The sequence below is a fragment of the Populus nigra genome, chromosome 13 (assembly GCF_951802175.1).
Source record: "Populus nigra chromosome 13, ddPopNigr1.1, whole genome shotgun sequence".
Lineage (NCBI taxonomy): Eukaryota > Viridiplantae > Streptophyta > Magnoliopsida > Malpighiales > Salicaceae > Populus > Populus nigra.
Genome location: NC_084864.1, coordinates 14,701,150 through 14,762,797, shown reverse-complemented (window position 1 = coordinate 14,762,797; position 61,648 = coordinate 14,701,150). Strand labels below are relative to the sequence as shown.

The following is a 61,648-nucleotide window of genomic DNA, read 5'->3' as shown; positions in this document are numbered from 1 at the left end:
ATCGGATGGACTTCAATAACAGTTGGCTTTCACTATTGGAATCAGTACACAACAACACAAGAAAAAAAGCCCAATTGACTTGAACTCATGTAAGTGACACTATCAGAATTGCACAATGATATAATGCAATTCATCACTTCCTATTAATCATGCTGGCATTCTCTTTCTTTCTGACAGGATGGTCTGTCTTGACGATTATGCATCACATGTTTGAAAATGTCAACTTATTTTCACATTATTTGACAACCTGTTTTCTCATCAGAAGTCCTATGGGTGCCATCACTGTCTTGATATCAAATCAAAGTCCATAAAGAAAAGGACATGAACAGTGAGCAAGGCATTAATATTAGCATTTTTTATTGTGGTGGGGGTGCCAGGTTCAATGTTTATAAGCAAATTCTGTCACCAAGAGATAACTTGCATGTAAGTAATTGTGCAATAATGTCATAAGATTATGCTATAATTCTGAAAAGTAATAATAGATGACTACGTTGAAAAGCAGAGCTCACACATAATTAATAACAAAGCCTCCACTGCACATAAATGTTAGAGCAAGAGAATGCACCTATCCCGAAATGATGTTGCCATTCCCAGAAGAGATGACTGGATCTCATCCAACTTGTCCTTGACATAAGCTTCTAAAATTGAAGGCTCCATGGATATTCCAAACACTTTTCCTTGCTTTCCAGGAACGTCTCTCCTAGATATGACCACACTTGCACTTGAAACATCTCGAGGACCAATTTCAATCCTCAGAGGGACTCCCTATTAGAACCAAGGTATTATATAGAATTACATGAAAAGATAAGGGTGCTGTTCCACACATTTCAAAGGGTCTCTTTTTATGATCAAAGATGTTTGAAACTATTTTTCTTATAAAACAAATGAGGATCAGGTCCAACATATTGCACAAGTCATACAATGGCATGCGCCTGTCATCAGGCACAAGAAGACATGGCCAATTCAGATTCTTTTTGACAGATTACCATAAGCTTTAATGATTGAGACTCATTTGGTTACCTTTCATGCAAGTCATAATTAATTATGGGTATAAATCATTAATTACAGATCACTTTTCTTCTTTTGTTCATCTACTTAAATAAAAAATAAGGACAGACCTTCATCTCCCAGAAATTGAACTTCCATCCCGGGGTTCTCTGATCTGTGTCATCGAGCTTAACTTTGATACCAGCAGATTGCAAGACTTTTTTTACAGAAGATGCTGCATTGAGTACTCCAGTTTTTTCATCCTCTTTTTTCCAGATTGGCACAATCACCACCTGGAAGGATGCAGCGGAGATATGAAGAATAAATTGAAATGATAGAATAAATCAGAAAACAAGTTGTCTGTTATCTATTTAATGAGAAAATGGCAACTCGGAAACTCAAACTTTACTTTCATACAGGCACTCATCAGAAGACTGAAACCAAATAATTATGCATAGATTGTCCAGATGAAAGATTTTTCTCCAATAGACAGAAGATTGTTTGTCTAAGTACCTGAACACAGCAACCACACCCCTGGGTTGTGCTGATATATTACAACCACAAAAGAGAGCAACAACAAACTTAACAGAATGAGACATCTCTACCTCTTAGATCAAGTACATAAAATTGAAAGATTCCTGACAAGTACTAGAGTACCTTTGATTCAAATGCATATAAATTGACAACAATAACAAAAACGTATACACTAACTTAAGAAATCAATAATAGTAATACACAATTACCTGTATTGGTGCAATTTTCGGGGGTAGCATTAGACCAGAATCATCTCCATGGGTCATAATAATACCACCAATAAAGCGGGTGCTGACAGCCCATGATGTCTGCCACACATGTTGCCTCTCTCCATTTTCATCCATAAACTGTAAAGGGACATAATTTCAGTTAAGATAGTGGAGATAATTACCTGGTGGCTTAAAAAGAAAACATGAAAAAATATTGAAGAAAAAAAATGAAATAGCCAATAACAAAGAACTGAAAATCAACAAAGTCCAGTATTCAATAATATCTAAGATAGAACAGCAGGACAAAGCTGTCTAGACAGTCATCCAAAAAAATGAGCTACACTTTAGTTGGTTAAACAAAGGAAAATTCCCAAGCACTCAACCATGCATCCAAATGCAGATAGTCAAAGATTAAGCAGGAGTGCAGGGCATTAGATTTATTGGTAGCAAGGTGAGCATAAATGAGTGACCAGCCTTTAGTGATGTTTATGTATACTTCTTGAAGACAATTGGCATAGCAGGTAAACAACCTAAACAATCACGCCAATGTTAAGAGTGCAAAATGGTGGACCATATGAGGTGATCATTGTTGTGCTGCCCCTGAGTTTAGCTAAGACACTTGCCAGAGATGCTCATAAAGTCTAAAACTCAGAAATCACCAACTGCCCACTTCATATAGGAGCATGCAATGGATGGTATATTTTAATGTGTGACAGAATAAGCATGGATGCATGCAAAAGTCTTGGTGCCTTAAAACATGTCTTGATGACAACCAAGTATCCAAATAATCAAGCCTCATGATATCTCTATAAGACATTATATTATGTAACAAAGAAGCTATGTCGAGATAAATTCCCAGGTTATCATATCAACTCTCCATTCATCTTCCTCCTCTTTGTTTGTTTAATGCATATCACCAGCATTTAACGCAGTTGAATTACCATAAACAAAACAAGGGGGCCATTATGCATAATGGTATCTTAGTGATAAACATAATCCACGTAAGGGTAACAAAGAGGGGAGCATGGGACAATGATAACACTAAAGAGATGGTAAAATATACGAACTTAGGAATTTTTATTAAAAAAAAGCTTGTTTGTTCCAGAGACAATGCCTCCTTATATAGGTGTTAGGTGGCTTGGCTATTTGGATGCTCGAGGGGACATGTCTTACCTAACATGAGTACAGGTTTTAGCGCATGACACCTCAAAGACACTCGCCTTCTTGCATGTTATCAGAGCACTCATCAAGACATCTAGACAATTGCATGCACAACACCCACACACTTGCATGCATTCATGCATTCATGCTTCTGGCACACTATAGTACAATACATTGCACATGTATTACAGAGGTTCCTTTTCTCCCACTTCAAGAAAGAGCACTGCCAAGCATAGGCACATGCAGAGGAACCTGATCAAATGATATATCAACTCTAGGAAAAATCAGAAAGTTTGGCTTAGAACTTAGACACTTTATGGTTGGACAAAACATCCCCTGGACATAGACATACAACTAGTAGTGTTGGAATTGGGTATTCGGGTAACCAAATTCACCATCTGGATAAAAGAACGTTTTGTCACAGAGAAAAAAAATAATGAAAAGGGGAAAAAACACCAAACTGAACCCCAAATATTCTTTTCGTAATACTTTTGAAACTGAACAGAAATGAATTTCCTTAATAAATTGGATCACATTTTCTGTTGGTTAAAAAAAGGACAGGGCCAAACCAGTCACCTATCCATCCAAATGCACATTGCAGAGATAACAGGATAGTAGATTTACTGGTACTAATATAAGCATGAAATAGTTACCAGCATTCAGTGACATTTATGCCTACTTCTTGAGCAAAATGACGAAGCTGCAAAGCAGTTTAAACCACCATGCCTAGGGTAAGACTACAAAGTGGAGGAACCTATAAGGTGATCAGGAATTCAGGACAGTGCTGCCACTGAGTTAAGCTATTGTAGGTTCTTGTACAGTTTGAAGGTCAGGTGTGGCCATCTGAACAACTTCATACAGGGCATGATGTTTAAGGCACAGATTTTGTGAGAACAATAAAAATGACCCTCAACCCAAATGATATGTTAGGCATTATATATTTTACATAGATGAATTACAAAAAGAGCAGCATGGGTATGTTCATCCAGTCTAATTGTTTATAGATACCAAAATGCACACTGGCCATGTTGTACTGTTTCTAAACCAAACCAAAGTGAATTTCCAAGGTGATCTAAACAAGTTTAAATAAAATCTTGAGTTTGCAACATTTGTTTATCCCCTTTCCCATAGTTGTGCTTTGACAAAAAGCATGAATGTGATGGTCATGCAAGCCAGCAGGGAAATCTATTTTCCGTGGATTCATTCACAGAAATTAGCTGATAATTCACTAAAAAGGATTCAATGAAAGATTTCCAATATTAAACTGTTGGGTTTTCTATGTATTCACGCGGTACCTTGTAAGAAATGGAGCAACAAAACACTCAGCTGGTAGCAACTCGCAGAAAGTCTCTGAAATAATCTCATCTATTAACTTCTGAGTAAAATACCTGGGTTCCAAAAGCCCGAGAAAAGTTTTGCCCGAGGTTGTGGCTAGTTCCAGCCTGTAATGCCTTCCGATCACCCATCATAGCCTCTATTGTATATGTCCTATCAGCACCAGCAAAAGTTTCTGCTTTTGATTTTCTACCTGCAATAACAGGTATTGCAGCTTGCTCATAAGCAAATTTTGTATAGACGTCAATCATCTGCAATGCCTGCAATTCAGCAGCAAAAACCCATTTAACACAAATGCCAGTGTGAATAAGATGTGAAGAATCCTACAATTCTATAAGATGCAAACCTCCTTTTCTGCCTCCTCTGGATTTGCATGAGCTGTGTGACCCTCCTGCCACAGAAATTCAAGAGTCCTCACAAACGGCTTTGTGCGCATCTCCCATCTTGTGACATTTGCCCACTGAAATGGGAAAAAAAATACTAAGAGGAAGAAATGAAAAAAGAAAAAAGAAAAAAAGTGGAACAGTTGTACATAACAAACCCTCCATGACTGGAAACTATTTGCAATGGGTAACCGAACTTTTACCTGGTTTACCATGAGAGGAAGATCACGATAACTATGAATCCACTGAGTAAACATGTGATTCACTATGGTTTCACTAGTGGGTCGAACCTGCCACAACCTCAACAAGTGCAACAATCAAAGCCAAGACTCAGGTCATGTTTTTTTCATGAAAATGAAGCAACATAAATTTTTCATCAACCATTAATTTTCCATGACTAAACAAAATCAAATATTACCACAAGTTTTTCTTCAAGTTCCTTCCCTCCCCCAATAGTTACAAGAGCCAATTCTGGACTGAACCCCTCAACATGACTAGCTTCTTTCTCAATAAAGGAGAATGGTATAAACTGCAGCACACATTACCGTTACAAGTATTAAGGACAAACTGAAACAAAACCCCATCCACAGAAAACACATACAGTTGCATTTGTAAAAAAAACCATGCTACTACAGCGCAGCTTGGATTTGTCACATTAAAACATCGTACACAAACTCTTTTGTATGCAAAACAAACCGAATTAATCACATAATTCAAATTCAACATCATTCACAAACAAACTCAAATGATACAATACTCGGCTTAAAATGTCCATGACCACAAAATATATGCTTTTAAGAGTTGATTTTAAAAATTCATGTTAAAGCATGCTGCATTTCTAATGAAACAAAAAATACAAATGGATCCTGATATTCATTATCATGATAACTTGTTTATATTACCTTGATCCTTTTGTGTCATAAAACCTCAACATTAACCTAAACGTGTTCAAAAAGAGGACAAATCTAACTACAGCACTTCAGCAACTCAAAGTGACCTAAACAAACCAAACCCACATATCATAACACTTCACTCAACTCAATCACAGCCCTACATTTGTAGCATTCAACAGTTCAATAAAGAGAAAAAGCTCCCACAAAACAAACCTGAGGAAAGTACATGTTACTATGTCCGGTCTCCTTAAACTTCACATTCAAATAATCCTGTACACTCAAAAGAAACACAAAAAGCTCAGAAATTTCAACATCCAATTGAAAAAAAAAGCTCAAAACTTTCCTCCTTCAATCAAAAAGTTTGAATTTTAAAGGACCTGAATGGCTTCCCAGATGGCATAACCGTAGGGACGAATGACCATGGTGCCACGAACTGGACCATAATCAGCAAGTTCAGCATTAGCAATGATGTCAACATACCAAGCATTGAAGTCTTGAGACCGAGGAGTGATTACTTTTTGGTCTTGGTTAGTTTGTTTCTTGGGGTTTTCCGTTGTGGATGCTGATGTGGTTTGGGAGGAGAAGGCTGTGGTTAGTGGAGGTAAGGAGAGTTTGTGGTGGTGGTGGGGACGGAGGAGTAAGGGAGGAGGGCGGCGGAGGTAGGGAGAGGAGAAGAGTGAGGTTAGTGAGGGGAGTCGAAGAGATGATACCATTTGTGTGGGTTTTTGGAGGGGGTTTTGGAGTGTGGTTATGGAGATTTTGTTATTGAAGGAGATGAGGTTTTTTGTTTCTTCATTTTTTGGATCCAGTGTACACTTTAGTCCCTGTAGTTTACAAAACGACTCTTATAGCTCCTGAAAGTAAAATTCCTCAATTCCAATGACAACCTTCTTGGTAAATTGACAGGAGGATGGCATCTCAAAATATTGGCAAGAAATCTTTTGTCATTGATTTTCGTTGTATGGAAAACTTGCTTTGTTTTACTAGTTATAGAAGAACATCATAAGCTTATGCTTGAAAATAAACATGTGTATAAATGAAATCTTTCAAATTTGAGAGGATGGAAAAACATTATTTTTTGTTGGTATAGTTATAAATCTCGAACTAGAATAAGAAAGATCGGGTCCATGGTTACAAGAGTCGGGTTTTGACTAAATCAGTTTCAAGTTGATAAAGTTATAAAATTAACCGATTTATTTTATTTTATTTTTTTCTTTAAACTCGATCGATCCAGGTTTTATGATGGCCGTAAACCGGTCTAATTTTTATAACAATATTTGTTGGTTTCTACATTCTTATTCAATTGGGTTTAAAGCAAAATTGCCACGTACATACATAAAAATGTTTACGAGGTTGTTGAGAACTTATGCTATAAATGAGAACGTCTTTGAAAGCTAGCAAGGCCGAAAATTTATGAGAGTTGAGCTTACAAAGATTCACCCTGTCTTGGCCTTCATCCAATTCCTCAAACAAGAAAGCCGAAATTGGCATTGGCCATGCTTGAGAGCTATGGCAGTTGCAGCCATGGCCTCACGAGTATGAGATTGTCTGGTCCAAATCACACTATTTTACAACATTCCATGATCTATTTTTGTGTTATTCCGTGATCATCCTCCCAAAAAAAGCAATGCAAATCAGTGTCCATGGTCTCAGATAGACGAAGCTCGCCTCAAAATATGTCGAAGGAGAAACTTTCTGGGCCAAAAGTTATCAGTGTTCGAGGCATTCATTCTACTCAATCATGCCACTTCACTTCCTTAACTCTTTACGTGAGTTCGGAGATTTACTTGTCCATTTTCAACACCCCTCCGATGTAAATATGATCGAGTCCTTCAGGCTGGTTTTCTCGGTTGTCGGCTTGAAATGTGTGAGGATGGGCTCCATGGAGGTGCCTCTCTTTTTTCAGCTTGGTTTTCTCTTGCACCGGCCTGGTGGCTAGGGTAGTGACCTTGTATTCTGATTTTGGGCTTGGCCCTTCCCCAAGAAACTTGGGATCCCATCCTGCCTAAACTAGAAGTTAATAATAAAAAAAAAGAGGAATACTCAACATTTTGTATTGAATGTGAGGATTGGTTTCAACGGTTCGGTTTGGATAAAAAAAAATTAATTAAATGGGATTTCTTAAAAAAAAATAAATCAGATGAAATCAAATTAAAAACTAAATTCGTTCATTTTCTATGTTTCATGGTTTGTCTTTCAATTAATTGAGAGAGAGAGTAAAATTGAGATCTGAGTTCATGTTCTTTCTCCTAGAAATAGATTTCAATTGATTTACTTGTACTATTATGTCAAAACCATCAATGCCAACAAGAGCCGGATGACTCCCCTCCATGTTATGCCATTAAATGAAAAGGGATGTAGAGAAGATAAGAACTCCTCTCTCCTTTATGATGAAGTTCAAATAAAATTTAAATGTTAGGAGAACAAAAAAAGATTTTAAATTTAAATGTTTAAATAGATTAATCTCAGATTTAAATAACATAGATTTTTAAAAAAAAAAATAAGGTCGATCAACCCGAGACCCAATAAAAACCAGATTTTATTTTTTAAAAACATTAAAATAACTTTGTTTTAATTTAAAAAAATTAAAATAATATTATTTTGATTCACCTTACCTATCCAACTCGTAATTCATAACTTTAATCATGTTTAATAACTCTATCACTAATCAAGGGTCTAGCTGTTGTGGTCAATCGTGTGATTTGTTCCGTTCCCGTCCCGGGTTCGACCCTCTATGTGCACGTTTGTCACCCCCGCGGTGCCTTACCTGCTCCTGGGCTTGCAGGATGTTCAATGGGCCGTGGGGAATAGTCGTGGTGCGCGTAAGCTGGCCCGGATACCACACGCAAATCAAAAAAAATATATACTCTAATTTACTTCACATTTTACACAATTGGTTGAGGTAATTGAATTAGATATCAATCACTTCTTCCTAAGGATGAGTGTCATTTATGTTCTTCCTTTTCCTCCCCCACTATTTTCAAAGCTTTGTTACAAAAAGCATTTGTTTCCTTTCCTAATTTTAGGTCACGCATGGCAACTGTTTCGCCATTGCCATGAATGTGAAACCTTCCATGACATTATAACTCGAATTATTGTGCATTTATTAGGGTTTTTCTCTAGAGAGGTTTCCAACTTGTGCATCACACGTTTTGCCAGCCTCAAGCAGCATGGAGAGATTGACCTTTGAAGGGAAGTTAAAAGTGTTCTAGAGAGACAATATTTAGTTCAAAATTAAATAAATTAAGCCTTAGCGTCCGTTCTTTTCTCTACTTATAGGAAACATCCCTGTGACTGTGAGTGGTACACGTGTCTACTCGAGACCCTTTTTGGGCATTTCCTTGTGACGTTCACATGTAATTATTGACATATTTGTGCTTATTTTAGAAATTTACCTAATTCACTTGACCCACATGAATGTATTGGTTTATTGTTTCTTATAATTCTAATCGTGTTTTTTTTTGTTTTTTCAAAATAGTTTTTGCATATAGAAACTAAGCATGTTCGTAATTTATGATAAATCATCATATTTATCGGACATTATTTTTTATATATATAATATGTTTTTGAATTCAAACTTAAAAAATTTAATTTTGCTTATCATTTTTTAAAAAATTATTATAAAACAAAAATGAGGAATGGTGAAATTTACAGTTAACGCGGTCTTATAATTCGGTCATGAATTTAAAAAATTAACGTGGGCTAATATTTTTTTTATTGATTCTTTTTTTTAATTTCATTGTTCGAGATTAGTTTTTTTTTTAAAAAATTGACTTTGTGGTTTTTTGATTTTATTTATTGGGTTATCCCGATCTCATAACATGAGTCTCAGGTTTTTTAGATTAATCAGAGTTAACTCATCTCTTATTACTTATATTACATATTTATTATACTAACTTGGATTAATTTATATATATTTTTTTTTTACTTAATTTTGTCCTACCAAAGATTTTTTTTTTCATATTATCATCATTATTTGAAATGAATTTTGATTCGTTTACTACAATAGACTACTTTGTTTATCATCTAATTAAAACAAAACCAACATATTTTTATATAGTTAAGACTATAACTCGAGTAATAAATTTTTTTAAACATACTTGTTGTATCTGAACATTACTTTATATATATATATATATATATATATATATATATATATATATAAATGATACAACCCCATATATATATAAAATGATACAACCCCACATTATTGCTCGGACCCACATTTAGTTCAAACTAAAAAGGATTTGATACATGGAGGATATTAATATCTATTAAGCTGTAACTCCTTGGATTATTTTTTAAGAAAACAAAAAAATGGAAATGATTATTGATTGGCCTTCTTGTTTGCACATAGGCATGAATTGAATCTTGTAACTCGAAAACATGAATTGTGACTTTATAAACACTAAATTCCGGCCTGTGGTTGCAAAGCTCGGAAGCTCCCCTCTCACTTGATTATGTCTTTTCATGTTAAAAGTATGGATAGATGTTTCTGATCTTAGGTGCCAAACAATGTAAAGAGAAAATTCCCTTGTCCTCCATCATCCCGTTCACACACAATCTTGGTGAATTCTAAATAAAAACAACACAACCCATCAATCCCTCCTAAATCCTAAAAAAAATCTAAAATCTTGTAAAAATCAGCATATACTTTTGTTTTTAAACCTAAATCGGCTTTGCGAGTCCTTTTAAAACCGAATTAAAATTTTAAATTGATCTGCGACCTAATCAAAATTCTACAAAAAATACATTCATATTTTTTTCAAAAACAATTAAACTACTCGTAGCTCGGTAATCCTCGAGTTTGATTTAAAATCTATGATATATATACATGGATGGGAGAGAGAATCATTAAATAATATTCTTGATCCACTCCAAGAAGATTTGTTTTGGGAAGAAGAAATACACTTCCATTTCCAAGATTCACTAATGGATATTTGGTCGTGGTTAATCATAAATAATTCACATCTTACAATACATAGAAAGCCCTATTTTCGTGAAATCTATCTCACGTAAATTGCCTCAACAACACTTGGAAATTCTATCACTTGTATGATCTAATCATTTGAGATACTCCAGGATTCTGCTATATATATTCCATTATAATATCAATGATTTACGATGGCAAGCAAATCTAATCCACGAGTTAGCTAACATGACACCAAGCACATAGCTTCCATCACACACACCAAAAAAAAAAAAAAAAAAACATACAAACCCAATTGAAAAATAATTATAAATGCAATTGGAGAGAATTTTCCTTCAAATCCAAACACTCCCTTTTATATTATTTAATTTGGTTGATTTTCTTTCCATTTTTATAAGCAAAAAGTTAAAAATAAAAGTAGTACTAAAATAAGTATATATATGTTTTAAAAAATAATAAAAATTACACTAAACAATTAATAATAATGATAATAATATCGAAGAAAGTGAAGTTAACGCCAAGCAGAAGCGACAGTGAGGTTTTTTCCCTTCCAACCAAAACATACCCCACCGTTCTCTTCTTTAACAGTAAATCCTGGGTTAACTCGGTTTGTAAAACTCAATCTCGCTTTCATTGACTCAGCAACGATTTGACTCATTGGCTTCAACTCGAACCCTGCCATTCCCATCCGGGCCCGCCATTTCCCAAAGACTTCGCATCTTTCAATCCGGTCCCTGCCTTCGCAAGCAACCGAGTTTACTATCGTCCGACCCAGTCCCTCCTCGACCCTTGCTCGCTCTGAGCTATCCCTTTCCATTGTTGAGTCAATTGAGTCGAATAGCGCTCCGTAATACGAACATGATTCGTTCACGCGCGCCATGAAGGGGGCTGTATTGGTATTCACTTCTTGCTCCACTATTGTCACAACGCGCGGCCCCAACCCCTTCACGCGCCTCAAAAGTTCATCCCTTGGATTCTCTGTGGACACGCTCTCATCGGGCATTCTATACAACTTGAACGCAAAATTGACAGCCAAGGCCTCTTCCGGCTCGCACCCGAGGGACTCCCGAGACAACTCACTGAGTCTGCAACTCACAACGTTGAAACACAGACTTAGTCCTAATCGCTGAGCGAGTTGACTCAGCGTTTCACCAACTAGCCCCAACCTCTCCTTCTCCTCTCCACCATTGCTATCAGCAGCAACAGCTGTGATCTTAACAATGGCTGGCCTCAAATTTTGAAGCCCAGAGAGCGCGTGTAGAAGGTTCTTGTATTGCCCTCCTTCACCGATGTCAAAATCAACAACATGGAAGCCATTGCTGCAGCTATTCATCTCTCGGCCTTGCTCTCTTGTGGCCTCAATGATGGCAAGATTGGCAGCCATGAAACCAAGCTTGAAACAAGGTGACAAGTCATACAAGGACTGGGTTGCATCTACATGTTCCTTGTTGTACAACTCCCTTACAGAAGGTGTTTTTTCAGCAGAATTAACCCGAGATTTTAAAGCCATCAACATGTATTCCATCAATCTCTGTTCAGAATTCCCTCGTGGGTTCGCAACCTGACAGATACGAGACAAGATCTCAGGGTAAACATCAGTTTTACCTTCGTAAATTGCTGTTGCTGCTTCGATTATTGTCTGTTTCGAAACCGGCGTGGTGACTGTCGAAGATGAGGATGAAGATGATGAGGTGGGCGATGGAGAAATCGGATTATTACAAGAACTCATGAGATTCTGTATCGTCTCAGACCATTCACTGTTAGTGTTCGTTATAACACTTACATCGTCACCTTCTTGGTTGTCGTCATCGTCGTCTAAAAGCTGTTTTTCCAGTTCTTGAAGCTGATTCAGCATCTTTTTCTCCCGATCTTGGCCCATAACTACTCCGTTTCCTCCTCCGTTTTGGTTCTTTAACATATTCACATACGGCATCATGTTGTTGTTATTGTTGTTGATGACACCGTTAGAACTCATAAGATTCATGGGGCGCTGCTGCTGCTGCTGCTGTTGTTGGTGGGAGCGAAGTTGTTGAAGAAGAGGCAGACTATAACGTTGAGGCATTAAGTTAGGGAGTTGAGGAGACAAGTTGTTAACGGAGAAATCAATGGGAGAAAGTGTTGAAATCGGCGAAGTATTTTGTTGGAACAAATTGTTATTAATCCTCGGCTTTACAGACCGAAGGAGAAGGTTATTTAGGGCCGCTTGGTTTAGCAAGTTTTGCTGCGGCGGTGATTGAAAATCGGCAAGCGAGCGCTTGCCCATTAACGTTGGCGTGGTGGTGGTGGCTGCGGTGGTTGCGTTCATATTTGTGGGCAAGATTGCTCTATGTTGAGCGATCTGTTGATAATTATGAGAAGACAAATTTTGGTCAAGAAAGATTTGGTTGGTTCTGTAAGGATGCAATGATGATGGGTTATTTGAGAGGTTCATGGTGGGTAGAGATGATCTATTAGTGTAGAAATCTTGGAAACCACCACCGCCTCCTCCTCCTCCTCCACCACCACCGCTTGAAAACCCAGATGCCATTGGGGAGTTAGTGCTGAATTCTTCCAAGAATCCCTTTCTAGGGTTACAAAGAGAAACGCATGGACAGGTTAGTTTATGGAGAGAAATTGAAGAGAGTTTCTTCCTTTTTTTATCTTACGAGGTAGAAAGGATTCTTGATGAACAATATAAGGGAGAATGTTTACCGTTTGATTTGATCTGTTTTAAGAAAATCAACGGTGATTAATTATGTTATTACATAACCCTTTGATGTTGTTGTTCATGTGAAGTTATAACTCTTTTGTACTTGCTTGTTAGGACATTCATTATCCACGCGTTGTTATAAGTGCGTGATCTCCACTTTCACTAGCGACGATTGTCCTATTTTGAATCGATATGGAATAAACATATTTTTTTTCCCAATACGTGGATGTGAATGCATTATGCCTCTTCATATTACTAGAATTTTGTTTCACATGATCTTGATTTCGATGCAAATTTTGATCTAAAATTACTCTTTTTTAATTGAAAAAAAAATTATATGTATTTTATATAAACAAAATACAAAGATAATTATTCTTATTTTATTTATTTTATACATTTATAATTATAGTTATTAGATTTGATCTGGTAATAAACTTAATTCAAAATCTAGGTTATATGCTTGTCAGAGTAATTTGTAAGTAGACAAATAAACTTCGATCTACCCTAAAAAAGTTATTTTAAAGGAAAAAAACATGTTATTTTGAACCAGAATTAAAACAAAAATTTTTAGACTTTGAATAGTAATATGTTCATATAGGTTTGGTTGAGTCACAAGTTGACTTATCATGTTATTTGTATTTTATTGGGTCAATTTCAAATTAATTAATAAAAAAATTAATTTAAATCATATTTCAAACTTGTAAATTATCGAGTTGATTTACTGAATTAATCAAATATCACATCTAAATTTGTAATCGTCGTACTTTAATTTTCTAGATATCAGTTGTAAGTTCTTTTCTCTTTTTTTTTTTAATTCAAGTAATTGTAGATTTTTTTTTCACATCAATTCCTTTCCAAGATTAACTTCCTCATCATTTGTTTTTCATAATTTTTTTCAATAATTCTAAAAAAGAACAAAGAAAACCACCTCTAACCATATACATGTGCAGGTGATAAACATTGATGTCTGCAAAAAGTGATTTTCTAACTCAAAAATATCCAATTACTCTTTTATTTGAACACTTCATCCAGTATCTGACAAGCTTATGGGGTTTTGTAGAATTTGACCATCTAATCCAATAATTATGTGGACACGTGTCATGTCCAAAACTCCAAAGACCTGGAATACAAGGAGCGTGCACGCACGCTTTTAGCTAGGTACGTGAGGATAAACCTGAAACTTGTGTGGATGAGATGATCTTTTTTATACGAGAGGAGGCAGTGATCACCTGACAGGACAGTTACGAACTATTCTGAAAAGCCAAAGACAATAACCCCAAGAAATGCAATCCAGAACGGCAAGCGACAAGGACCTATCGGACACGTGTAACAGCGAAGAAGAACTTTGAGCTAAGTTTCGGTACCTGGGCCGTTAGTTTCAAATTTTCTCCCTTCGGGCCCCCCGGATTCGAAATTCCAGTAGCTGTTCCGTCTTGAAACCGGTTGCTTACTTACAGGTGTCGGTTTTACCAGTACTGAAAACATAAAAAAGCTGGCTGCAATGGCCAAGCCCTGGCCATAAAATTAAAATATTTTAAGGTCACAGCATATAAAAATATTGGAAACTTTATTAGTTTATGGTAAAAAGCTGTACATGGTACAAATTAGTAGTCCTTTGATACCTTTTTTTTTTCTTCAAATTAAAGTGATTTCTCTTTTGTTTTATGTTCAGAGGAAATTTCAATGTTGCCATCAATTTTGAAATTTCAAGAGTGAATGATTTTTATACAAATAAAACACAATTGTAAAACCCAATTTAAGGTTCAAATTCGTTGGATTATGGGATCAATTCATGGTTTAGATCGGTTTTATTTATGTGAATAAAATTATTAAAAACCTATATATAGATCAAATAGGTCAACATCTTGACTAATTTAATGAGAAATCAATTCAAGTTAAACTTTGAATTTTAAATTTTTCTTATTAAACCGTCAGTTTAATATCCAGAGTTAAATTAAACTTAATAATTATGATAAAACAAAACTTTACTTATATTTTAGGTTGATATATGGGTGATTTGTCAAATGTTATATATGTTATAATTGGGAATTAATCTAATTATTATAGTAAAGACGAAGGATTCATAAGATGCGAACGATTCTAATACATGTTTCTTGATTTTGTGATAAAAAAAACAAAAAAAAAACTAGTGGTTATTATAAATGAACTAGAAGATCATCGACAACTTAATTATATTAAAATAAAAAATAAAAATAATTATTTTAATTATTTTAAAAACATTTTTAAAATATAAAAACAAACCAATGTCATTAAAAATTGTCTTCTTGCCACAGTCTTTACTTCCAAGACAGAAACTTGGAGCAATCAACTGCTCCTGGCTTTATTTTTCTCTGTAGAGTAACGATAACGCCCTAGCAGCTTCATGGCAATAAATACAAATATTAATTGATTGACAAACAAGTAATTGAGCAGAGGAGATTAAAAGCTTGTTTAAGGAGAGTGGCAAAATATTTTGTAGCTTTCATGGCCCACTGCTTGCTTTTTCAGGCCATCTTCAATGCCAGAAAAACAAAACCTCTTAAATGCTCGGAAAGTATTTATTTACTTCGATAGAAATGAGTAAATGGTTTGCACGTGATATCTTCTGCATCAACACCAATTATTTCCTTTTAAGGATCCCAAATGAAAATTAATTCAATTTAATATATATATTTTTTTGTTAGTATGGTTATTTGGGCTAACTTACATGTATTTTGATTAATCTCACAAATTTTAAAACTAACAACAATATAAACCTTTAATAATCTTGAAATGATTTGAATCCGTGATTATTAAAAAGCAATTTTAATACTTGAATAGTTGAGTTGTCCCTTAAAGTTATTCAATCTAATATTTTATTTCATTCAATATCTATATAGATAATCAGGTGTTTTTCATCGACAAATTTGTGAGAATTTTAAATTCTGAAATTAATGACTATATAAATCTTTAATAACAACTCGAACTAGTAAATTCAAGAGTTACCCCTAAAATTATTCAATCTAATATTTTATTCCATTGAATCTATAGATTTTGTGACGACAAATCCGTGAGTAAATTGAATTTTGACGGAAATATAACTTAAACATATTTCTTCGGTGATTATCAATTTTCTTTTTCAACCCACTATCTACAACTTATTCGGTCAAATCTTACCGAGTCAGCACTAAGATTTTTTTTAGAACGAAACAATTTCTTTTTGATAAAAATAATGGCCATAATTGTTTCGATGACCCGCGAGAGCTAATTTTCCATGCAAAATGTTAAATGGGCAGCTTTTAATTGATTAACCAAGTAGTTAATCCAACATTGGGTAAATAACAATTCCATACATATGAAAAATGGTTTATCATTAATTAAAAAGTAAATGAAAAAGAGAATGTCAGCACCAAACGTGGTACAAATCATGTTTTATAAAAATTTAAATTTTTTGTATATTTTAAATCTTTTTAATATACTGATTTTAAAAATAATTTTTTAAAAATAAAAAATTATTATTTTAATATATTTTAACATAAAAAATACTTTAAAAAACAACTACATTTTCAAACCGCCATCGTAATTAGATGGCTTCTCCCTCTCTCCTGAGAATGACTAGTTAATTCAATGGAGGGATTAAGACACGCCCATCCTAGCTGTAGGGTGATCGACCACCTCTTGAAGTATTTAATTAAGCTTAATTAAAATGGTGGTCCTAATTAAGGGGATCCCCACCACTTCGATCTGTTTCGATATTTGGCTTTAAGATCAAGCCATTTATTTTCCATTTATTTTTTTTTAAGAAAAGGACCGATCGAGCCATCTCTAAATAGCTTTAGAGCATCGATCCATCTTATCTTTAGAATTAATAAATAAATAAATCTGTTTTGGAATTGGCACGATTAATTTATGAATTCAATGTGTCAAAAGAGCCACGTGGTGTGGCAATTATAGGGGTTAGGTTCTCCTCTAATTCAATGAACTTTTTTTAACTTAAATTTCTTTGTAAATTTTATATTTTTTTAATCAAGAATTCACAGTTAATTAAGATAAAAATGTTTACATAAATTATTATCATGGTTATAAAAATTGATTTAATAAACTCAAATTTATAACTCATCAAACCTAATCCAAATCCAACTTTATCAACTTAAATTATTTAAAAAAAATAAAAAGAAATTATTTTAAATTTTAAATCAAACCCTACAACCATGAATATTACTGCTGTTATTAATAATATTTTTCTTTTCTTAAAACTTAGAAGTATTTGAAAGGAAAAAAAAATCAAAATCTCCACAAAGGCTATATTCTTGTCAACTACTCATGCATGTTACCATATTTCAACATTTTGCTACACTGAGTCATTTTGAACAAAAAAGGATAGACTCGGTCTTTGAATAACTCAAATTCTGAGTTGAATCCGATGATCACGATTATTGCTACCATTATTAATGATGTTTTTCTTGTATTCTTAAAACTTACACATATTTGGAAAAAAAAAAATTCAAAATCTTGACAAAGGTTATGTTCTTGTCAATTACTCGTGCACGTACCATATTTCAACATCTTGCTCCGCTGGGTCATTTAGTTGACCCGTTTGACCCCGGAACCCTTCATGCTCGGAGGAGGTGAGAGTTAGGTCAACCATGGTCATAAAAAATGTTGAGTATATTCTGAATTTTATATTTGTTTTTGTCAAATCGTTGACTTTCTAATGGCTTGCACTAAAACCAATTCAGCAGCCATTAAATCTTGACATTTCATGACAGGGTTGCGTGTGGGCAAACCCTTTTCTAAGAAATTGGTCGGCAAACTAAAGCATCCAAAAAATACTATCGCCTTTTTACCATCTTTTTTTTTCTTGAAAAAGAATCAGACGCTTTGCAACCTGTCCAGACACTTTGCCTTGCCTAACTCACCTTCCTTGCACCATATATCTTGATCGCCGACTCATGGATTGAGTCAAATGCAAGGGGAACATGGCTGAATACATTACATTGTGCCATGAAAGTTGAGTATTCTATCGAATAATTATTTTCCATACATATCCTGAGACTTGCGTGGATTTTGGGTTGCCCAATATGACAATTTCACCGTCTTCTTTATCGATCTTCATTTTTTATATTTTATTTAATAGATGATAAATTATATTAATTTACACGAGCACTTCTTTTAAAATCACCTAAATTTAACGAAAGAACTGTGGAATAAATGTTTTTTTTTTTATCATGAAAAAGAAAGCTTATATATCAATTGAGAATAAATCTTTTATTCAAATATATGATTTTAAGTAGTTTGATTATATATATATATATATATATATATATATATATATATATATATATATATATATATATATATATGAAACCTTACCGATGAAAACCGGCCGTCGATATTTTATCGAGAATTGTCAAACAATTACCACCTATGCTATAATTACTGACGAAATATTCCGTTGGTGTTTACTATTATTATTACCGATGGAATATATATGTCGACATTTGACAGAGTTCTGAAACATTTACCGCCATGCCATCAAATTCCAAACCCATAAAGTTAAAAAATATATAGATGATTGAGATTAAATCTTTTATTGATATGATTTTAGGGATTGCCTCTCTTATAGCAATCTTGCATACCATCATGGCCCTTAAATCACGATACATGGTTTTTCTTTTGTTTCGTCAATCATGGAGCCCTGATTAGACAATTTATATCCGAATCATTGATGTGTTTATGAGAAAAAATCCCACAAAATAGTTTGTATTAAATTCAAATAATAAATTCACTTACCATGTAAACACGTAAAAGATCACGTAATTTGAAGCCAATGCTCGATCACATGATACCTTGTCGTTTACCAAGCTTTCAGAGGTGTCATGCATGACCACACATCTAGGTTAAATTCGGTGGAAGCCTCATAGGAGCATGACCGAACCCTTTGTTCTTGACCTCTTGTTGGCTCCAGAGAAAGCTAGCACCCGCAAGATTATTCTACCTAACTACAACTTGCACAGTGCATTAATGCACAATATCGAGAACACTTCTCCTCATGATTTGCGCCCCCCACCTCCACCTAATAAACAGCTAATCACATACACACAGAGGCCTATCGAGGCATCTCTACACCCTCTACTTTAACTAGACACTGAAAGTTGGTGGAGACTGCCTAACAGAAATCGAATCACTCCTAACGCACGCTATTCGAAGAAAAACTCATCTTTTTATCGGTTTTAATTTCATATTATCTTATCTCTTGACTTTTCAATAGAGATTAATTAATCTCTGTGAAAACACTCGGTGAAAAATATGTTCTTTTTGCTAAAACAAAAGTAGAGGGTTTAAATGGAAATATTTATATATGGATGGAAGACTTTGAAAATGATTAAAAGTTTTTAATTGGTAGTTTTATGAAGCTTACGATGTAAGAAAATATATTTAATGATAAGGTTGAGACTGTTTACATAATTGGATTATATTTCCAAAATTTTACATTATTTTTATACTTTAAGGTTTGATTTCCACGACGGTAAATAAATTTGTTATTCATTATATTATTCCGCCCTCGAATTAATGAACAAACTATTAGAATTTCCTTTTTCATAAACATATTAAAGAAATGTTTAAAAATGTGATTTTATTGTGCTTTGTGTTTTTGAATTGTTTTAAAATATTACTAATAAAAATATTTTTTATATATATTAAAAAATATTTTTTATTATGTTTCCAGATAAACTCGCAAAATAATATTTTTTTGATAAAAAAACACAGGTATACCACTGATCCGGCTATAGAATCTTATTTAAATTTTGATCAGAAGAAATCTACATTTGTTGAGTGAAAAATGGTTTTTTTTTTAAACTAACCGGATAAAACCAAGAAAAGTAACTATTTGTGGGGCCATTGATTGAGTATTTGGGAGTTAACCGGGGATAGCCGGTTCACAAATGGAATCCACCAACGCCGACTGGAAGTGATATTTTATTAACAAGGGATTTGATGAGGAGGCAACGCGCTTCTCGAAATGCGGACGCGCGCACGCAATCGATGCCACACGAAATCAACACTCCCATAAAACCTGCTTGCTCGCTTGTTTTTCTAGACTTTTTCGAGCCTGGCGAGTTTCATGTTTCTTTTTTTTAAAAAAAGAATTTTAGGGTTATTGACTATTCCTATTATGAAAGTTTATTTAGAAATATGGGTGTGATTATTTTTTAAAATATTTTTTATTTAAAATAAATTAAAATAATATTTTTTTTATTTTAAAAAAATTATTTTTAAAATCAGCGCATTAAAATAATTTAAAAATAACAAAAAATATTAATTTGAAGTAAAGAAAAAAATAAAAAATTTTCAAATTTTTTTCAAAAAGGCTTTTGAAATATAAAAACAAAAGCATTTGTAGCAAAAAATAGTTTTTCTTTCTTACTTGGAATACAAGCACATGATAAATTTCTTTCATATTTCTTTTTAAGTAGTTAGAAAGGGTAATGTGAAGAGCAAGATTACTTATTATTGCTAGAGTCAAACTTGTACGTTATGCTAGCTGCGAAAGCAAGCCATTGCTCTTGTAAATATACATATTGGTCAATAAGCAATTGCTCTCTTTTATATATATATATATATATATATATATATATATATATGCACGCGCGCGCGCATGGTTTAAAATGAATGAGCTAGTGTACGTAATAACAAAAAACGAATGGATTAACCATTTAGGAGTTGGTTCAATGGTAAGAGTTTGGGACCAAGAAGTTTGCTTTCTCTGTGGTTTTAGGTTCGAGTCATGTGGTTACTCATATGATGGCTACTGAAGGCTTACATGGTAATTGGATTAGTCGAGGTGCGCGCAAACTGACCCGGACACCCACGTTAAACTAAAAAAAAAAAAGAATGGATTAAAGCTTAAAATCAAGCAATTGCTCTTGTAAATTAATATACATATTGAATAAACTATTAATCAAAGAGGTTAACTGAGAACTAATTTCTGTCTGCTAAGAGCGAAAATGGGGAGGCTTACGTTATTCAGTGTTGAAAACGTGTCTAGATATTTTGCGCCATTAAGAAGGATGCCTAGGGTTTGCATGCATGCATTCTAGAATCTAGAGTGTAGATCGATGGTGACGAGCTAGGGTTGGTCCAAAACGTTTTCCCACTTGGCCAGATTGATCATCAAGGGCTAAGTATCTGTTTATGGCTGACTGAAGGAGAAGTTGTCTGCTTGTTTTCAGGATTAAATTAAGGTTTAGGGACCAAATTAAAATACATTCAATATTATGCAATACCGGTGAAGGTTTCAAGGGAACCCGGCTTGTGATGCAGAGATTCAACGTTTTCACGTGGGATTGGGGTAAATATTGATGGAAGATACCCAAAGCTTGAGGGCCTTGATCGTAATTGATTTTAATATTAATTAATATATGATAAGACGCTTAGACTAAATCTACATATATAATGTATTGGATCTAATTAGGATTGAAATTATGGACTGGGATTCTTGGTGGTCTTTTTATTTATTTATAATATTTGAGTGTTTTCGTGGAAGCTCTTGTACACTTATTCATCATGATTTAATTAATGATGAGGAAACAGTGTCGATGAAGTGTTAAAATAGAAGTATTTATAGAATTGGGTTTTTCTGTGGTTGAATTATATATTAGTTAAGTTTCTTTCATGTTAAGGTAAAAAATTTTAATAGTAAAGTACTCAGCAACTTTATAGAGAAAAAGAAATGAATATATTTAAAAAAACTTTAAATTCTAAGATTTAGATTATTCTTGTGTTTAATCTGTATTTTTTTAATGTAAAAAAAACTTATCATTTACTTGATAGTTCAAGAGATATTTATAATTTCTGGATCTTGTTTTTTTCTTGGGTTAATGAATTGAAGAGTAATTTTCATCATGATAATATTTACAAGGAACACAATATCTTTTACATAAGTATTAATAAAAAATAATATCTCTTATATAAATATTAATTGGTATTAATAATGAATGATATCTCTTACTTAAGCATTAATGATTATTAATAAAAAACAATTAATGACTCAACATATGTTTTTAACATATTATTTGAGAGCTGGGCTCAAGTCGTGTGTCCAAACCCATAAAAAAAATACTACGGTGCCTAACATATAAGCTTGAGTTTGTGCCCAGCACCTAGGCTCGGGAGTTCTTGTTTGGATAAAAATAATAAATATTTTTTAAATTAATTTAATCAGGTTTTATACATGTTTAGTATCATCAATCATACAAGTTAGGAAACTGTTTTAAAATGGAATTTACCCGGGTCAGGTTTTGATTTAATTTGATTTAATCAATTTAATAAGTATTTTGCTGCTTTTCATGGTTGAGTAGACTTTGTGAGTTGTGACTGCAATTTTTTTTTTTTTGGATCTGCAGAATATATCAAGTCCTTGTTTGGTGCAGCTCTTCGGTTCCCCTCCCAGGTGGGACCAATTCCTCGAATTGATTATTTGTGTCCAAATTATGTAAAAATATATGATCAAGAGTACATCACTAATAAATAAAATAAAAAAATATGTTTATATTTAGAGAATTAATAAATCTATCTTTAGAGGCTTGACGTAGCTGTAAACAAGTTAATTTATTCTTCTATATTCTATGTTATTATTATTATTATTATTATCATTATTATTATTATTATTATTATTATTATCCAGGATTCTAAAAGAAATTATTGACAAGAAATTCAAGATAGTTAACATGAAAGATGATTTAAAATACATTTTTTTTATTGATAATTAAGTATATTTTTTAATCATTATATATCAATTAAAGCTTAATTTCTATAAGATTTTTATTTAATATACTCAAAATAATAATTTCTATAAGATTTTAGCAAACATCATCCATGCACGATAACCACGATGAAAAATATGGTATATAAACCATCTAGATAGTGGTTTAATAGTAAGAATTTGTAATTAAAAAATTTGCTTTCTCTGTGGTCTCATGTTCGAGCCATGTGATTACTCATATGATAACCACTGAAAACTTACATAGTCGTCAACTTCAAGATCTGTGGGATTAGTTGAGGTGCGCGCAAACTGATTTAAACACTAACGTTAAACTAAAAAAAAATATATAGTATATAAAAACTTACATAGTTGTCAACTTTAGGATCTGTGGGATTAGTCGAGGTGCGCGCAAACTGATTTAAACACTAACGTTAAATTAAAAAAAATATATAGTATATAAAATTATAAATAATATTTTTAAAAAATAAATATTCCAGGAGAAACATGTGGAGACTGGAAAGTGAACACTTGGAATCCTGAGCACCATTTAGCTGTCATCTGATCATCAGATTCAGTCTTTCAGACGGTTTGCTGCCGTTACCCGTTCCATCACCAACCTTCTCTGCTCAAATCCAATCTAACACTCCAATTTTTATTTTTATTTTTATTTTATTTTTAATATGAAAAGCCAACAAAACTTTTCTTCTACTCTTGTCCGTACACCTTAAAAACGATGCCCTCGAAGCGTATAGCATGTGAAGAGAACTAGAGAAGAGACTTCTGGCTTTCGTCTAGGCAATTGTTAAAAAAACAGAAAAAAAGTAAAAGAAGCGGTGACTTTTCTCACGACACATATTATTTAATGGTGTTTTGTCTTCTTCGATTATTTTTTTCTAATTTATATTTTAATTTTTAATTTTATAATTCAACATTTTATATATATATATATATATATATATATGAGAGAGAGAGAGAGAGAGAGAGAGAGAGAGAGAGAGAGAGAGATGTGTAATTCTTTTCAATTTATTTTCTATAAGTTCATTTTAGTTTCATGATCTAAATTACAGGTTTGATCAGTTAGCTCGAATCTTTATTTTTTATAGTTGATTTTTTTTTTCAATTTCATCATTCAATAATGAGTTAATTGAGAATCAGGCTTTGCAATTTGTTTTTTTATGAAATTATCTTAATTTTATAGCTAAAATCATGGGTTTAACAAGTTAATCCAAGTTGACTCAAGTTGTTTTTGGAGAATGAACTTTATAATTTGTTTTAATATGTTTTTATTGGGTTATCTTGATTTCATGAATTAAGTTATGAGTTTGGCTGGTTGATTTCATAACATTGAATTTATTGCAAAATTGAGTTTTATAGTTAGTTTTGATTTGTTTTTTACAGTGTTGTCATGGTCTCGTGACCAGACATATGAATTGACAGGTTAACTCAAGTTGACCTTAATCGATCTAATATGTTGCATCTCAATATTTATATAAATGAATCATTTTGAATATTTATTTTGAGTAAACTACGTTTTAACAGCCATCTGTATTGCTTTTAAACCCATTAAGATGATTAGATCACATCAAATCAATACTCGTACGATTAAAAAGATTTTTCACTGGAAAAATATTAGTAACGCCCAAATATTTTTTTTATGTTGAAAATATTTGACCTGATCCATAGTACAGTGCGATCCAATGACCTACTATTACATAAAAGACATAATATATGCTTCATGTCGTAGTTTCAGGTGTTTTTTAAAAATTCTCTGTAAGGTATAGATAAATTAATTTCTAATATATTTTAAAGTGAACTTCAATTAGAATCTCACTCTAAATATCATTACGAAGGCTGACATTTCTAAATTTTATTGTGCTTTGAATCTTAATAGAGGATTTTAAGCGATTCAATATTCTCGTGTTGAGAATATATTAAGAAAAAGATTGAATATATCTATGAATTAAAGTAATAGATATTGCAGCAACCAATCAAATTATTTCAATTCTCATGAATAATTTAGTTGCATAAAATAAGAACACTACAGAAGAACTTTATAAGAAAAGTGATTTCACTTTTGTTGACTGGTTGCTGCCGGTGACAGTAAGAGAGGTTTATCTTCCAAACTGTGGTGCGGTGCCGTATCTTTTTACAAGAAACCAAAACGACTTTTGGCCCTTTCTCCAAACTTGACGAGACGGGGGCCGTTAGCGGATCAGAACCGTTAGATTTGCCCAAAAGATTTGGTCAGGCACACGTGTGCACTGGTCACTGGATGGTTTGTTTATTTATTTATATATATAATAGTCAGGCCCACGTGAATCTTACATTGCTGGCTAAAAGCTGGAAACAATCTTGCTGCAGTTGAAAATTGATATCGTAAAACAGGATTAAATTCAGTGTCGGATCAATGTTAAATGATTTTTTTTAAAATAAAATAATATTATTTTAATAAAATAATTGACTTTATAATTTACAAATTAATCTAGTAATTCAATAATTCAAATTCTTTTTAAATTAATTTTTATAAACCCTCTCGTTAAAGAATACATATAAATAATATTTATCATTTTATCATTTAATATATATAAATACTTTAAATATATATTAACTATTTTATTTTTTATTGATTAATTAATAATAATAGATAATAAATACCCATTAAATATTCAAAACCCCATTAATAATTTATATATATTTAGATTTTTTACCTAATAAAAAAAAATCTGAACAGTAGACACCCATCAACATCCCTGGTTGTCATGCATGCCAGCCCTTCACCGAGGAAAGTAGCATTCAATGAAACTTCCTCTCAGCCGACAGTGCAGGTTCATTTCTCTCCGGAGGGGATTTCTTTCCGAGGGAGATCTAGTCCAAATTGATTAATTTATTGCCCGTGTAGAGAGTCCAATATTAAACTCCGGTCTTTAGCTAAGCATCCTTTTATGATCCTTTAACATGACTGCCACCAGCATGACCAGTTGAAGCGCAGCAACTAGGTCCAAAGCATGAGTCACAGTGGGTCACCATCTCAAGCGGCGGTCAATTTATCGCCGCTGCCGGGCGACCATTCTTTGAAGGGAATCAAGGGATCAATTCTTCATAATCTTTGAACATTCATTCACAATTTAAGTCACAGACCAGATAATGATGATATGATATGTAGCATGTGCTGACAGGCAACAGCAAATGATGATAGTGCAAGTCCTCGTCAGTCGTCGGCAGATTTATTTAAAGATAGATCATCCATAATCAGTTTGATATTATTTACAAGAAATCCTGTTTTCGGAACCTTTCTTTAGATTTTAAACAAAAGATCTTCCATCAAAGCCAAATCATTGTAGATTTGGCATGAAGAAAAATTTATTATTGAAAAAGCACTTCAAAATACACTAAGAACATCTGATCACGTAGTGTAGTATATTTTGGTGTAGTTATCAAATTTAAGTTTGCTGAAAACATCCATCTAGAAATCTACCAACCCAGGACATGGTTTGGGCTAGTTTTGATTTCAAACCGGTTTGAAAATTGACTCAAGTGTCCATGACATGGACAAATCCGAGTGATATCTGAGTTGGTCTATTAACTCATAAGTTAACCCGTCCATCTTGTGACTGTGACTCAAGCTTTGGATTATAACTATGCCAGATATTCAATCAAAATAGATTTTTTGAACGAGAACAAGAACATGAATATAACAAGCCACTTCACAAACCCTAGATATAATTTTGTAAAATGTAGAAGATGAAACTAACCAACGTCAGCAATTTACATTGCATATATGTTTGTGTATAACATAGAGGAAGCACAGACACCAAACTAGTTCATGAATTAACGATATGATGCCAATTCTTTCATAACAAGCATTTTCACAGTACACAAAATATAATGCATTCAACGAATAAGCCTGTGGGAGATGCGGATGGCCTCCAAATCCAAGCTTTTGCAGCTAGAGTTGCAGCTATCAAGCATCCATAGTAAAACATTTCTAGTACTCCACACAGTTCGGTGTTGGTAAGGGATAAAATTAATTTTCCTTGGCCAGGTCAGCCACAGCTTCTGACTCTATTGAGCCGGAAGAGGAAACAAGTCGCTCAACAGGGATTTTTGACACGTCGCGACGAACTCCGATATCAGAAACGAGCCGGCTGACACAATACATCCCATATCCCACAGCTGCCAGGCCGCTAAAGCTGGTTGTTAGAAATCGAAGTGGTGAAGAAACAATAGCACTAGTAGCAGCTAAGAAGGAAGCAGCCTGCCCACTTCGACCAACACTGAGGCTTGTCATCACGAGCAAGCCTGTCTTGCAGTAGATTGCAAAATCCTCACAGTTGTTCTTGAAAATGTGATATCCACCAAAACCATTTAGCAAGAGGAAAGAAGCACGGTGAAGGACATCTTCTGGTGGGTCGGGTTTGGCAAGGGTGCAGGTGCCACCTCGTGGTTTAGCAATGAAGAGAGCTGGAGAGACATCATACTCAAAGAGGTAGAGATAGCCACCTGATAGAAAACAATCGATGCAGGATGAGATGACACCATCAAGCCTTGATTGATCTCCACATTTTGGGCACGGATTATCTGAAGGACGAGAAGGAGACAAGCTGAAAATAAGACGGTCTAACACAGTTCCTGTGCCAATTTCTTGGCCTGATCCCCGAGTGAAGTGTATCACCTTTTCATCACCAAAGTATATGCCTAATTTCATTTGAGGATCTGATTAGAAAAGCATGTTGAAAATGCTAACATCATATCCAAAACTCAGAAATGCACATAAACACAAGCTTCATCTTGAGCGTATAAACCAGAATTTTATAGCTCAGATTTCAACCAGGATAAATTGCGATACACAATTAATAAGTTTAGATGTATTGATGAGTCGAGGAGAGAACAGATTGAGAATGCAAGAAATATGATAGCCATCAATGAAGCAACTCTAGAACTGGAAAGTAAATAATCTACATGAGTTAAACTTCAACTTTCACATGATCTCCTATAGAAAAGAGCCACTCCTCCTATCTCCCTCCCCCTCTCACTGAACATAAACAATCACAGAGTCCTTTTTCACGTGAATTCAAAAATGCAAGACCTAAAACTTAAATTCAGTTGGTACTAAGCCAACTTTTGGATTTTATTTCTTCTAAGGCTTGCATATTATAATGATTTTATTCTAGATGGCGTGGATTGGTAATATGATTCAAAATAATAATAATTCGCGAGCACTCAATGATGTGAAAACTGCACAAACTATAGAGTGGAGGAAATGTTACCAAATTTCAGGAATAGCCATATAATATTGTTGGCAACCACAAAAATGTATCCTGTCCTAAAGGAACATTGAAATAAGACAGCAATGGTATGGATGGTGAACAAGTTATTCTTGTAAAGGCAAATTTTACAAAATAGATGCTACCAATGCCAGTAGAATTTCTAACAAAGGAGCCAAGCCTATTCAAACTTTTAAAGGTCTTTCCTTGATGTAGTACCAAAAACAACTAAAACAACCTCACAAACAAGAAAACTGTTGGTTTTAGCAAACAGAATTCATAAAATACACAAGAATCGTGCTATGCCACACAGAGGTTTTCACACTAATCCAATCACTCCCTGTCCAGGATACAAAAGAAAAGAGACTCCATGGATAAAAGAAAGTTGAGAGAGCAGCTCCTTGATGACTGACAAAACAGAGAATATACAAGAGCAAAAAAATGTGTGGAGAAACAAACAATATTTCAGTGACTGAAGATGCTTCTTCTGCGATTAACCATCTCTCAACCCCCTTGTGCCTATTAGCCATCATCTTACCACTCAAACTTAAAATAATTCCGCCCAACAGATTCTGAACTTTAAAAACATAGTGATATGCAGTAGATTAGCACTTAGCAGGCCCAATTACCAATGTTTCTGAGAAAATAACTTAATTAAAACCCTACGTTTCCAATTCCATCCCATAATTCTAACCCTGTAATTGTGTTTACAAATTTTAAATCCAAAAGTTCTTATGCTACATCTTAACTACTTCGACAAATTCCCGAATTGTTTTCAATGAAACTCCGTAAACAGCCATCTAACCATGATTGATTAACATACGAGCTAAACTTTTTCTTATAATAAGTAGCAGTGTAAAACTTTAACACAAACAGCAAGAATTTAACGTTTGATTTGATTTATTCAAAGAAATGATGTCTACCCACCATGAAAGTAAGATAGACATCTAAGACCTTAACCATCTCCCAGCCCCATTTTACCCTATTAGCCACCACCCTACCACTCAACCATAAATGACCCTGCTCCCCAAAAGATTCTGAACTTAAAAAACAATACTCACTAGATTAGCACTTAACCAAAGCTCTGTTTTTTTAAATTCCATTCCATATTTCTATCCCTATAATTGTTTCGCAAGTTTTAAATTCGGAAGTTCCTACGCCAGCAGATATTACAATCATTTCCAATGAAACTCCATAAATAGGTATCTAACTATGATTAATTAAAAAATATTACAATCACTTCCTGTAACAGCCAGCAGTATAAAACTCCGACACCAAAAAGCATCACATAAAAAGTAAAAAAAAAATAATGTTTGGTCAATTCAAAGATATAATCTCTACCCACCAATTCAATTGCACCTAAAGGAATAAACCCCCCCATTTTATGCCCATTACTCCATCAAAAAGTCCCAACCTCGCGTTCACAGGCTACTAATCCTGCTCTCAAAAGGTCAAAAAGCAATGGCCATCCTAAAAACACAGCAAAGCATCATCTTCGCAAATTTGAATCCATCCAAAACACTGCTCTCCAATATCAAAAACCAATGAGAAAAACCAAATGAAAAGGAAAAAAACAAGCCAAGATATCAACTTGCCAACAAATTTAATCCCGCTAGGTACCCAAAACACCAATCACACAACACCAAAAAACGAATAAAAAGAGAGAGAGACAGACCGTGATGGGCATATAGGTAAGCGTTTTTCCACGAGTAGATATGATCCCCTGGCCTTAACACATCTCTCTTGATACTATTCGAAAGAAGTCCCATTGCAATTTGCTTGCTTTTGCTCTGCTTCCTTAGCCTCTACGCTACGCAGTTCCCATGGGATATTTTTGCTTTCTAACTTTCCAGTTCGAGTCTTGCTATATTAATGAAAGTTAGTTTGGAATCTGCCCTTTTAGTTTTGGGACAAGTACAACTTAATGCCCAAATTATATGTTCATAGCAGATCGGTCCTTAAAAGCCTGTATGGGATTGTTACAGTGATCGAAGTAAAAGTTAAAAGTATTTTTTATTTAAAAATATATTAAAATAATATTTTTTATTTTTAAAAAATTATTTTTCACATCAACATATTAAAACACGAATTAAAAACATAAAAAATTTTATTTTATATAAAATTTATTTTTTAAATTTTAAAAAAACCGCATTCCAAACATCCTTTAAATATCTCTGGTTTCTCTCTATGCAAATCAAATTATTTTTCCAATTATATGGTCCGTAAAGAGAACCATTAACTTGAAAAGATGTCTTTTGATTATCATTTATTTTTGTAATTCAACTCAATAATTTCTTCATTTAAGGAAAAAAGTATATCTGCATGCACAGTCAACAATCAATAATTTTTTCAAGAAAAAAATTCATTCTTAAAAATTGGCTTTACAAATTTTTTAATAAACAATAATGTCTTATATAACAAGGATTCTATTATAATCATGATAGAGCTTTATTACGTAATATTTATATTAGATAAATAATTTATACAAAAAAAGGGTTTGAAAACTAAATCATATACACATAATCATTATTTTCAAGCTTATTATTATTAATAAAACTAAAACACATGGGTGGACATTGTGTCGCTTGCACCATTCACCCTTTTATAAAACACCGTGGATGACACTATATATTTTTGTTGATTTCATTATAGTCCTCAAAGTTTTATTTTGTTCGATTTGATTCTAATTAAAGATCAATTGCTTCTGAATGTTTAGTCAATGGTGAAATTAAAAGAAAAAAGACCGAACTGAAATAGACACCAAACATAAGTGGAGTGCCAAAGATTGCATGAAAATTTCACTTAGGACCTCGATCTTTAAAAATAACACAGTATATACCATTCAAGTCCCTTTAATTTTTCAAAAAACCCAATTTTCATACCCAAGTTCATTTGTGTTATTTTTCAGATTTTGATTAAGGAGATGAGACAAAGAAAGAGTTGTTGGATTCCAGCGATGAGAAAAAAAATTCATCGTTAACTCTATTTCTAGCTACTAAAACGATTTTTTTTGGTGTCCACGAGTCCCATGAGATGAGAGGGACTTTATGGTGGTTGTTTATATCCTCGATGTTGTATGAAAAACCAGATCTGAACCAAAAAAAGCCAAAACAAAACCAATTTGATTTCAAATTTTTGGATTTCTTTTTATATTTGGAGTTGATAGAATGACTTGTGGGTGTTATGAGGGTATTGGTGAGGTGTTTTTGAGTTGAAATAGCTTGAAATTTGTGTTCTTTGGGCAAAAGACAAATTGCACCGATTTTCTAACTGAAATCTAGACTTGCAAACGATATGTTGTCTTGCTTGCTTATTTTTTTATATAGAAAAATAAAAGTAGATGATAGGTCATTCACCCCTTTAAAAAATTAAAATTAAAAATAAAAATAAGCTCAGGCCTGTAAACCCGGCCTTGAAGGCTCGTCAATGCTCCTGGGCTTTTCATTTTAGTGGCCCAGACATGCTGGGTTATGGGCTTGCGAGTCTGGGTCTCTCTCTCTCTCTCTCTCTCTCTCTCTCTCTCTCTCTCTCTCTCTCTCTCTCTCTCTCTCTCTCTCTCTCTCTCTCTCTCTTTTATAAAAGGGTTAGATATAAATTAAAGGGACGAAAATATTGAACTTAATTGAGTTCATGATCTGGGTCACAGGTTTAACAAATTAAGTCACAACAACCGAACACTATTTTTTTTTATAATAGTGCCTATTTTTATTGGTATATTTTTTAAAAATAATTTTAAAATTTATGTTTCAATTAAAATCCCTCACCTGTGATATTGTTTTTCTTATTTAAAGTTTTTTGGATAGAAATTGTTTTTTGATGGTGTTGTGCGTGTTTAATTTTTGAAAACATTATTTTGATTCATCAATAATGTTTTTTAAAATCTTTTTATATACAAGAAATTTATTTTTAAAAATAAAAAATATTTACTTTCATATAATATTTCTGATATGTGCAGCCTTGCATAATATTTGTTTTTTACTTTTATTTTATTTAATCAATTTAATATGCGTGTCTACTTTTAATATCATTTGATTGCATAGAAAATTAATAAACAAATTTAGTTTACACAACCGGGTAAATGTTCTGTTTATTAACACATTCGATTTTTCATTTTACTTTTAGTTATCGTTAATACATTTTTTTCTATTTATTACCACACACACATAATTCTCGATTTATTTGATTATATGTATATATAAACTTTTTAATTTACACTTTAAATATCTTTATGTACAAAAATGCATCAAAAAATCTTGCATGTACAAGTTTTTTATACGAGGAAAAAAAGTTGGCCCACTGACAATGTGTTAGCCGGTTTTTTTTCCAAAAAAATTAGAGTGAATGATATGATGCAATAAAAAAAATAAAGGTCTAGTCAGGCGGGTTTGCTAAGATAGACTTGCATGTGGGCCCTAAAAACATGGGCTAGGCAGGTGGACATGACGTGTCAGGCCTAACAACATTTGGTTTTTTTTTTCTCTCCTTTTTACATATTAATGCTTTTTATATGTATTTTTTCAATTTTTTTATTTATATTTAGATTAATATCCTTTTTTTTCTTTTATTTTAATTATGTGTAGAAAAGTTTTTGTTGAGAAAAAAATACCTCACTTGTGATGAAGCATAGATCAAATATATAGTGAAAATACAGAACACGTAATTATACTAATATTCCTCAAAGTTTATTTTATATTAATTATTCATATATACACAATGAACTAACAACTTCTTTTATCCATACTTTAAGGAGATTTTTAGATGATTAATAACCTTTAATCACATACTTTACTGATCATTTCATCCTTTTATACCTAAACTAAATTTTAATAAAATTTCAATTGAGTTTCTCTTTAGAAAAAAACTTCTCTGAAATTTCATAACATGCAAATCACATAATAATTTCACCATACACCTCGGATTCAACCATCCTGAATTACAACGAAAATTATATCATCATAGACAATCTTCAAGCCTAACTTGTCACCATACAGCTTCCTTCAAGCCATGTCACATCATATCAACAACATATATTACATGATTAAAATTAAATTAAACATAAAACAATGTTGCGGTTTCCATACATAAAATTAAATTTATTTCTCATCCTTTTATTTTATTTTTATTATTTTATTTCATAATCGAGTTTAATTCTGTTACTCAGTAAATTGTTTGTCCAGGGTTTACATCTTCAATCCCTTTGTCCATTTCATACTTATTTAGACTCCACATTATCATTTACTTAATTCCTATTAATTTTATTTTTTATTTTCAAAACTTCTAAGTTTCCAAGGGTTTACAATTTTAACTCTCTTTTTTTTTAATATAAATTGACAAGGTTGTCAGCCCTTGGGGTCTGTCATTGAATAACGAGTGGAATCAGTAGCTGCACAGGCAATTTTCTTCTTGGTGATTTGGATAGCAACTGGAAAGAAATCTTGTGGGAGTGTCTCAGTCTGTGTGAATAATTTGTCTAAAATTACAGTAAAATTTCTTCAGCTGGTAATTCGAAAGGGCAACCAGCGGCAACAATACTTGTCTAACAAAAATGGAGGTATTCGTGAGAAACATATAACTTCCTTGTATTGAACTGTTCTGATGTTGTAACAGCTTCATGAACAGCTTTAACATCATGATTAGCCATTCAAAGATGGAAACCGAGATTGCCACTACATATCCAGTTGAAGCTTGGGTTAAAATCTATGGATTGCCATCGACTTGCAAGAAAGGGTGCATCAGAGACAAATGATGCAGATAATATTGAAACAACCAAACTGATATGCATCTCCTAACAACATGGGATATAGACTCTGAATAATTTATAAAAATGACAGAATGTGCTGTCTTGATTTTTTGGAGAGAAAAAAAACCCATTAAATCACCAGTATGTATTATGGTTCCCATCTCCATTGACTGACCAATCTCCAAATCTGGCTGTTTCATTCTGTATTCTTTTGCACGGTGAGTTTCCATCATTGTGGCTCCATTAGTGACGACAAATTTCTAGTTGAGATCCACATGTTCAGGGAAGCTCAAACACATTGGCATCCAGATGCTAAAAGGATCTTAGGCTGTATACTTTACAGTTTGGGCTTGTCTTCTTGTCGAAAAGGAAATAGAGATCAAAGAGCATCAGAAGACATGATATCATCCACAAGAAGCAGAAGCAACAGTTGCATGCCATGCATACTGTATAACCTTAGCTCTGAGAATGATTTGCATAAAAGTCAAAGATCTCCGAGCCTTAGGAGGCATAATCCCATGCAAGGCTTGTTAAACCTCAGTTATGCTCTGGCATCCTGTTATCTGCTGCAGAAGCCTCTAGAGAATCCTTTCAGAAATTCAGGGTAAAATGGGGAGCTCCACCCTCTTGAAGGAAAAGAAGCTGACACGCCCATGATCTACATGACATAACTTCAAAGGAATCCCACCACATTGTCTCTCAAGAACTTCACTTTTTGCATTGGCTGGTGGACTTCCCCTGCAAGGTAAGGCAAGTTAAACAGTACTATACAGATTAAAATGAGAAATAGATTGGCTTTAAAATGGAAACAAACTAATGAGATGAGACGCATTAGGGCTTGATATGTGACGATCCTGGAATTCCTCTAATTAGCATCCAGATTGCAACATATATTTGAAGGACTTAGTCAGCCTTTTTCTTTTTAAAAGTCATCACTTATCATCAGTATGCAACTTTTCCAAATGACAATGGACTTCTTGGATCTCATAAATTACAGACTTCAGAGGGAAACTGTGTTTATTTGCAACCAAACAAATTTCCAACAACAAAAAATTTTCTAGCATGGCAGTTAACAGCCAGAACAGCAAACCATGGACACAACTCTAATGAAGTTATCCACTAAAGTAAGAAAGCCTAAATGATTTCCAAGGGTTCATTTACATGAAAATAAAAGGTGGAAGATATGATTAGCACAAACAGAGTGATAGGATTTTCCTTAAAATGCAGTAATATGAGAGAAGGACAAACAAAAAGTGATCAAAGAACTTCAACAATCAATCACCTCTAAGGAAAAGGTTTTCAAATTATTCAGGTTTACTATCATGCTTACCTAACTAAGCATAGCAGAAAGGCTGGATCACCGGGTGAAGACTTTCTAAACTTGCTATTTGGAAGATAAACGTCAAAATTTAGTCTCAGCTCATCAACTTGCAAATTACTGAGCATCTGCACAGCGCAAGTAATGCAGTTCTCTTCAACACCTTCAACCCTGTTGTTTTGAATAGTCCCTTGAGAAGAACAAGGTTTGCTGTTATTCTCAACACCCTTCATACTCCAAGGAACACCATGACGCCCAACAACATAACCAAGAGACTTCAAGTGTTTATATACCTCAAAAAGCTCCCAGCTGCACCCATTCCTTTCTTCAGAAATCTTCTTGTATATGTCTTTCAATGCAAGACACTCATCATTGTCATCCATAACAAGCAATGCCCCTATTTCGGCCAAAAACCTATGACAGAAAAGGTTATTCACCAATAAGATAATCTAAGAAAACTAAGACAATTACTCAATTCATGTGTTTTTGTCCTTCCAAAACATACTTATAAACATACAACTTGTTTTGTTTCATTGACTGTTGCAAAAAAAGAACTAAACTTTCAAGCCTTCACTTATCACATCCATCTATCTATATAATAATCCCTAAGAGAACAGTCTTTACCAAAGATTCTTCCTTGGAATCACTTCTAAAAAAAACTCAACCATTGAATTAGTGATTTCAACCGGAAACTCCCACAAATCCTGCGGTTTTAATTTTTCAGGTACTGATTTTCAGTAAAATTAGCCGTTTTCATCTTAAAATTAAGCTTAAAGGGTGTGCCTAACCAGGTTTTAAAAGCAATAATATTTACAGTCGAATGGATTATACCCACTATATGACTATAAGAGGCACAAAAAAAACTTCAAAGATACTTTTTTTCCCATTCTTTAATCACTTACAATGTCTCCTCAATCAAGCAAAAAGTCTTGCCATTACGACCAATCCCAGTAGTAATCCACATTTTCCCTTTCTTTTCAATAACTTCAGCCATTCCCATCTCAACATTCCATTTAGCCTTTGAAACATCACTCCTAGTAACAAAAAAAATCAATCTTTAGAACTTTAAAACAAAAACTCACTTCATTAAACTGCATAAACAATCAAGTTTTTCAATTTTTGTTAACAAAATCAGATTTTTTGTAGGTACTGGTATCTTACCTGAATTGCAGTTTGGATAGACAAGCAGACGTGGAGTAAAAGTCTTCATCGTTGAACTGGTCTGTGTCGGTCACTTCTCCTGAAGATGATTCCCAATCATCCTCCGCATCCATGGCTATGTTCTTGTGTGGCGGCGGCGCTACGCGGTATATTTTTTCTTTGTGGTGGAAGTAAGAAAATGTCAGCGTTTCAATGGGGCCTCGTGTCTCTTATCTGACTATCGTGGCCAGTTATGACTTTTTTTTATTCAATTAATTATTTTTTTATATCAGAAGTTAATTCTCAGAACTTTCAAAAATGTTTTCCATAGTTTTTTTCTTGGTAACTTCATATGACCTTCGCTACTAACCCCTTCATAAAAAAAAGAAAATTATTTCTTTTAAAAGAAGAATGCTATTTTTCTTTAGAAATGATAAAAGATAATAATTATATTGCACTCGTTTACTAATATAAAATATAAAAAAACCAAGATAACAAAGATAATAAAAATATTTTTACCTATACCTTCTATCTTAAAATAATAAAAATTCATTTAGAAACTATCTAAGAAAAAAATATTTATTTCATGTTTTTATTTTCATCACTTCAATCGAATATATTTTTAATATATATAATAATTTTGCTCGTAATTAAAATAATTGAATTATTAATAGATGAGCATGGTAGCATTACAATTTTATTTATTTATTTTTCAAGTTAAAAGAAAGACAAAATATGATTAACTTCATCCATATATATATATATATATATATATATAATATCTAAGAGATTATATTCTATATTCTTTTTTTATTCCATGATAAAATAGCATTTTAAAATTAATTCTTATATATTAAGATTAATTCCATCTTTTCTGAAAAACAAATAATAAATACTGAAATTAGAGTATTTATAAAATATAATCTTTTCCGATCACAATTCAAATAACTTTATTGATTGTTGAACTCATCAGCTACTGCCATCAAAACTATTAAATCAATCTCCACGAATAACTTAGTTTCGAAGTTTGAAATAGAGTTAAATGAGTTGATTTAAATTATTTTTTAAATTAAATTATATATTAATTAAATTACTGATTAATTTAAATTATTTTTTGAGTCACTCGAGTTTTACCGATTAATTCTCACCTATTTGTCTTTTAAAATTTAAATTATGTTTAGTTAGATTTAATAACAATTGTTAGCATTATCTTTTGTTAAGAAGAGAATGAAAAAAAAAAAAAAAAAGGATAGTTGATTTATTTCAAAACCGTTTTTCTCTCTCATTTATTATTTTTTTCTCCCTTCAAATAAATAACCCCCGTTGCCTACTCCTTCTACCTTTCCTTTTCCTTCCCAACAAGAGCATAAAAAATCAATCAACTCCTCTCCTAGACTCTCTCTCTCTCTCTTCCCTTTCCTCCATGGCACCCTCAAGACTCCTCCTCTCCCTCTCAATCCTCCTTTGCTTCCTCTCCTTCTCTTCCTCAGCAAGACCCTGCAAGACCCTTTTCATCTCCTCTTATTCTGTCTCCTACAAACCCCTTAACCCTTACCCTAACGACCCTAACCCTAACAACCCATCTTCTGGGTTCTTGATCGTAACCGAGATCCAAGAAGCCTCAATCTCCGCCTCCTCCCTGGCACTCATCAAACGCAGATTCATCCCGGTCGTTTCTAGCAGTAATTATGAAAATACCAACAAGGAAGCCACTCGCCGCGACGAGGTGGGGTCGGTTTGGGATGGATTTGGGAGCTATGACTTGAGCTCGTTGCGCGATCGTACTAAGGATATTCTTAGCGTGGTTGTTGCTTTGCTTTTTGGTGTCGGTTGTGGTGCGCTTACAGCAGCTACAATGTATCTGGTTTGGTCTTTGTTTTCTCCATCGCAGCCGCGTTATGATGATTATTTTGATGGGGATTTTAGTGATGAGGAGGAGGAGGATTTGAAGAAAATTGGGTATGTCAAGATTCCTGAGGCAGAGCAAGTTAAAGGCGGTTCGGTATGAGGGAGGTTGGTGATTTCTTGATTTGGCTCCGCGTATATAGTAATCAAGAAAGTAGTAAATTTGGTGTTTATCAAGTGTTTAATTTTATCTATGATTATGTTATTGTTGTGGATTATTGTTATTGAAGAACAGATGATGATTGTGATGTCATTAAGGTGTGTGTTGCTGTTATTGCTGACTTTTATTGTTATATAACACCAGTTGACTTTGGCGCGTTAACTCTGTGTTTTCTGTTGATGATTTGATGGAATGTGGCTTGGTTTGATGATTTGATGAATTTTAGGCTCCTGCTGACATTGCTGTTTTGTATGATTTCTTCGGCTAATGTGTTTGTGCTAGTTGATTAGTTTGTAGCTTTGATGTTAATATGAAATGGAATTGATAGGATTAGTTACTGACAGAATACAAGAAAACTTAATCTAGTAAACTACTTCGTTGAGCGTTGCAGGGTGGTGAAGTAGGCAATGTAGCTTTTGATCACCGCAAGGTCCCTGTACTGCTACTGCTATTCCTGCTGAAGCTTTATGTAGTCAATGGCTGAACCTTTAGATTTTTCATGTCCACTATCATATGCTTTCATCATCTGAAAGCTTAAAGATGGGGAATTGTTTTAGGTGTTACTGGCGGAGCTGGTCCCTTCGCATTAGAGACACTACTGAAAAGTATGTAACAGAGGAGTCCTGAGAGTTAGAGGCTGCCGCATATTCCTGTGTTAATTCAAAGATGTTTTGTGGGCAATGTTTTGTTTCATTCACTTGTGCTTCATTTTCTTAGTTGACTTGCGTTTGGCTATGCCACTTTTCCATTGCACTCATTGATTTGGTTAAAGGTGCTGGATCAATCTAAGAGAGCCTAGAAATTAGAGCTGCCATAGAAGTCTAGTCCTTGAAAAGCATCATAGTTATGACACAAGTTTGAAATCAAAGCTGCATTCTTTGAATGTCACTGAAATCCTGTAGATGTTTGTTGTTTTGAATTGTGGAGTTGAGCAAGTTAGCTAAGGAGTTGGCATGGTCTTATAAAGAGATTAAAGCATTTGCCTAGTGGAAACATTATTATTTCTGTGGTTAAGAGATGGCCATCTTTTTTTTGCTATCATTTGCAGCTATATGATCTGTTTATCTTCACACCATCTCTATAGTACAGTACCAATGCTCAATGGTACAGCCTGGAATTGGAATTTTTAAATAATCTGGATCACCTAAACTTAGCCACCCATCTAGCAATGCCCTCCTTTACCAGTCAGATGTATATTGCAGCTTCCTAAGCTGATGCGTTATATCAAGAGCATTAGTCTTACGGTTCTCTGCACTCAATGAAAAGCTTTTTAACACTTTCATAGCTTAGCAGGCTCAAGTGGTGGCTTCGAGGCTTGAATGAATAGAGTTCATATTTTCTCCATCTTCTTTTAAGTTTATTATTTTGTATTAGAACTCAATGAAGATTTTAGGATTTTGCAGTGTCCCATCGCTTTATCCCCTTTTAACCTTTTGTTTTGCTTTGTTTGAATAAATGTTAATAGCAAGATGTTCACTTACTGGGCTCAACCTATTCAGTAAATGGCCTGGATACATAGCGGATTTCAATTAATAGATGTCCACTGACACGAAATATAGAATGGAAAAAGATAAAAACTAGGGTTCCAGAGGTCTCCTAATTAAAACTTAACTATCTAATATAATCAATTTAGCATTAGGATTTTTAAATAATAAAATACTATTTAAATTAAAAATCCAATGCTAAATAGGAAAAAGAATCTAAATACAATCCTAAATAATAAAACATTATTTAAATTAAAAGTCCGCGGTGAAATAAAAAAAATCCAAATATCAATTTTAATAATAAAATACTATTTAAATTAAAAATCCTTAATAAAATAGAAAAAAATTCTAAATATAACAAGGTAATTAAAAACAATCTGACACGATAACTTTCAAGTCTTATTTGAAAGCCTTCATGGTCTTTGATTGTCATGAGATCTTAATTTAGTGGGAAACAAGATTTTCAGAATCTTTTATCAAAACTTTGGCTCGATCTAACTGTTGGATTAGAAGCTATACTTGATTTACCAAACCACGTTCTAGACTCTTTTTCAACACCTTAAAACCTATAAATCTTAACCACTAATGAAATAATGTAATAATCATTATTATGTTAAGAATATCGAAGAAATTTCCTCACATCAATTTCTTTTACCTTTGAAAAACTTGTTCTTGAATTATTTGTTAAGAATTGAATTCTTCCACTCCAAAGAAACAAATATATTGAATATAACATTGCAGCTAATATAGTCACGAGTACCATGTTTTTGACATGTAAACTTTAAATTTTAATTTATGATGTGTGCATGCTAAAACATAATTCATATTAATATTATACTTTATGTTCTTATGAAATTCACTTGTAGTTCCTTTCTATATTCTATTCCAATGATATGGTGGAAATGCATTTTTAGCCGCTGAAAAGTACTGCATGCGCAATCCAAATAGTACGAGCGCCTCTCACACACTAGTACGTGCCTTGCACGCGCCCACCACTTTTGGTTTTTTAGTTATATTTGATTTTTATTAAAATACCAAATTGTCTCTTATACAACTTAGTTATCACAAAAAAAAAAACCAATAAGAAAAGAAAAAAGTGCCCCTGCACGCCAACTTTAAAATTTATGTTATCAATGGTATTCTAGTTGTTTCATTGTGCTTCTAAAATGCAAAACGACCTACTTGTCTTTGAACAATATGATAATGATCATTGGACCTTATGGAAAGACCATACTGCCTGTTTTTTTTATGAGAAGGGTAAAACCATCATTAAACTTTATAGTGAACAATGATTCTAAATCTAGGTGAACAATGTTTTCCCAAAAATATTGCTAACAGTAGATGCTATTCAAATGATTTAACATGATATGTGGTTATATAATCTAACCTAGTAATTAACCTAGTTTAAATCCCGTTAACAGTTTGGGTGGATTAATTTATAAGTTGGTGGGTTGACCCAAATTATAATTTTTTTATATATAAAATTTTAAAATAATATTGTTTTGGTAAGGAAAAAAACTAATTCAAAGTAAAACCTGGTTCGAGTTGAGCTCTGAATGACAGGTTATTGAATTGAGTTGTTGGGTTAGGCTGGGTTTTATAAGGGTGTTGTTAGCTCATAATGAATTCCTACATGTTATAACCTAATTTTTGAGTTATATATAAAAAAAATAATAAAAAAATAAAAAATAAATTGAAATTTAGGTCAAAATAACATAAATTAAAAGTTTGGGGACATAATTAAACTTTAGATTAGTTTTAATTAATAAAATCAGTAACTTAATTAAAGAATTGATAAGTTTGAGGACTTAATTAAACTTGAAATTAGTTTAATTAATGAAATCAAGGGCTTAAATGAGAAAATACCTAAGTTTGAGGTGATTCGGGTTAAATTGCAAGAAATTAAAGTCCAAGGGCTAGTTTGTAAATGGTGCTAAAATGCAGGGATCCAATTATAATTTATCCAGGGGCTTGATTACAAAATCTCAAAACTTTATTCAATGACCAAAGCCATTTGAGTTGGGAAAACGGCGCCGTTTCACTGAAGACTATTTATCTTCCTCATCTCACCAAACCAGGGGAAAGAAACGCCCCTGCCAGCTGCCCACGATGCAGCTCCTGCATTAATAACGGTCGGTCGCCTTATTATATGGAGGCGACCGCATGGCATTCTCTGGCTTTATAAAAGCCAGAGAAGGGCCATGAACGAAGGAGGGAGGAAGACAAAAAAAAACCAGAGAGAACACGGACGGGAAAACCAGTAGAGAGAGAAGAAAAAAAAAACTACACAGGGAGACACGCAGAGACAGGGGACGAACGAACAGAAGAGAGAAACAAAGGGTGAGACCGTTGCACTTCGTCTTCAGTAGCAGCTCCAAAGCTCCATCTTCAGCAGTCACTGCACCAGAAACAGTGCATTCAAGGAGGAAGAACATAGAGACACGAGCAAAATACAGAGAGAGCAACGAAGAACACAGGACAAACACCGAACAAAATAAAAAGAACAAGAAGCACAGGAAACAGAGCGAAAGACAGAAGAAAAAAAGAGAGAGACAGACCTAGAGAGAAACAGAAAGAATAGGAGAGACGAGAGAGGCAGAAGAAAAACAAAAACACAGAAAGCAAAAAACAGGGAGAAGGAAGAACAGAGAAAGAACTGAAGAGGGGAGTAGCATCGACCCGCCAGCACACCATCGTCAGCTTCTTCCCCAGCGAACCAGGTAAGTCGCTTCTCTTCCCCTGCATGACAATCACACTGTTCACTATGAAATATAATTACCTTCCTAGGCATGAAAAAAGGAAAACATAATTCCATCTTTGAAATCTGAGTTAGAGTGACATGGGCTTAAAAATCTAATTACAAGTAGAAGGGTCTAGAATCCTATAAAGATCCAAAACCCAATTCAAATAGGTCTCTCAAACATCATATCAAAATACAAGAGAGGTAAGCCAATAGCAGTGACAATAAGCGTGGAGGGGACTCCAAACTTCAAATGGCTCCAAAAGGTGATAGTGTAACTGGGCTGGGCACGACGAGCCTGTTCACACATAATTAGGTTTGCGGCAGAACCTATCAGCGAGAGGTTTCCAGCAACTGTGCTAACCCATGCCAGGATGAGCCAAGCTTTCTTCTCTTCACTGGGAGATATTGCAGTGGCAGAAGCAACTACCTTTGCTTGAAGCAAAAGAACTTGTAAGTCAAAAATAAGTATAGATTAGATTGTTTAGTTTATCATAAAAACACACGGAAAACATGTTACAAAAAAATATATACAAAGATTCTAACCTGCATAGTAATTATGTAATATATCTATGTTTAAATTAAAATAAAAAAAAATATTTATTGAAACACTTTAAATAATGAAGCTTTTGTTATTGTTAATGATGAATTATTTGTCATTGACATTTTATTGTTTATTACTTGGTGCAAAAATTATTTGTAAAAACTCTTTCAAGATTCAACACCATCTTAGTATGAATATATTTTTAAACGAAATCTTTAAAACAAAGTATATGGACTCAATAATCTCTCGTCAAAATAAACATAAGCTCTAGATTTGAGAATAATATAGAAATTTAAAAAAATAAAGAGAAAAACACTAAGATTTAAGGAAATAAAAAATATATAAAATCAGGAAAAACATTATCTTGAACTCTTTTTTCACTCCCTTTTTTATAATTGATTTTGGAAGTTCAAAAGTTTTTAAAAAATTAATTTTGGTATCAAACATTATCATCATAAAACAAAAAGAAAAAATTCTTTAGGTTTTGTTGAAAAAATACTTGAAAAACTAATCAAATTCTTCCTTTCATAGGATGGGCGAAATAATAAGCTTGATTGTAAGAAATAATTCTTCATGGATCAAATCCAAGCCATATTTAAGTTGGTAAAAAAATAATATTTTATAAATCAAAAAATTATTTTAAAATAAATCCAAATCCAAGTATATGCCATGCAGAGGCCCGAGCATGAGCCTTAGTGCTGTAGTTAAATCAAAGGAAGAGAATCAGGGCATCAACTTACCGGTTGGTACATTCGAAGCAACATTTGAGAGAACAAGTATTACAATGGCCAGCACAGCAATCCCACTAGCATGATCGATCCGTGCATGAGGCTCCATCAAGTTCCAGAAACTGGTAGGAATTCCTGTTCTATTGAAGCCATCAACCGTGATAAACATTCCACAAAAGAGTACCAGAACAGAGTATGAAACCTGATCCAAGCAACTACGGATAAGTAGATTTTTACTCAATCGAATACTGCATGGAAGTATTACAGTTGATGAAAAGATATTTCGGAAAGCAAATAGAATTTTTGTGAAAGACCTGTTGATTTACCTTCTCTAGGCAAGGCCCTGCATCTTTGAAATCAAGAATCACAAAAATGAGGGATGCTGTGAGTGTTGTCCAAGACATGTTGAAACCCATTAGAAAACCAACCAGCATTCCAACAGTACCAAGGTAAATACACAACTTCCTTGACAATCTTTCCCATCTATTCAGCAGGCCTTTACTTTCTTCGGTGGACTGTTGCGGCCCGGACTCTGAATCTTCCTGAACAATCAATTCATCCAATGCATCTTCTTCTTCCCTAACATCAGATAACAACCTCCAAAACATGCATATAAGAATTAAAGCATTCACAAAGACACCCACAAGCACTGCGGGAAGAAGTCCCAATACGAATTCCCCAAAAGAGATGCGACTTTGAATAGCAATTATCAAGTTTTGAGGGTTGCCGATTGGAGTTGCAGAGGATCCAATATTCGAACTTGAAGCCAACCCAAGCAAGAAAGGTTCGGGTCGAATATTGTTTTGTCTAGCAATCTTTAATATGAACTCAGTGAGAAAGACACATGCGGTGTCATTAGTGAACAGAGCGCTTGAAATGGCAGAAACAATGCAGATCCGGCAGAGCATGTCCTTCGCCCCCCAACTCTTCCATGAGAACAAGACTCCCAGGTCCTTGAACATGTCTGCTCTTTCAAGATAGATGCTTACAACCATGGTTCCAAAGAGAAGGCCCAGTACAGGGAGGTTGATGGCAGAATATGCTTGCTCAGGGGTGATGACTTTGAAGATAACCATAAGAATTGCCCCGAGGATGGAACCTGCTGTCCTTCCAATGGGTAAGAAAGGAACTGCTGGGAAAACTGCCAAAATCCAAAAGATTGCGAAGGCAAGTGAACCTAAGACAACCTTCTTAAACGAACCCAGAGCCATTTCTGTAACTTACAAGATTATGCTTGTTTGTGAGCTACCACTTAGCAGACCTCCACCTTTGCAACTTCAGATAAATTACTGGCTCTGAAAGAAGAAGATATCACCCTGTAGCTCAAACAGTATTTGCAACAAACTGAGAAAAGAGTAAAACTACAAATTTATTAAGAGCTAGTGAGATGGAAGTTATTAAAAGTCTTTTAAAAAATTCCGAAAAGGATTCTGGAACCAGAAAGATCAATGAGTTCATATGAATATTTCCACGATACGTTTAAAAGACGCATCAGAATGGGAGGCTAAGAAATGGATTGAAGATGCTGGATATTTTCTATTCTGAAGCAGTCAAAGCAGCCGAAGACATTTCAGAACAAGCAAACGATTTCCAAAATAACCTTTAGCATGACATTCCATGCTGAAAATCTAGTAGTTTTTGAGCAAAAGGGAAATGCGTGGTCCTAGAGCACATATCTTTTTCCTAGTTGATATGGAGGTTATTAATTTTTTTTTTAAAATTCCAAAAAGGGTTGTGGAACCAGAAAGATAAATGAGTTCATATGAATATTTCCATGATACGTTTCAAAGACGCATCAGAATGAGAGGCTAAGAAATGGATTGAAGATGCTGGATATTTTCTCTTCTGAAGTAGTCAAAGCAGCCGAAGACATTTCAAAGCAAGCAAACAATTTCCAAAATAACCTTTAGCATGACATTCCATGCTGAAAATCTAGTAAATGCGCGGTCCTAGAGCACAGATCTTTTTGCTAGTTGATATGGAATTTGGATCATGCGCAACCAGCGGGAAATATGCTACTGAGACATCATATATATAACAACGTTAACAGTTCAGGACTTGTGTGTGCAGGTGAACCTATGGGGTGGGACTGTTTTCAGATATTTAAACATTGTATCTGGAAATTAATAGCATGCAAGCAAGTAGTGAAGTTGACATATTCTGCAGCTAAGAAATACTGCCTTAAGAGACTCTACATACCTGATCCTTGCATGAACGCACACTCTTGATCCTCGTAACATCACCAACACGAATACATGGCTCTAGGAAAATAGAGTCACCATATGAGCTTGGCTTGTTAAGCTTCCAACTTCTCGACAGGGAGTCTTAAAGCTGCTGCAGGTTCCCACTGAGCAATCTCTTTGGAGCAATTATGTAAGCTCACAGTTACTCTGTCAACCTAATTGAACACTGGAGTTCTGTCTTGCTCCAAAGAAACTCAAACTGGAACAAAGTGAGATAAGCAAGCAAATCAAATCCTTGGATAAAAGATAGTGAGAGGTTGGGGATTTGCTCTCTACACTTCCAATGCCGGTAAGCGCAGTGCGGATTTATATACAGGGAAAGGCAAGAGAGTAAATAAATTTATGCCATAAGAGGAAGACTATAAAAGGAGAAGACGCCAAGAAGAAACACATACAGTTACTAAGACTAATTTGGTAATGTATATCATTGTTTTTTAAATTGTATTTTACTTATAAATGTATTAAAATATTTTTTATATATTGTTTAAAATTTAGTTTTGATATTACAACATCAAAACAATTAAAAAAACACATAAAATAAATTAATTTAAAACAAAAAAAATAAAAAACCTTTAAAAATACAATTAAATTACAAAAACAATCAGTACAATAATATCTGTTTGTTTTAATGTCGTGACTGCGTTTTGCTTTATTATCATTTGTCTTTAAATGATTCGTTAACTTTGTTTTTAATTCCAACACAACTAACATTGAACCAACATGTTTGAAGCAATGATCTATGTTTTAATTTGTGTTAAAAAAAAGTATACTTTACTTTCAAATTAACATTTTCTTTGAACCCCACATCAAAAAAATTTTAACCATGTTTTAATGAATGATACTCGAAATAGAATGCATGTTTAAATTGAACAAAAAATATATTTTAAAACGTGATTAATTAGTATTTCAAAATAATAAATATAGAGATGACAATTACCAAACATTCGTTATCTTAAACTTGCTCCCTTGAACAAGATTTCTTCCCCCCAGTCCCAACCAAACCCCTCCAACAACAAACAGAGGAAACAGATGGAGACCTCAATTGTCTACCATGAAGTGATATTAACTGGAAATTAATATTTCCATGAATACGTTTACAAAGATGCATCAGAATGAGAGGCTAAGAAATGGATTGAAGAAGCTGGATATTTTCTCTTCTGAAGCAGTCAAAGCAGCTGAAGACATTTCAAAGCAAGCAAGAGATGAAAAGCTTCTGATGTAAAAGCAAGAAATATACATCTTTACCAGTCAGATGTATATTGCAGCTTCTGATGTATTATATCAAGAGCATTAGTCTCACGGTTCTCTGCACTCAATGAAAAGCTTTTTAACACTTTCATAGCTTAGCAGGCTCAAGTGGTGGCTTCGAGGCTTGAATGAGTAGAGTTCATATTTTGTCCATCTTCTTTTAAGTTTATTATTCTGTATTAGAACTCAATGAAGATCTTAGGATTTTGCAGTGTCCCCTCGCTTTCTCCCCTTTTAACCTATTTAGTAAATGGCCTGGATGCATAGCGGATTTCAATTGCAAGATGTCCACTGACGCTTTTCGAGCTCTAAAATTACGTATCTATGCGGTAGAGAAATTTCGAGACTACTTATAATATTTTATAATTTTTAAATATGAATAAAATTAACTACATATTTCTATTTATACTAATTATAGACTTAGGATTTCTAATTAAAACTAAAATCCTCAATGAAAGGATTCCTAATTAAAACTTAACTATCTAATATAATCTATTTAGCATTAGAATTCTTAAATAATACTAATTAAATTAAAAGTTCAAAACTAAATAGAAAAAAGAATCCAAATACAATTCTAAATAATAAAATATAATTTACATTAAAATTCCATAGCAAAAAAAAAAAAAAATCTAAATACAATGTTAAATAATAAAATACTATTTAAATTAAAAACCTAAGCAAAATAGAAAAAAAAAATCTAAATACAACAAGGTAATTAAAACAATTCGGCACAATAAGTTCTGAGCCTTATTTGAAGGCCTTCATCATATTTGGTTGTTATGAAATTTTAACCTAGTAGAAAATAAGATTTTCAGAATTTTTTGTTAAAATTTTGGCTCGATCCAATAATTGAATTAAAAATTATACTTGATTTACCAAACTATATCTTGAACTCTTTTTAAATTCCTTAAAACCTATAAATCTTAACCACTAATGAAATAATGTAATAAATATTATTATATTAAGAATAATGAAGATATTTCCCCACACCAGTTTCTTTCACTTATGAAAAACTTGTTCTCGAGCTATCTATTAAAAACTGAACTCTTCCTTTCTAAAGGAACAAAAATACAACATTGTAGCCGATATATTCACGAAATAATATGTCTTTTATATGTGAACTCTAAAATTTAATTTATGATGTGTGCATACTAAAACATAATCCATATTATTAAAAACTGAACTCTTCCTTTCTAAAGGAACAAAAATACAGCATTGTAGCCGATATATTCACGAAGTAATATGTCTTTTATATGTGAACTCTAAAATTTAATTTATGATGTGTGCATACTAAAACATAATCCATATTAATATTATACTTTATGTTTCTATGAAATTCACTTATAGTTTCTTCCCACATTCTTTTGCTTCAAACTTGAGTTCATCCATGATCTCCAATACTTTAACCATTGCATGTAAAGAAACTTAAAGATAATTTTTCATAATATCTTTAGAAGAATTGTCAGAAATTACTATGTACTCCATGTTTTTTTTTGCAAGATCTTCAGAATCACTACAAGATACTAATTTAAGAGCCTTCTTGATTTCTTCTTTACCATTAATTGATGAAACATTGACAAATATAGTAGTATTTGCAGAAGTGTTGTTGGTGTTATTATTGTGATGTTGAAATTATCTGCTTTGAAGAGACGACATCTTTTTTATAATTTTCTACTTGCTATTTTAGAAGGTTGAATAAAAAACAAATAATAACATTCTAATTTCTTATTTACTCAATATAAAATCTCTTTATAATCATCTTGTATAAACTCCAAAATTAATGATTGTCTTAAATCTTACCAAACTGGAATTAAAGACATACCAATACGAGATCTAAAGTCCAGAAATTCAAATCACCATTCTCTAGCACCATAATAAAGTTTGTGTGCAACATGTCCTACCTTTTGATGATAAGGAACCTTGTTGAAATAAAAGTAAACTTTCAATTCTGTTAACCATTTCATAAATCCTTTCTTCGAAAATCTTCTATCATAGAATGTAATCTCATTGAATTCAAGAATAGGTATGTGGTTTGGCTTGTCTCCAGGTAAATTTCTAGGCAATTTCCTATCCTCTTCACGATCCTTGTTTGTGAAACCCATTAGCTGAGCTAGATTTGTTATGGTTTTCTCCAAGTAATCAAACCTCTGTTCCCAACGATCTAATTTTTCTCTTAAGCTCGTATAATGCATTAGAGGGCCTCCACTCCACCAATGATGATTGGTTCAAGTGGTTCGGCTCTTGTTTCCCTTAAGCAAGGTCTAGAGTTCGAGCCTTGTGAATGGAGTACACCATCACCGGGAGAGCTTTACCCTTTAGTGAACCGACCTGGCTTGATATGATTAGTTGGGGACAATGGATTTCTAGATACCAGGGTCTAAAAAAAAAAGGGTCTCCACTCCTGCATTGCGGAGTGAGTTACTACTATCTCTATCCATCAAAAAGACCAACTTGCTCTGATATGTATTGACGCGGTGTATAACGTTGATAAAAGCTAGAGTCCTTAAGCCCTAAGGTTACAAGCCTAAGAATGTGAAAAAAAATAAACTAGACATATCTATTTATACTAGTTATGAACCTAGAATCCTTTATAGAAAATGATTACTAATTAAAACTTACCTAACTAATAGAATCCATATAACATTAGGATTCCTAAATAATAAAATACTATTTAAATTAAAAGTCCTAAGATAAATAGAAAAAAAGAATCCAAATATAATAAGGTAAATAAAAACAATCCTGCACAAAAACTTTCAAGTCTTATTTAAAGGTCTTTTCAATTTCCAGTCGTCATGAATTTTTAACTTAATAGGAAACATGACCTTCAAAATTCTTTGTCAAAATTCTAGTTCAATCTAACAGTTAGATTAAAAGTTATACTTGATTTACCAAACTCTATCTTGGAGTCTCCTTAATCTCATCAAAACATAAAAATTTTAACTACTAATAAAATAATGTAATAAACATTATTATGCCAAGAATATCGAAGAAATTTCCCCACGTCATCCACTCACCATTTCTCTCTAGCTTTTAGTGTGTCTTTGGCATTGTAATTGTGATGTTTTGAAAATAAATTAGTAGGAAAGGGCAACCAAACCCTTGGTGGCTTAAAGAGTAAGTATTATTAAATGAGGGGTATTGTGGTAATTGAATAATAGTTGATAAATATATATAGGAAGAATAAAAACAAAAGGAACAAAAAGAGGGAGCTGTGTTTTTGAGAGCAAACCGTGAGAGAGAAGGGAGAAGGAAGAAGAAGAAGAGAAAAGAGGGAAAGATAAGAAAAGGAGAAGAGAATTGGAGGAAATAAGTTTAAAGGTAAGATTATGTATAAATGTGTGTTAATTAAGCTTTTAATTTCTGTTTTGATAAATGTTAGGGTTTTGAAGATTGTGTTTTGGGTTTGATTGATGAATTAATTGGAATGTTATGGGTTGATTGTTGTGGGTAATTAGTTAATTAGTTGATTGTGAGAGATTGAAGGTAAAGATGATGATTTTGAGTTATGATTTTGTTTGAATGGTGAAATTATGTTAGAAATCAGAAGATGACAGTAGGTAATCTGTGAAATTCTGGGTTTGAGGTTGAAGATGACGAAAATTCAATTTGGTCCCTCAATTTGTGAAATTACAGTTTAGTCCCTAAACTTTGGGAAAATTATAATTTGACCCTTAACTGTATTTTGAGACTCTGGACAGTGTTATTATGAGGTTAAGGATGATGAATATGAGTTTGATAATTGATTTGGAATATTTTCAGTTTGGTCCCTCAATTTCGGGAAATTACATTTTAGTCCCTGAACTTTATGAAAATTTCAATTTGGTCCCTGGTTCGTTCTAGACAGAATTAAGGATGGCTCATGGGTGAAAATTCAGTATAGTTATGTATTTTCCAGATTGGTCCAATTTTGGTAAAATTACGTTTTGGTCCCTGTTTTGGAAAATTGTCGTTTTAGTCCATAAACTTAGGAGACTAAACCTGGTTTTATTTTATGCATTGGGATCTCTTGTTTGAGTTGCTTTTGAGTATATTTTCATATTGTTGTAGGTTCTCCTAACGATTCTCAATAGGATTTTCGGGTCTTTCGTCTGACATTCCTTTAATTCTATATTTTCCGGGTGAGTGGGATAATCTTTAATATGCATATATGATAAGTAAATATGTATTCTGATTATACAATGAGTACAGCTCGTTAATTTCTTGAATAATTATATATGTTGCTTATTTTCTGAGTACTCATTTATTCTTGAATTTGCACTCGCAATCTATCAAAGTAAATTCTATTTGATATGATATACGTTTCTTGGATGATTATGTGAATATCTAATATGCCTTGATATGGGACTTGTCAGTAACTCCATGCTAACGGAGAGTAGTTAGCCTATGTGCACATAGTATTCTGTATACCTAGCTGGTGAGAGAGGCATCAGCCTGTGGTGACTGATCATCCCACATTGGTCACCTTCGGGTGTCATCTGGTCACCTTCGGGTGTCATCTGATCTCTGACATGTAGTCCACTACGTTATGATGATATGTTTAGTATGTATATGATATGTATATGATATGTTCAGTATGTATATGTATATGTATATGTATATCAAGATAAATCATCTTGCAAACTATTAATATCAAGAATATCTAAAATGTATGTTAATTATTATTCCCTCACTGGGTTGGTTGAACTCACCCCTTATTCTTAATATTATTTCAGGTTCTTAGTTTCTGATAGCAGGTGAACCTTGTTGAGTGTTCCTGCTTCTTCAGTTTTGGGTCAGTATGCCTTGCTTATCTTTTAAGGCTGTTTGATTCGATGTCTTAGGCGCTCCACTATTACTTTGTTTTAATTAAGTTTGGATTTTTGACAATGTAATAAGTATTATGGATTATTGTTTTGTTTTAATTACTGATGAGGAGTTTTAAAATATCTTTTGGTTTCATCAGTTAATATTTCTGAAGATTATGAAATGCTGCGTATTTTTGAATAAATTATTCTTTTGATATGTCCGAATTGAGGCTTAGCGCGGGAGGGGTGTCCTTCCGCCACCGCTCCTGCGTTGCAGGTCACGGACCCGGGATTCGGGTCGTGACAGTAATAGTTTTTTTTTATGGTTGTGATTTGAAAAAATAGGTTAAGAAAAGCTACAAATTATGGTTTGAAAAAAATAAACTAGACATCTCTATTTATACTAGTTATAAACTTAAAATCCTTTATAGAAAAGGATTCCAGATTAAAACTTACCTAACTAATGAAATCTATATAACACTAGGATTCCTAAATAATAAAATACTAGTTAAATTAAAAGTACTAAGATAAATAGAAAAAAAATCCAAATATAACAAGGTAAATAAAAATATCATGAACAATAACTTTCGAGTCTTATTTAAAGGTCTTTTCAATTTCCAATCATCATGAATTTTCAACTTAGTAGGAAACATGACCTTCAAAATCCCTTGTTAAAATTCTATCTCAATCCAATAATTTGATTAAAAATTATGCTTGATATACCAAAAATTAAAAGTTATGCTTGATATACCAAACTCTACTGTATCTTGGAGCCTCCCTAATTTTCTCAAAACTTAAAAATTTTAACCACTAAGACATATTTGAGAGCGTGGTTGCGGTTGCTTTTCATTAGGAAATGTATTAAAATAATGTTTTTTTTTTAATTTTTAAAAAATTATTTTGGATATCAGCGCATCAAAATGATCTAAAAACACCAAAAAAATATTATTTTAAAGCAAAGAAAAAAATAAAAAAAATTTTAAATTTTTTTAAAAATATTTTTAAAACACAAAAATAAATATGAAAAAAATTTGCGCATGTCATCCACTCACCCTATCTCTCTAGCTTTTAATAGTTTTTTGTGGTTGTGGATTTAGTTCCTTTTTCTCCATGTGTTCTTCTGGGCACCTCCGTCTCTGTGCTTTCGGTTTGTTCTTTTTCCGTTTTCTTCTCCTTTTTTTTCCCCGTCAATGTCTTTCTCTCTGTGTGTTTTTCTTTAGTCCCCTCCCCCCTGTGTGACCTTCTCTGGCTTTTATAAAACCAGAGAATGGCCACCTCCTGTTAATGTGTTCGTGCCTCACGATCGTGAGGCACGAACACCTCTGTTTCTTTGAGAAGAAACAGGGGAATGACAGTCCTGCTTTTGCAGGACTGTTCAACGTGGCTCTTGGAGGATAATGCAGCTGAGGAGACGTGGGGGACGTGGTTGAAAACGGTTTTCCTGTTGAATCAGTCTCTGGTCTGGAGATGAAGAAGGCGATGAATAGTGGTTCAAAACGGCGTTGTTTGGGATGGAACTGACAAATTGCAGTTTGGTCACTCAAGTTTTGAACTTTTGTAATCAAGCCCTTTCTTCAGGAAATTCATTCTTTTTTTTAATTTTACCCCTTGATTATGGCAAAATTTACAAAACAATCCTTAGTTTCTGGATTATTCAATTTGGTCATTAATTGACTTTTCAACTTTTAATTCTTTCAAAATTACCCCTGGAAAAATCAATTACAATCCTTTAAGTACACCCACCATTTCACTATGGTCATTGGACTTTAATTTTCTAAAATTTTATCTCTAATCAGCCTAAAACTTTGGTATTTCTTCAATTAAGCTCCTGATTTCATTAATTAAACTAATCGAGAGTTTAATTAAGTCCCCAAACGTATTAATTCTTCAATTTCTGACCAATTGACTCTCAAATTTAATAATTTCATCATCGAACTTCATATTTATGTTGTCTTAACCCATTTATCAAATATATTTTTATTCATTTTTTTTATCTATTAAAAAAATAAAAAATTGGGTTATGACAGTATTGATCATAAATAAATTATTTAGAAGTTCTATTTACTAAAACAACTATGCAATGTTTTGATAAATGTTTTTTTTTTAAGTTTTATTATGATATTTGTGTGTTTTTTACACACACAGGGCTAAGAATAACCAAATTTATTACAAGTCAAAACTCTCTATAATTATAGGGAAGACACCTAAAATATTCATTTTTTACTCGTCCAAGTCTTCATTTTCCAAAAAAATATTATAACCCTTTATATAGAAAAACTAAAAAACCCTATTACAGAATATGAAAAATAAACTAAGAAAAATATTCCTTTTAAATAGAAAAAATTAAAAAAGCATAATAATATCAAATAAAAAATTATAAAATTAACAATGAAAAATATCTATTTTTTTTTAAAAAGTTCTTGCATCAATACTTTCAGGCTAGAAAGAACTGTTTAGATCTCAGTTAGAAACTGTCAAACACCACAGACATCTTTTTATGCGTGGTTCACCTTATTATGGTTTCCCAATACTTTTGAGTGGGTCACCTCATCATAGATCCTTAACACTATACATTTGACACAAACACATCTTGTTATATGACCTTTTCCAGTTATGATTATTCAACAACAAACATCAAGTAACTATTAGGAATTGACAAGCTCTTAACAAATAAGACCTTTCTTAATTTTTGTTTTGCCATCACAAATTTTGAGGGGAAAGAGAGAAAAGAGAGGAAAAGAAAGAAAATGCTACCGATAATAAATTGTGCCATCACTGACACCACGCGCCATCCTAAAAGGAAAATGATGACACAAAGATTCTAAGGACATGGATAAAAGGTATTTTTGGCCACTTAGAGGCACCATATACACATCTCGAATAGTGTGAGTGCCTCACATACACTAGTGTGTGCTTTACGTGCGCCAACCATTTTTGTTTTTTAGTTATATTTTATATTTATTAAAATACCAAATTACATATTATCCAACTTAATTATCACAAAAAAAAATCAATATGAAAAGAAGAAAGAGCCCATGCACACGAGCTTTAAAATTTCTACTACCAATGATATTTTAGTTGTTTCATCGTGCTTCTAAAATGTAAGGATTTACTTGTCCCCGAATAATATGATAATGACCATTGAACCTTATGGAAATACTATACTGCCCTTAATAGACAATTCAATAGTTTTTTACGGGAAGGGCAAAACCACAATTAAACTTTCTGCTGAACAATGATTCTACATCTAGGTGAATAATTTTTTCCAATGCCAATTAGTTTTTTTTAATAAAGCTGACAACTATCATGTCTATGGTTGGATGACCTATGGATTTGAGAATGTTGAAACATTGCTAACAATAGACAATAGTAGATGCTATTCAAACAATTTAACATGATTTATAGTTATAAAATCTAACCTAGTAGTTAACTTAGTTTAAATCACGTTAATAGTTTGGATGGGTTAATTTATGAGTTGGTGGGTTAACCCAAGTTATGGTTTTCTTATATATAATAATTTAAAATAATATGTTTTGGTAAAAAAATAACTAATTCAAAGTAAAACCTAGTTCAAGCTAAGCTCTAGATGACGGGTTATTGAGTTGAGCTGTTGGACCAGGCCAAGTTTTACTAGGGTGTTATTAACTCATATTGAATTCCTACCCAGGTATGAAATTGTACTTTCAATGTTTTTGCCACCCACATTTCAGATGAAGGATGCAACTACCACTATATAGGATATGAAGGTCATACCTGCTTACATATAAGTTATTAAAGACTATTAATTGCTGATGATTTCTTGGTATGACACTGTTTACATTATAGGATTATATGATATGAGCACTAACAATATCAAATTGTGACAACTTTTTTGGGCTCTTATTGCTTAGTATACCTTGCCTAGGATTCCTGCCCACAATTGCAGTGGAACATGGTATACAAATGGAAGATCATTTCTTTGACATCATTTGTTCTCAAGAGAAGTTTGCTTCTTCCTAGGCAGGAGAAAAGAAAAACATAATTCTATCTTTGAAAATCTGAGTTAAAGTGACATGTGCTTAAAAAACCCAATTACAAGTAAAAAGGCTTAGAACCCTATAAAGGTCCACAACCTAAAGAAGAGCCCAATTTAAATTGGCCTCTCAATCATCATAGCAATATACAAGAGCTAAGCCAATAGTAGTGACAATAAGCGTGGATGGAACACCAAACTTCAAGTGGCTCCAAAATGTGATATTGTAACTAGGTTGGGCACGAAGAGCTTGTTCACATAAAATTATGTTTGCGGCAGAACCCAATAGCGAAAGGTTTCCAGCAACTGTGCTAACCCATGCCAGGATGAGCCAGGCTTTCTTCTCTTTACTATGAGATATTTCAGCGGCAGAAGCAGCTACCTTTGCTCCAAGCAAAAGAACTTGTAAGCCAAAAATAAGTACATATTAGATTGTTTAGTTTATCATTATTAAAACATATATATATATATATATATATATATATATATATATATATATATATAAAGACTATAACATGTATACTATTTAGGCAATATACCTATGTTTAAATAAAAATATACTTATTTGTTGAAGCATTTTAAACAACAAAGCTTTTGTTATTTTCAATAATGAATTATTTATCCTTTAGACTTTATTGCTTCTTTCTTAGTGCAAAAGTTATTTGCAATAAGCCTCCAATAATTCAACACCATCTTAGTTTACATGTACTTCTAAACAAAAGTTTTAAAACAAAGTAGATGGACTCAATAATCTCTCATTAAAATGAACATAAGCTCTAGATTTGGAAGGAATATAAAAGTTTAAAAATTAAGGAGGAAAACCACTATGATTTGAGGAAAGGAAGAGTATCTAAAAATAGAAAAAACATTGCCTTGAACTCTTTCTTCACCACATTTTATAATTGATTTTTGAAGCTAAAAAGTTAAATAATTAATTTTGCTCTTCTCCCCTCTAAAATCTCTTGGGTGCTCTTTGAGCCCAATCTTAACTCTTCAACTATCCATTATATAAAAACTAGGAAAACTTTGTTTCTTTGTAATATGAGATAAAGTTTTTTAAAAGATTTTGAGTTTCACCAAAACATGCAAACCAAAAATTCTTTGAAATAATTTCTCTTTTACCCATAATTTATTTAAATCATGTTCACATTGTATATCAAAGACTATATGATGGAGATTAAATTCCTACAAAATTTTAATCCCAAAAATAAGTGGATCTCATTTTTAATTTGGCCTTAAATGTGCCCATTAACTATGTTCTTTAAATAAATTTTCAACAACCCCCCACATTAATAAAAATTATCTTACTAGTTTTAAAATGACTTGAATATTTGTTGAGAGATATTGATTCGATAGATCACTAAATTAGGATAGATAACTTTTGACTTTGAACCTTTCTTAGTGAAATACTATCAAATTTACTCAGCCAAATAGTAAACATGATGTCTTGGACTATTTAGCCTTTTATGTAAACCAAGACAATAGTACTTACATAGTTGTCTACCCAAAGATTTTATTTGGTTCTCGGTGTTGTGTTTATTTTGACACTGAACAACTCTTACAAACTTTTTTTTTATTGTCTATTAACAACAAACCTATAAGGTTATTCTATGTAAACCTTTTCATCAACGTCACCATTTAAAAAAATTATTTTAACATCCATTCGATGCATTTCAAGCTTGTTGATAACTGCAAGGACTATTAATATTCTTATGGAAGTTATTATTGATACAAGTAAATATGTATCAAAATAATCCACACTTTCTTGTTATCTAAATCCTTTAACAATAAGCCTGACTTTGTATTTATCAATAGTACCATCAACTTTTATCTTATTTTTTAAGATCCATTTATGGCCTAATGGTTTACTTCCGGAAGGAAGATCCACTAGTGCTCATGTATAATTATTCATAATGAATTCTATTTTACTGCTGACCAATTCATTCTAATAAAAAGCTTTCAAATAGAACATTGCCTCAGAGTAGGTTCATAGTTCATTTTCCAACAAATATATTAGAAAATCAAGATCAAAGATTCTGGTCAGTTTTATCATTTTACTAATTTTTGCTTAATTTTATCATCTTTTGATTGATGATGACTACTCGAGCTAGCCTCGATTATTTTCTTAAGTGAATTATTTTTTTATATTTCTTTAAAGGGAAACACATTTTATCATTTGTTTTTAAATGATTCATTAACCATGTTTTCAATTCCAACACAACTAACATTGAACCAACATGTTTGAAGCAATGATATACGTTATATATAATATGCGTTAAAAAATAGTTTACTTTACTTTCAAACTTTTTCATTGGAATGTTTTCTTCAAATTTGAGCTGCTTAAGGGATAAAAAAACAAAAAAACATACTTTTCATTCTAAAGTCTTTTAATGGTAACTAGTTTATTTGTTTTTTCTCTTGAATCTAAAACCCCACACCCAAAATTTTTTAACCATATTTCAACAAATGATATCTCCTCGAAAAAGAGTGCATGTTTAGGTTGAATAAAAATTGTTTTAAAATGTGGTTGGTTATTATTTCAAGATAAAAAAAGTAAATATAAAAATGATAGATATGTGTTTGGATGAAGAGATAAAAACAAAAATATAAAATAAATATATCTCTAAAATAATTTTGAAATGAATTTTTATCTTTTTAAAATAGAAAGGAAAAGGAGACATGTTCCTTTTGTCCTTGTTATCTCTCTGATTTTTTATTTTCGAGACAGTTACCAAACGTAACTTAAACTTGCTCCCTTGATCAAGATTTCTCCCTGGATTGTCTACCATGAAGTGATATGGGAACTGGAAATTACTATTGCCCTTCTATAAGACTCTAAAGCCGTAGTGCTGTAGTTAAATCGAAGGAAGAGAATCAGGGCATCAACTTACCAGTTGGTACATTCGAAACAACATTTGAGAGAACAAGTATTACAATGGCCAGCACAGCAATCCCACTAGCATGATCGATCTGTGCATGAGGCTCCATCAAGGTCCAGAAACTGGTAGGAATTCCTGTTTTACTGAAGCCATCAACCGTGATAAACATTCCACAAAAGAATACCAGAAGAGAGTATGAAACCTGATCCAAGCAACTACGGGTAAGTAGATTTTTACTCAATCGAATACTGCATGTAAGTATTACAGTTGATGAAAATATATTTAGGAGAGGAGATAGAATCTTTGTGAAAGACCTGTTGATTTACCTTCTCTAGGCAAGGCCCTGCATCTTTGAAATCAAGAATCACAAAAATGAGGGCTGCTGTGAGTGCAGTCCAAGACATGTCCAAACCCATTAGAAAAGCAACCAGCATTCCAATAGTACCAAGGTAAATACACAACTTCCATGACAATCTCTTCCATCTATTCAGCTGGCCTTTACTTTCTTCGGTGGACTGTTGCGGCCCGGACTCTGAATCTTCCTGAACAATCAATTCATCCAATGCATCTTCTTCTTCCTTAACATCAGATAACAACCTCCAAAACATGCATATAAGAATTAAAGCATTCACAAAGACACCCACAAGCACTGCGGGAAGAAGTCCCAATACGAATTCCCCAAAAGAGATGCGACTTTGAATAGCAATTATCAAGTTTTGAGGGTTGCCGATTGGAGTTGCAGAGGATCCAATATTCGAACTTGAAGCCAACCCAAGCAAGAAAGGTTCGGGTCGAATATTGTTTTGTCTAGCAATCTTTAATATGAACTCAGTGAGAAAGACACATGCGGTGTCATTAGTGAACAGAGCACTTGAAATGGCAGAAACAATGCAGATCCGGCAGAGCATGTCCTTCGCACCCCAACTCTTCCATGAGAGCAAGACTCCCAAGTGCTTGAACATGTCTGCTCTTTCAAGATAGATGCTTACAACCATGGTTCCAAAGAGAAGGCCCAGTACAGGGAGGTTGATGGCAGAATATGCTTGCTCAGGGGTGATGACTTTGAAGATAACCATAAGAATTGCCCCGAGGATGGAACCTGCTGTCCTTCCAATGGGTAAGAAAGGAACTGCTGGGAAAACTGCCAAAATCCAAAAGATTGCGAAGGCAACTGAACCTAAGACAACCTTCTTAAACGGACCCAGATCCATTTCTGTAACTTACAAGATTAAGCTTGTTTGTGAGCTACCACTTGGCAGACTACCACCTTTGCAACTTCAGATAAATTACTGGCTCTGAAAGAAGAAGATATCACCCTGTAGCTCAACCAGTATTTGCAACCAACTGCGAAAAGAGTAAAACTACAAATTTATTAAGAGCTAGTAAGATGGAAGTTATTAAAAGTTTTTTTTAAAATTCCAAAAAGGATTGCGGAACCAGAAAGGTAGATGAGTTCATATGAATATTTCCATGATACGTTTAAAAGACGCATCAGAATGAGAGGCTAAGAAATGGATTGAAGATGCTGGATATTTTCTCTTCTGAAGCTGTCAAAGCAGCCGAAGACATTTCAAAGCACGCAAACAACTTACAACATTCAATGCTGAAAATCTAGAAGTTTTTGAGCAAAAGGGAAATGCGTGGTCCTAGAGCACAGATCTTTTTGCTAATTGATATGGAATTTGGATCATTTGCAACCAGCAGGAAATATACTACGGAGACACCACATAACAACGTAAGACTTGTGTGTGCAGGTGAACCTATGGGGTGGGACCGTTTTCAGATATTTAAACATTGTATCTGGAAATTAATAGCATGCAAGACAGAAGTGAAGTTGACATATTCTCCAGGTAAATACTGCCTTAAGAGACGCTACATACCTGATCCTTGCATGAACGCACACTCTTGATCCTCGTAACATCACCATATGAGCTTGGCTTGTTAAGCAAATCCCTTTTCCTCCCTCTTTTCTGAAAAAGAAAAGTAAGAGTGGTTCTTTCAATCCCTGCTTTTTTCGTATACCAGAAGCACAGAGTGGATCTATTCTTTCTATTCAAAAGAACCCCTCCCTCTGATATCAATAAAAATAGAAGTTGGGCTTAGAGTCTGTAGTTTCTGTAGTTGGTGTATTCCTTTTTCTGCTCGGCGAAGCGTGAAGCCAATGCCCCTAGTCTCAGGAAGAGGGTCTTTTGAAGGGGCCGCTGGTTGTTCACTCCAACTTCTCGACAGCGAGTCTTAAAGCTGCTGCAGGTTCCCACTGAGCAATCTCTTCGGAGCAATTATGTAAGCTCACAGTTACTCTGTCAACCTAATTGAACACTGGAGTTCTGTCTTGCTCCAAAGAAACTCAAAATGGAACGAAGTGAGATAAGCAAGCAAATTAAATCCTTGGATAAAAGATAGTAAGAGGTTGGGGATTTGCTCTCTACACTTCCCATGCCGGTAAGCCCAGTGCGGATTTATATACAGGGCAAGGCAAGATAGTAAATAAATTTGTCATATGAGGAAGACTATAAAATGAGAATACGCCAAGACTAATTAGGTAATGTATGTGATGACTTTTCAAATTCTTTCTTTTTTTTATAATTATATT

The 61,648-nt window shown here is 33.3% G+C and overlaps 7 protein-coding genes and 1 long non-coding RNA gene across 11 annotated transcripts in view; 2 read left to right on the top strand and 6 right to left on the bottom strand.

The window, feature by feature from the left end:
• The window catches only part of LOC133670392 (proline--tRNA ligase, chloroplastic/mitochondrial-like), a 7,003-nt gene extending 722 nt beyond the window's left edge, over positions 1–6,281 (bottom strand). The window contains exons 1-9 of the mRNA XM_062090878.1: positions 5,880–6,281; positions 5,716–5,772; positions 5,028–5,138; positions 4,813–4,899; positions 4,573–4,686; positions 4,280–4,486; positions 1,731–1,868; positions 1,119–1,280; positions 566–765 (exon numbers count right to left, since the gene is read on the bottom strand). Coding sequence (XP_061946862.1) covers positions 566–765; positions 1,119–1,280; positions 1,731–1,868; positions 4,280–4,486; positions 4,573–4,686; positions 4,813–4,899; positions 5,028–5,138; positions 5,716–5,772; positions 5,880–6,215 — 1,412 coding nt within the window. The 5' untranslated portion in view covers positions 6,216–6,281. The remainder of the gene's footprint in view (positions 1–565; positions 766–1,118; positions 1,281–1,730; positions 1,869–4,279; positions 4,487–4,572; positions 4,687–4,812; positions 4,900–5,027; positions 5,139–5,715; positions 5,773–5,879) is intronic.
• A 4,569-nt stretch (positions 6,282–10,850) lies between these two features.
• Positions 10,851–13,128, bottom strand: LOC133671312 (scarecrow-like protein 8). The gene has a single exon (XM_062092031.1). The coding sequence runs from the start codon at positions 12,957–12,959 to the stop codon at positions 10,944–10,946; it is 2,016 nt and encodes a 671-aa protein (XP_061948015.1). The 5' UTR covers positions 12,960–13,128; the 3' UTR covers positions 10,851–10,943.
• Positions 13,129–26,608: 13,480 nt separating this feature from the next.
• LOC133670630 (protein LEAD-SENSITIVE 1-like) lies at positions 26,609–29,991 on the bottom strand. Its single transcript, XM_062091170.1, has 2 exons — positions 29,806–29,991; positions 26,609–27,561 (listed from the first exon to the last, which is right to left on the bottom strand). Exons 1-2 carry the CDS (start codon positions 29,897–29,899, stop codon positions 26,891–26,893), a joined length of 765 nt encoding a protein of 254 aa, XP_061947154.1. The 5' UTR covers positions 29,900–29,991; the 3' UTR covers positions 26,609–26,890.
• A 3,693-nt stretch (positions 29,992–33,684) lies between these two features.
• Positions 33,685–36,573, bottom strand: LOC133670626 (uncharacterized). The gene is made up of 4 exons (XM_062091165.1): positions 36,350–36,573; positions 36,091–36,222; positions 35,201–35,602; positions 33,685–34,608 (listed from the first exon to the last, which is right to left on the bottom strand). Exons 1-4 carry the CDS (start codon positions 36,460–36,462, stop codon positions 34,470–34,472), a joined length of 786 nt encoding a protein of 261 aa, XP_061947149.1. The 5' UTR covers positions 36,463–36,573; the 3' UTR covers positions 33,685–34,469.
• Positions 36,574–37,656: 1,083 nt separating this feature from the next.
• Positions 37,657–38,555, top strand: LOC133671657 (uncharacterized). Its single transcript, XM_062092471.1, has one exon. The coding sequence runs from the start codon at positions 37,752–37,754 to the stop codon at positions 38,334–38,336; it is 585 nt and encodes a 194-aa protein (XP_061948455.1). The 5' UTR covers positions 37,657–37,751; the 3' UTR covers positions 38,337–38,555.
• A 4,112-nt stretch (positions 38,556–42,667) lies between these two features.
• LOC133671136 (silicon efflux transporter LSI3-like) lies at positions 42,668–45,714 on the bottom strand. Of its 3 annotated transcripts, none has more exons than XM_062091785.1 (3): positions 44,216–45,714; positions 43,902–44,091; positions 42,668–43,052 (listed from the first exon to the last, which is right to left on the bottom strand). In XM_062091785.1, exons 1-3 carry the CDS (start codon positions 45,098–45,100, stop codon positions 42,781–42,783), a joined length of 1,347 nt encoding a protein of 448 aa, XP_061947769.1. In that variant the 5' UTR covers positions 45,101–45,714; the 3' UTR covers positions 42,668–42,780. The 3 variants fall into 3 exon arrangements, with proteins under 3 accessions (XP_061947769.1, XP_061947768.1, XP_061947770.1); XM_062091784.1 differs by having other exon boundaries at positions 42,668–43,067; positions 44,216–45,707; XM_062091786.1 differs by having other exon boundaries at positions 42,873–43,047; positions 44,216–45,711.
• Positions 45,715–50,509: 4,795 nt separating this feature from the next.
• Positions 50,510–52,346, top strand: LOC133670414 (uncharacterized). The gene is made up of 3 exons (XR_009834081.1): positions 50,510–50,698; positions 51,428–51,498; positions 52,093–52,346. It is a non-coding gene; the product is annotated as an uncharacterized LOC133670414 (long non-coding RNA).
• A 3,824-nt stretch (positions 52,347–56,170) lies between these two features.
• On the bottom strand, positions 56,171–60,536 carry LOC133671150 (silicon efflux transporter LSI3-like). Of its 2 annotated transcripts, none has more exons than XM_062091802.1 (3): positions 59,382–60,536; positions 59,068–59,257; positions 56,171–56,578 (listed from the first exon to the last, which is right to left on the bottom strand). In XM_062091802.1, the coding sequence occupies exons 1-3, from the start codon at positions 60,264–60,266 to the stop codon at positions 56,307–56,309; spliced, it is 1,347 nt and encodes a 448-aa protein (XP_061947786.1). In that variant the 5' UTR covers positions 60,267–60,536; the 3' UTR covers positions 56,171–56,306. The 2 variants fall into 2 exon arrangements, with proteins under 2 accessions (XP_061947786.1, XP_061947787.1); XM_062091803.1 differs by having other exon boundaries at positions 56,389–56,558; positions 59,382–60,532.
• Positions 60,537–61,648: the final 1,112 nt, after the last annotated feature.

What these genes read in the sequence shown, in the direction of transcription:
- LOC133671312 (XM_062092031.1), bottom strand. Translation starts at nt 12,959, where the DNA reads ATGGCATCTGGGTTTTCAAGCGGTGGTGGTGGAGGAGGAGGAGGAGGC.
- LOC133670630 (XM_062091170.1), bottom strand. Translation starts at nt 29,899, where the DNA reads ATGGGACTTCTTTCGAATAGTATCAAGAGAGATGTGTTAAGGCCAGGG. An exon ending in TTACCTATATGCCCATCACG is followed by an intron (nt 27,562 to 29,805) that starts GTCTGTCTCTCT and finishes AAATGAAATTAG; the next exon opens with GCATATACTTTGGTGATGAA.
- LOC133670626 (XM_062091165.1), bottom strand. Translation starts at nt 36,462, where the DNA reads ATGGATGCGGAGGATGATTGGGAATCATCTTCAGGAGAAGTGACCGAC. An exon ending in CTATCCAAACTGCAATTCAG is followed by an intron (nt 36,223 to 36,349) that starts GTAAGATACCAG and finishes TTTTGTTACTAG; the next exon opens with GAGTGATGTTTCAAAGGCTA. An exon ending in TGCTTGATTGAGGAGACATT is followed by an intron (nt 35,603 to 36,090) that starts GTAAGTGATTAA and finishes TTTCTGTCATAG; the next exon opens with GTTTTTGGCCGAAATAGGGG.
- LOC133671657 (XM_062092471.1), top strand. Translation starts at nt 37,752, where the DNA reads ATGGCACCCTCAAGACTCCTCCTCTCCCTCTCAATCCTCCTTTGCTTC.
- LOC133671136 (XM_062091784.1), bottom strand. Translation starts at nt 45,100, where the DNA reads ATGGCTCTGGGTTCGTTTAAGAAGGTTGTCTTAGGTTCACTTGCCTTC. An exon ending in CAGGGCCTTGCCTAGAGAAG is followed by an intron (nt 44,092 to 44,215) that starts GTAAATCAACAG and finishes TGCTTGGATCAG; the next exon opens with GTTTCATACTCTGTTCTGGT. An exon ending in TGCTTCGAATGTACCAACCG is followed by an intron (nt 43,068 to 43,901) that starts GTAAGTTGATGC and finishes TTGACTTACAAG; the next exon opens with TTCTTTTGCTTCAAGCAAAG.
- LOC133671150 (XM_062091802.1), bottom strand. Translation starts at nt 60,266, where the DNA reads ATGGATCTGGGTCCGTTTAAGAAGGTTGTCTTAGGTTCAGTTGCCTTC. An exon ending in CAGGGCCTTGCCTAGAGAAG is followed by an intron (nt 59,258 to 59,381) that starts GTAAATCAACAG and finishes TGCTTGGATCAG; the next exon opens with GTTTCATACTCTCTTCTGGT. An exon ending in TGTTTCGAATGTACCAACTG is followed by an intron (nt 56,579 to 59,067) that starts GTAAGTTGATGC and finishes TTGGCTTACAAG; the next exon opens with TTCTTTTGCTTGGAGCAAAG.